This window comes from Sphaerodactylus townsendi, linkage group LG12 (genome assembly GCF_021028975.2).
Source record: "Sphaerodactylus townsendi isolate TG3544 linkage group LG12, MPM_Stown_v2.3, whole genome shotgun sequence".
NCBI classification, from domain to species: domain Eukaryota; kingdom Metazoa; phylum Chordata; class Lepidosauria; order Squamata; family Sphaerodactylidae; genus Sphaerodactylus; species Sphaerodactylus townsendi.
Window position 1 is genome coordinate 14,555,936 of NC_059436.1, and position 72,089 is coordinate 14,628,024.

Genomic DNA, 72,089 nt, shown 5'->3' on the forward strand with positions numbered 1-72,089 from the left:
GTTTTTCCTCCTAAAAAATTGCCTGCATCTATGGCTGGCATCTTCAGAGGCATATACTAGTGAGATGTGTTTCTCTTTGTGGCATACCATGACATGCTTCTGAAGATGCCAGCCATAGATGTGGGCAAAATGTTAGGAGAAAAAACTACCAGACCACGGCTGCACAGCCTGGAAAACCCACAACAGCCAGTTGATTCTGGCTGTGAATACATACACTGGAAGTTGTTTTGCCAAAAGAGGCATATGTGTGTGAATGTATGTAATCTTGGGATTGGATGTGAATGAGGCAGCCCAGTTTGGTTTCTGCTGAAAGAAATTAGCAGAACGAAGTAACAAATTCACCAGACCTCTTGGTCCATGGGGGTAGACATCCCTAATGTCCTTGCACCATCCTGAATTCCACAATAGCAAAGGGGATTTTGGCATATCATCTGAGTGAGCAGATTCTGAGTCCTTATATTCCCTTATCGTCTTCCTCAGGCAGAGGCTGGAGAGACGGGAGACTGATGAGCTAAACAACTAAATCCCTGCAAAGATACTTAACAGCTGCAGCCAGCCTTGAAAGACCTCTGGGGTTTTTTTGGGTATTCATTCATTTATTTGTTGTGATATTTATACCTGGCTTTTCTCTCAGGCCCTTTCCCCACTCACCTTTGCCCGAGGGTTGCTGTGGGCAATTCCTGGCGCGCGCCCTGGCTTCCCCACGACCCCGCGCTCTGTGCGGGGTCGTCAAAAGGCGCCATTTCAAAAGGCGCCAGGAATACCGCGCATCAAGGGGGCGGGAGAGAGGCAGCGTCGGGGCGGCTGCGTTCTCGCCGCCCCTGAAGTGGGGAAGGCAGCTGGACCCCGCGCTACTTGAGGAGAGTAGCGCGGGGCTTAAGGAAAGTGGGGAAAGAGCCTCAAACAGGGGCCAAAAGCAATTTACAACATCACTTGCCCCTCCTCCATTTTATCACTGCCACTAGAGCTTTGTGAAGTAGGTTAGGCTGAGAGAGAGAGTGACTGGCCCCAAAGTCTAGCCAAATTTAATTTGCTGTCAATGGAAGTATGTCCCTTGCCTTATGACCATTGAACTTCGAAGCCCCAGACAAGTGGTTCTGTTTTGGTTCAGATGAAGGTTAGTAAGGGTCATGCTTCCAGTGGCACCAGCTTTTCATTGGAAAGAATCACGAAGCAGAAAAACAAGGGCAACCGAAAGCTGCAGGAAGATGGCGTTATATTGCCCCTAATTCATCCTGTTATCTAAGGCAATAAAAATACCTCCAGGATGATGCCTTGACCGTCGCTCAGAGCCAGCGCCAGCGTATATCTCTGCAGCATGTCAGCACTTGGGAATGATGTGTGCCTTGTTCTACTTTGGGCTGGAATGGGTTGTCAGGATGAGCAATCCATGCAGCATCTCTGGCTGACGTTTCTCGTGGGCCAGGTGGAAACTGTCTTGCTTTGGCCCAGAGTCATGGGCCCATCAAGTTTGGAAAGGGGATCTCCCTTACTACCAGCAGACACTTTTAAAGTCTTTCGCTTTAAATTTCCCTCCTGTATTTGATTAACCCGCACCAGCTGTTTTTCCACTTGGACAACAAATCGTAAATCTTGAGGCTTGTGTGAGAGGGTGTCTCCGTCTGAGAATGTGTGTAAGTCTGAGATGAGAGGCTGTGTGTGAAAATTCAGCCCTGACACTGTCCATACCACTTAAAAGGAGACTGAAGCAAACACCCCTTCACTTGACCAATTTTATATTCACCACTTCCACATTGTGTGGCGCTATTGTCCCTTAAACATATCCTTTGAGTATGTTCAGTCATTAATTTTTTTCTGGGAAGAAGTTATTATTCATATCGTTTTTATATTGGAATGTTAATTGATTTCTGAAGATGCTTATGGACTATCTGCCCATTTCTTGGAGGCTAATCAATGGTCCATGAAAATGAACCCCCTCTGCACTTACTACAGCAAAAAGACTTGTATTTTAGCACTGGAAAGATAAAAGCTCACCTCTGGAAAATCAGTGGATTGAGGACTATAGAGCTCTATCAGTATTTGAATACATGGCATATAGACGACAATTGCACTAGGGACTTAATTTTGGTATCTGCCACCACTATGGTTAGATTTTTGTCTCTACTTTATGTTTTTCTTCTACTTTATTTAGTGCCTGGATGTTAAGTTCTTCCCCTTGTTATTTTTTTCTGGTTTTTAAAAGAAATAAATAAGAAATGTCACTTTCTGGTGCTACAAAGCAACATTATTAGCATTTTGTATCGCATTTTGTTCGTTTTTGTCCTTTGCAATTCTTAAGAACATAAGAACATAAGAGCCCATCTAGTCCAGCACTCTGCTACTCGCAGTGGCCCACCAGGTACCTTTGGGAGCTCACATGCAGGATGTGAAAACAATGGCCTTCTGCTGCTGCTGCTCCTGAGCACCTGGTCTGCTAAGGCATTTGCAATCTCAGATCAAAGAGGATCAAGATTGGTAGCCATAGATCGACTTCTCCTCCATAAATCTGTCCAAGTCCTTTTTAAAGCTATCCAGGTTAGTGGCCATCACCACCTCCTGTGGCAGCATATTCCAAACACCAATCACACGTTGCGTGAATAAATGTTTCCTTTTATTAGTCCTTATTCTTCCCCCCAGCATTTTCAATGTATGCCCCCTGGTTCTAGTATTGTGAGAAAGAGAGAAAAATGTCCCTCTGTCAACATTTTCTACCCATGCATAATTGTATAGACTTCAATCATATCCCCCCTCAGACGTCTCCTCTCCAAACTAAAGAGTCCCAAACGCTGCAGCCTCTCCTCATAAGGAAGGTGCTCCAATCCCTCAATCATCCTCGTTGCCCTTCTCTGCAATTCTTCTGTGTTCTCTCTTTCCTGCTCTTTTTTTTGGGTGGGGGAGCGGTGAATGTGTGAGCTTGCACAGATCTCACCCTGATGTTCCTGCTCAGCTGTGGCAGGAGAGGCCAGGCCCATTCACCCAGAAGGTCCAGCATGTGATGGATTAATATACAATTCTACTTTTAACTCTCGGTGGAAAAGAGTATAGATGGACCCGACCAGATATGAGACAGCTGTGTTCAGATTGTTTGTGTTCTGTATTATGAGGGCCAAAGTAGAAGTGATTATTGAGTTGCAAAGGTGCGTGGGGTATGCGCTGGAACCGCAGCACAGGAGGAACAAGAGTTTAACTTTCCTTATCCCTAAATTAAATCCCCCAGTTCCAATGTTTTGTTTTGGTTTTTTTGCTATTAAGCTGCAACCGACTTAATCTACCCCATAGGGTTTTTGAAGTGGTTTGCCATTTGCTTGCCTCTGCAAAACAACCCTGGACTTTCTTGGTGGGCTCCCGTCCAAGTGTCAACAAGGGCCAACCCTGGTTAGCTTCTGAGATCTGAACAGATTGGGATTGCCTGGGCTATCCTTAGAAGTGTATAGGTGGGAGACTTCTAATGGAGGGAATGACACAGGAGGGAAATTATCCCCTCCCCCTCCATAGCACTGAGGTCTTGATTCCCCCCCTCCAACCCCACATCCCATGATTGCTTGTTGCAGCTCCGTTATACATTGCAGGATCCAAACACAACTCCCCAGCATCCTGTGTGGTCCAGGCATTTGGATTTCTCAGCACTGGAAGCCTCCCCTCTTCCGCACATTGCCAAGAATCATCCGGGCTGGAATCTTCCGCTTAGCACTGGGCATTGGTGCCGTCTGAGAAACGAGTAACCCTACTGGAGCCTCTGCATTGGTCAGAGATCTCTCAGGAGGCCTGGGGCTTTTATTCCTTGCCAGGCTTTGGAGAGGGAAAGCAGCAACCTTCCTGAGCATAAAGTGAAGATAGAAACGTCACTGGCATCCCAGGCACTAGTCCAGGGCCCTGGCGACTGACCAACCTCTGGTATTAGGTGTGGGTGAAAGAAGAGGGATGGTTGACACAGAGAGCTGTCTGGCAAGACCCTTTCGAGAAGAATGTGGGGCTGGGACTCGCCCCAACCATCCTGTTCCCTCCAGCCAAACTCACTGCTGATCAGGGATGGAGACAGGATATAAAGCAAATGTCCCTAAACCTTCGTGGGGTATTTTTTTATAAACACACGGGACGTGCCAAGCAGGCCGTTTGCCTTTCCATGTCCAAGCATGAATTACGCATGTGCATGGGTTGTGTTTGTAAAGGCGTGTGTCAGAAGAGAATAACTCTTTCCCAGGTCAAATCTTCCTGGAATGGGTGGGGTGGGGTATCGTAACTGTATTATTACCCTATGTATTTTGCTAAAAGAAAGAGGGAAAGAGAAGGAGGGAGAGAGGGAGGGAGGGGACTATATTCAAAGACTATAAAAGGCAAAAAAGTTGGAGGAAGGTGATGCAGCAGTTTGCCAAGTTATTGGAAGGTTGTTTTTTTTTTTAAATCGACTGTGAGGCACAGCCAGAACTTGGCATGTGTATTTGGGCTTGTATAAATCAGCCGCTCAAGTCTAGAGGTTGCTCTCGATGACAAGCTTTCAAGCTCCTTGGCGGGACGTGGGCTCTAGATGCACTCACAGAATAGTAAACTGTTATTAAAAGTTGGGACGGAGCGGGGGGAGGAGAGCAAAAATCGCCAGTATGTTTTACGTGTGGCTTTTGCCTGCACTGCCGTCTTAGAACAGAACAACCTCGGCCTTGCCCAGAGCACGGGCCATGAGCAGTATCTGGCTGGGACCTTCCAGCCCAAAGTCAGCACTGGAAAGATGAGAATTACTAGATTAAGTGAAACTCAGCAAAGTAATTGTCCATATGTTAGAATCCCAATGAGGGTGATTGTAGCTGGTGATAACATCTTTCAGTCGCTGGATCACCGTTCCAACAGGGCACACGACCACTTGAAGCCCTGAACTGTCAGAACTCTTATCTGGTGAACCAGATTTGTTTCCCACTCCTACATTCCTGCTGGGTGACATTGGGGAAGTCATGGTTCTCTCTCAGCCCCACTTACTTCACAAGGGGTCTGTTGTGGAGAGAGGAAGGAAAAGAGTTTGTAAGGGGGGGGGGGATATAAATCCAAACTCTTCTTCTTCTCTTCTACCTCACCTTTCTCTCTGGTAAGGAGACTCAAGGTGGCTTACAACTCCTTTCCCTCCTCTCCCCACAATAGACACCTCACAACAGATGTGGGGAATCAATTCCTGTTCTCCATATTGGAGTCCACTGCTCTTAACCATTACACCATGCTAGGGCTTCCACACAGCAGGTTTCCCTGTAGTTTCCTTCCCCCAGTTCCTTGGCAGCGGGAACTTTCCCACTCTCATGACAACCATCCAGGTTTAACTGCGATCTTTCCGCAAACTGATGCAGGTTTAAGAAAGATTGGAGAAAAACTAGGGAAACCCTTGGAGATGCTCAAACGTACCACAACATAGGGCGGCAGGGAACTCTCTGCTTCCCAGTAGCATCAAACCCAGGGCAAATAACCCACCTGGAATAGTCAAGGAATGACTGTGTTCCTAGGGAAGACAAGAGTTAGCCGCACAGTGCTCCAGGAAGGGGTGGAGTTGCAGAACCAGCCTTCCGGTGGTTACCTGGGTCTCTGCAGGCACACCTCTTTCTGGCCCGCTATATATTGCTCGGCCTCTATGGGAATGGCCTGGGTGGACAGTTCCCCTGCTGTTTCAGCAGCCCCAATCTGGATCTTGCTCTCTGCCCTGCTGGACAGCTCCCCTGCCTCACAGGTTGATGGAACCTGAGCCTTAATGTGCCAGAACTGGAAGGACCGGACCATGATGCCTTTATTGGCAAAGCTGAAGTTATCCCTATATTTAATAACTACTTTTAAAAGCAGGAATGTCAAACTCATTTGTGACGAGGGCTGGACATGATATGTGGCTTGGTTGCACTGGGCCCTTGGGGATGGGGTGGCTGCCTTGGCTGGCCCCAGAATGGCACGGGGGAGGGTTCCAGGACTAGCAAGCCTGCAGAGTTGGGGGGGGGGGAGGGAGGTGGCTGCCTTGAGCGGGCTGATCAGGCTCAGGAAGCCAGACGAGGCAGCCCGCTCTCACTCCTGATCTGACCTGGCGGCCTTATCAGAAACTAGGGGTTTTACCTCAGCTGGCTCACGGGCTGGATAAGCCCCTTCAAGGGGCCACATCCTTCCCCCAGGCTGCATGTTTGATACCCCTGTTTTAAAGCATACATTGTCGTTGTCCAATTATATTATCAGGGTTTGCCCCTTCGCTTTTCAACAGCAGCCTTCGTTTCCTTGCTTTGTGGGGTGACTGAATAAGGATTACACATCCTCAGAAGAAACCATCTGTTTCAGTACAAGTCCCTGCTCCAAGGAGGGGAACCCAGAGCAGTGATCCATGCAGAGATGCAACAGGAAGCCTCCTTGGATAGCAGAGTCCTTTGGACCCTTGGTTAAATGTTAGTTCTTTAACAGTATACAGTACGAGAAAGAAATGATTAATGGGGAAGGAAGGAAGAGGACTGTCTGAAATCTATTGGCAAAGGGACATGGGCTGGCTGAGTGGATTCAATTGGGTGTGCCACCTACCTCTGGTAGTTGAGTCACCAACTACGACGACAGGCAGAAAAGCGTTAGGAAAACTCACTTTGGCTTGCAGAACATTCTGCCACTTGTTGCTCACAAGCTGAAAACTTTTTGTAAAAAAAAATGGGTAGGTATTTTTAACAACCTATAGCACAATGCTAAGAACACTTTACTGGGAGTAAGCCCTACAGAGTTAATTCACTCCAGCAGGGATCTGAGTACAGCTGCTTAGCACTGTACTTAGTATTTTAGAATTGCCTTTTTACTCTGAAGATAGTGTTTACTTTTTCTTCCTGCCGGCAGCAGCTGGTTTTCTTCATTCCAGAGCATCTCACTAACATACTGTGCAATTGTGAGAAAAGTTTGGTCCCACAAAGGGAAATCTCTTATGCATGGGAAAAAGTTGGGGCCAAACTCTACACCTCTCCAGCCAAACAATGGCTTTCAATACCTGGGTCAGAATGCTCAGGTGGTTTACAGTGCCCCACTTGCTGGGTCCTTGAGTCCCCGTAGAGCCACAATGTTGGGGGTGGGTTTTTTTTTTTTGCCTTATGGAAGGAGCTGCAGCTTCTGTGTATATGCAGAGAGCAAGAGTTTCCTGCCTCTTTTTGCACATATGTTGAGTGGAACAGCAGAATGGGAAGACAAGGTCACACAGTGGTTAGAGCAGTTTCCTCCACAGCTTGTTCCCCTCTCCTGCCGCTTGGCCCGTATTTCCTGACCCCAACTCTTTGGTTTCTCTGGCATTGCCACTGGTGCAGTCATAATTCTCGTTCCTCCTCTCCTTGCAGAACACAGGCAAGGGTTTTTCTCATACCTCCCAGCGGGTAAAGGCATGACAACCTTTCAAATCCAGCTTTTCATTAGGATTTGTGTGAAGATCTAGGGGGGGGGGGGGGGGAAATGTCAGCCAAAAAAAATATTTATTCAAAACACAACCAAGCTCTTTTTTGGGGTCTCGTGTTATTAATTTCAAATCCATCAGCAGGTGGTTACATAACCGTTGTTTACAATTTCTGCCACATGCAGCATCCAACAAATCTGGGCTTTGCCAATTTCATGCAAAGACCCTTTTCCCTTGAGAGGGGAAGGCAGGGGGAGGGGGGCTTGTCTCTGCACTGGAAAGGTATTCTTTTAAAACATCTGTTGTCCTTTATACAACAGTAACTTCCCCCATCACCACCAGTCCCAACTGAATTTTCTTATGCAGTACTTAGATCTGCTTATCATGCTTTGGATCCTCCAGAAAAGGAAAAAAATCAATGAAAGCAGAAGACGAAGGAATAGCCCAGGCCATCCGGTTGGTCTCAACATGAGCAAGATAGGATTGGTGTGATGCTGAAGAGGACACTGGGCTAGTTAGAAGAGGTGTCTTGTGCTATGTTTTCTCCCCCAGGCATTTCTACCACTGGGAGATGATAGATTATTCAGAGTCTGAAGTCGACCCACGTGGTCAAGCACTTAGAACGAGACGAGACGCGGAGATAACATCTGGTGGAGATCGCCAGCAGCGGGAGCGCGGAGGTCCGTGTTCCTAGCGAGTCTCCCGCGTGCTGGTTCCTGGCACCTTTTATTGTGATTCTATCGGGGGCGTGTAGAAGGGAGGAACGGAGGGAGTTCCGGGAGAGCGGGAGGTCGGGAGATCATCATGTGATGCATGATCTCATCTGGCTACGTGCGGAGAGGAGCGTAAGCGTCTGAGCCTAATCCTCACCTGGGGGCAAGACCATTGTCCCTGCGCCCGGTGACTGAGCCAGACAGTTCATGACCCGTGACTCATAGGGGGATGAGGAGTGGGGGTGCGGTGCGACCAGAAGGCCGTAGGAGCGTAGGTGTTCCAGCGCTCGACCACGGTGCTGCTGGGTCAGCGGTGCATTACTACAAGAGTCTCCAGTTGGGAGTCGCCATCTACAATGCTATGGGCCAAAGTAAGTGCCCAAGCAAGCCAATTCTTGATTTATAGAAAGGGGTGGTGGTAGATATGACTAGCTATATCAGGAAAAAAAAAATACTGCACCAAAACCAAAGTTACACACAAATACATTGTATATTGCAAAGCCTTCTGTTATTTTCTTATCAACTGTGTCATTTTAATGTGTCTGTAAATTTTTTTATTTAGATTTGTTAAAAAGTTATTTGGAAGGCATTCCTGCCTCTGACGAAGGGGAGATGAAACAAGCAATCACTGGAGGCTTGTAACGTAGGAAGAGGATGACTAAAAAGATTTAAAGTTGCCATACCACTGGATTTTTAATCAGTATATAATTTATGGGACATTGTGAACATTTGTGTGAAGATAGTGATTACAGGGCCGTGGTGGCGAACCTTTGGCACTCCAGATGTTATGGACTACAATTCCCATCAGCCCCTGCCAGCATGGCCAATTGGCCAATCTCTAATCCATACACTGGTTCGATCCATGTCTGATTATCTTCAAAAGGGTTGTGCGCATCTTGTGCCTTGAAACCATGTTCTGGGAAACTACTCTTGCTCTAGTAGATCTTAAGTATTAGCTTCGGTACCCAAGCAGAATCCATACACCAATTGGCCATGCTGTCAGGGGCTGATGGGAATTGTAGTTCATAACATCTGGAGTGTCAAAGGTTCGCCACCACTGTTATAGGGCAACAGTTGGTATACATGATGATTGATGGATTGTATTTATAACTGAAAATTGAAATAAAAGGATTAAGACGTGATTGTTAGATTTATTGTACGACAGTGGATATATTTGTGTGTAACTTTGGTTTCGGTACACTTTTTTGGTTTTCTGATATGCCCGTCCTTGAGCCTGGTCCTCCAATTCTTACTCTAAATTCTTACTCTAAATTCTTACTCCAGTTCTTACTCTAAATATGGGAACGCCACAGGGCTGTGTGTTGAGTCCTTTACTGTTCACCCTTTATACATATGATTGTACTCCTGTCTATCATAGTAACACCATTATCAAATTTGCTGATGACACAACGGTGGTGGGGCTCATCTCTGGAGGGGATGAGTCTGCCTATCGGAATGAAGTGGACCGACTGCTCTCATGGTGCAGGGAAAATAACCTGGTTCTTAACACTAACAAGACAAAGGAGCTCATAGTGGACTATAGAAGGAATAGCTCAGAAATTCAGCCCTTGACTATAAATGGAGATCAAGTGGAGCGGGTGGCTAGTTTTAAATTTCTGGGCGTTATGATTAAAGAGGATTTGACCTGGGAATTACAGACTGCCGTGATGGTTAAGAAAGCCCAGCAAAGACTGTACTATCTGAGACACAAGGAAGCAGCAACTGGATGGAAAACTCCTGGTGTCCTTTTACTGGCTGTGCTATAGAGAGTGTCCACAACCTACTGCATCTGTGTATGGTTCTCCAGTTGCACAGTGGCCTTGAATAGGAAACCGAAGGGTGATCACCACTGCACAAGGGATTATCGGCTGCCCTCTCCCCTCCTTGGAAGAAATCTATAAATGCCCGAAGCCTAAATAAAGGCCCAAAGATATTCTGAGGGACCCGTCTCATCCAGCACACTCTCTTTTTAAACTGCTACCATCTGGCAGACGATACAGGGCCCTCAGAACTAGGACAAAGAGGTTTAGAGACAGCTTCTACTCTAGAGCTGTGGCTATGCTAAACTCCGCTGCTTCATATTGATGTATTTGGGGCTGTGTAGGGATGGGTGGAGGATGATGATGTATGAGTCTGAAATTGTGTGCATCGAGGAATGCTGCTGTAAATTTCGTTGTGCGTGCACAATGACAATAAAATGCTTATGCTTATGCTTATGCTTATGCAATAGCCCCGCATACACTGGGAGATAGCTTTTCCTTTTGCAATTGGGCATATTCTTTTAAAACACTGTAGGTAGTAGAATCAGATCATGAATGCGTTCTACATAGACTTTTTAAAAAAACTAAATGCAGATGTCACTGACTTTGGAACATTGTTTAAAATGACACATACTCCCACTGGCATAATGCCCATTGGGCAAGATGGGCAGCTGCCCAGGGCATCACCTTGTGGGGGGCATCAAAATGCTGGGTTCGTTTTTGGGTATTTTAGTGGTTTTCCATTTTGGGCCTGCAGGGGGCGCAGTTTTTAGGCTAGCGGCACCAAGATTTCAGCGTATCATCAGGAGACTGTCCTTATGCTACCCCCCAAGTTTGGTGAGGTTTGGTTCAGGGAGTCCAAAGTAATGGACTCCCAAAGGGGGTGCCCCTATCCCCCATTGTTTCCAATAGGAGCTAATAGGAGATGGGGGCTACAGTTTTGAGGGTTCATAACTTTGGCCCCCCTGAACCAAATTGCATCAAACTTGGGGGGGGGGTATCATTAGAACAGTCTCCTGATGAGACCCTGAAAGTTTTGAGACTGTGCCTTCAGAAATGTGCCCCCCACAGCCTGCAACCCCCATTGACAGCAATGCAGAAAACTCAATGCAGAACAAAGATTTTTGGGCAAATTTCTAGGATGTTCCTGCAGGGGGTGCATTTTTGGATGTATCAGCACCAAAATTTCAGGGTATCAACTGGAGATGATGGCACCCCCAAGTTTGGTGCAGTTTGGTTCAGGGGGGGCCAAAGTTATGGACCCTCAAAACTGTAGTCCCCATCTCCTATTAGCTCCCGTTGGAAACAATGGGGGATGGGGCACCCCCTTTGGGAGTCCATAACTTTGGACTCCTTGAATCAAACCTCACCAAACATGGGGAGTAGCATAAGGACAGTCTCCTGATGATATGCTGAAATTTCGGTGCTGATATGTCTAAAAATGCACCCCCTGCAGGCACCAATGTCCTGGTGCAAAAAAATGTGGTCGTGGTGGAGTGGCCGTCCATTGCGGGGGGGGGGGCATCCAACTCAGGTTTTGCCCAGGGCTACAGTTTGCCCAGGGCTGCCTCATTACGCCCCTGCATACTCCTTTTTCAAGTCTGTACTTGTATCCACAGTAAATCTGCATGAACTAGGACAAGGCCAGATATGCTCTAAGCTGTATCCTGAATCAAGGAAATGATAGTTCTGGGCACCACAATTCAAGAAGGATGTTGACAAGCTAGAATGGGTCCAGAGGATGGCAACCAAAATGGTAAAAGGTCTAGAATCCATTCCCTATGAGGAGAGACTTAGAGAGCTGGGGATGTTTAGTTTGGTGAAGAGAAGGTTAAAAGGTGACATGATAGTCATGTTCAGATATTTGAAGAGATGTCATGTTGGTGAGGGAGCAAGCTTGTTTTCTGCTGCTCCACAGTCTAGGACCAAGAGTAATGGGTTCAAAGTAAAGGAAAAGAGATTCTACCTAAACATAAGGAAAAACTTCTTGACAGAAAGGGCTGTTTGACAGTGGACTGCACTACCTTGGAGTGTGGTGGAGTCTGGAGGTTTTTAAAGAGAGGCTGGATGGCCATCTGTCAGGAGTGCTTTGATTATATGTTCCTGCATGGCATGGGGTTGGCCATGATGGCCCTTGATTATGTGTTCCTGCATGGCAGGGGGCTGGACTTGATGGTCCTTGTGGTCTCTTCCAACTCTATGATTCTATGCTAGAACAGATTATGGAAAAAACTAGGAACCTTAAAAACCAGTGGAATGAGTTGAATTACAGTTTTTCCATTAACATCTGCTTATGGTCACAGGTATGAGCCGGACAGCTCTTGGCTTGTGGCCCAGTGTGTGCCAAGCTGGTAGAATGACCACCAGCTTGGGATGTCCACGGCTCATTATCTCCTTGAAGTCTGTGCTGGTGGGTCTACTGGAATGTCACATTTTTGTGATGTGTATTTCCCCCCCAAAAATATAAGACCTGTGTGCCCTTTGTAAGCACGTTAAAATACAGAAAAATAATGACACTGAAATAGGTACTTACTCCATAAAACATTAATATTTTAATGAAAAATCTTAGCATCATGTTTCTATCCAAAGACACTCAAAACTAGTTTTTCTTCCCTCTCAATTTTGACTTATAATGGGACCAAGTCTGGAGATTTAAAAAATTTTTGAAGGTTTTTTTTAAAGATTAAACAACCAGGCTAGCAAAAAGGTACCCAATACATATTCTTCTTATATCAAACAAGCTAATATTTCAGTACAATGTAACTATACAGAATATATACATTACACATAGAATCACAAACGCAAACACTACAGGCTCAGAACAGATTTGAAAAAACCATGATATTCACATTGATTACAAGAACTCTAAAAATGATTGTAACAGTGAAACGGCACTTTAGTTTACAAAAAGTCACAAAAATATATATATAGCCACCGAGAACTATGGGTTCCTGAAAAATACTAATAGCCAGATATAGTATATAAAATGCAAAGTGTATTTCAACATTTAAAAAAAACAAAAAGAACAAACCCAAGAAACATTTCCATTAAGTCAATAAACATGCCAAGTAGTGTAGCTGCGGTCGGCACGAACAAGGGAAGCGGAACAAGATGGCGGCTGGTGACCGAAGGCTGGCACAGTTAAAAGGGGGAGGGAGGCTGCTGTTCTTGTGAGATTACCACCGAGAACTTCAATTCTGGCCACTTTAGCGCCGCACCCCACCAAAGATTATTCCCAAAGCCCTGGAAATTGAGGCACTGCAGAAGCAAAGCCAGAAACCAATCTCAGCTTCTGTCACTCAGGGCTATCAGACTATCAGCAGCTAGCAGCAACCTTGGCCCTGCCCCTTTCGAGGTGTCTCAAAACCCTCCGAGGTCACTACAGAGCTACATGAAAGCACCCTTAACACAGCCGGATCTCAGGGTGAGCTTTATAAGACCCACTGAAGGACTTCAATACCATATAGAAAATAAAAACAAAAAACAAAACGACACACGCACACACCGGTTATTTTTGCATTTAAAAATAGATTTTGTATTTTTAATACCAGCTTTATTCTACGGATAAGCTCTAGTATTTATTTTTTAATATATTTCTATCCCGCTTCCTGGCCAAACGTGGCCCATAAAAGCCCCATAATACGGCAGAATGCAGGCAAGGACCGCTTGTTCTTGCAAAGCTGGAGGTCAGTAACGGTAACGTTTTGTTCTCTATCGGAATAAGAGAAAAGGATAGCCTTCTGCAGAAAGGCAGCCAAAGAACTTCGTGAAGTTGGTACTCCTGTACATTACATATCAAATCAGAGCCATTTCTTGATATAGGGGAATTCGGCAGAACTCTAAGAATCGGGATCTAACCCTCTGCTATCTTGAGGCTGGTGAAGAAAAAATTGGGAACAAAAGAACAAAGTAAAAAAAAAATTGGCCAAAGCCACTGCTTTAAAAATTTGCAAATGCATTGTTAAAAAAATACAATTTTAATCTCTTTTTGGGCCTAGGGACTATAGCTTTATAAAATATAGTATCTCTCTATAATGTTTTTTTTCTTTTGCTACACTGGCACTGGTTGCTTTCATTTAAAAAGAAATGAAACATTTACACTTTTTCGTCTAAGGACAAATGCCAAAACTAGAACTATTCTCAACTGCTCAGCTGACTATTATGTTCAGCATCAGAACTGTGAGCATAAAACCGGTCAGCCTGAGAAGAGAGGTCAAATTGACTTCCCAAACATGCATCCAAGAGAAACAAGCTGGTGATAGAAAGACATTATGCTACATGAAGCTGACTTTCCGTATTGCAGTTTGGGGAAACGTCATCTCATCTCCAAGTATGTATACTCTCCACAGGACCCTTAAGGAGCATGATCGGTTGGCACATTAAAAACTAAACCTCACAGCATTGTGCAATTCTGCTCCTACTGTGTGGGAAAGAAATGAGGGGAAATGTCAGGTGTGGATTCTAGATCTCGACGAGGCCCCCCTTTCTGAACTGTGTGGGAACAGATGCCTTCCATCTGAGTTTAAACGTGGGTTTTTTTGTTACACTCCACAGATGGGAAAGCTGTACAGAACATCCTGATACTTGAGAGGTATGTACATACGATGTAATGCTCCACCAAGCCACCGTAGGAATTTACATTGGACAGTAACCATAGAGCCATTAGTTGATGAGGAGTATTCTACTCTGTCACCAATGTGAACCCAATTTACGATCTTATGTTGGAAATAGCATGCAATCTACAAATATAATTCTTGTGACACTGCCCTGGCAAAAATAGAAATTATTTTTTCTACTTTACTTTAAAGCACAGATGGCCAGTCTTTTAAGGCTATGGTAAACCTCAGCTGCTAGAGGGTGGTTCATTCATGCACTCTGCAAGAGGACACTGAATGAAGCTCCTGATAGCTTTTTTGAATAGTGGTACATGTGCTCTTGATTTGGATTGAGACCACTGCAAGAAGCACAGCAGTCCCAGTCCACATTTGGGCATGGTACTGTAAGGATCTATAGCATCACATCTCATCTGGCCCTCAGACTTGGATTTGCCCAAGTGGTGGCCAGAACATCTAAGCTTTCAGGGGCCAGAAAAAAAGGAACTTGAGGGTCAGATATTCCGCAAGATGTCAATTTACCAATTGTAATTTGCAAGAAAGGCATATTAACTTGGAAGTAAGTTTAATCTAAAAAGCACTGGGGCGACATGTTCTAGGTTGGTCAAGGGTTAGAATCCGGCCTGCTTTTTAATTCTCAGTGGTCATCCACTGAGTTTCAGCTTAAAGCACTTCTAACAATGGAAGTCTCCCTGTGGCTAAATAAACAAAAAATTTCCAGAACTAAAGATGACAACAAGAACAACAGTAAGACACTTGTTTCAATGGTAGGTAGCTCTATGGACAGCAGTGAATACCTTTAAGAAAGAACATTTCACTTGTATTAAAACATGTGTCTTATGAAAAGAGAGCATTATGAGCTGATCCTGGGCTGAGATTTAAGAATACTGAATAAATGTAACAAGAGGGAGTCTTTTTAAAAACTGTGACACAACACAGAAGCCCACAGTTCATGCAAACAGTCATTAGATTCACTTTTATTTCCCATAAGGACAATGGAAGTAAACTTTTGAGCTCAAAGCAGAATCATTATGAATGTCTTCTTTTAGGGTCTTTCCCACTTTCAGAAAGCAATTTGTGGTCTGATACCAAGTTTTAAATCTTCCTAAAAAAACTGTCCATGTAGATGATCTGCTCTAGCTTTGGCAATATAATCCGCGCACTGTTCCTCATTAAAAGTTATACTGGATAAGATGCATATGTGAGCAGAACACATAAGTCTATGAACAAGAAGCTAAAAACAGCTGCACACTTTACTTGCTGGGTTACCCGTAAAGCATGAATCTATCTCTCCTTGATCAGTGTCCTTTACCACTGAGACTCACTCCTACATAGTTATTAGAAAGCAAAGATCACTGTACAAATAGCAAGTGGCCACTTTTGCTGGATTTAAGTTGGTGATTAAGCCACCCGTATTATTTCTTCCAAGCCCCATAATCCTTTGCAACAAGTTCTTCAAGAATATGTATTTCTTGCCCAAAATGTCATTTTTTTACAACTCTGGAAAAATGCTTTAATTTTTTTTTAAAAAAATCTTTAAAAATTCATGGGAAGAAAAACCTACTTAATGGAACACTTAAATTCAAAACTGAGTCATATTTCTCTGTGAAGCCCTTTACTAAAATAGCAGAGAAGTGCAAGAAGCAGTCTCTTTAGGTTGAGTGGGTGTGCTATAGGCAGAAATGTCCTGTTCCCTGGAAACTGTCTGCCACCGTTTCCTAGACTTCAAGCGCTGCTGCACAGAGTATCAACCCTGTAATCTGACCTCCGCAGTTACTTGAGACTTCTTTTGTTCCTATCAGCCCTTCATCAATTTCCCCTCAGTGTAATGATGATGGCATGAAATTCAATTCACCAGCTCCTCCAGGAACAAATCTAACATCTTGGGGTTTTTTCCCCTATTAGATGAATTATGAAGCTCAACTTTGTTGGGATGCTCAATATTGTGTAAAAGAACTAATATAATATTTAATTAAAATTTTTAAGCCTTACCAATAACAGAAGACATTGGCAATGAAATGGAAATTGCTGGCTCGAAATGCTTTATGCCATGTGTTTTCAACCTCTTATAAACGGGTGGGGGGGATGAAATGGCAGGTCCACATTATTGCTTGCTGGAGTCGTGAATGTAAGCTGGAGGAATGGTTTTTATGAAACCAGCTGGGCCAAGGGTATAAAAAATGTTTTAGAATAATAACATTTTATCATTGCTAACAGGCCTTTTGTAAACAGACCCCTGTTTGGGTTAGAAACTTGGCCTCTAAACGAAAATAAATTGCTTGTTTTTATCTAAAACAGACGAATAAAACCGCGGTAAGTACACACAAAGATGTATAACCGCATTTAATGCACAGAAACTCTCTCTTTTTTTTGCCCTTTGTAAACTCTCTCCTTTGTCATTTTTTTCCACTATCCCAAGTTATTTTTTTTCCACTATCCCAAGTGATTATATATTACTAGGACGAGGAGAGAACAGTTAGACTTCGGAGAATAAAATCCAGATAAGGCCATTTTCAATTAACAGTTTCTAAAAAGGAGTGGCATACCAGAGGTGAACATACCGGGGCATGTTCCTTCTCTTTGCATTGCCAAATCCAATCAATCATCCACTTTAAAAACAGAGGAGGTCCTGCAAGTTTCAGTAATAGTTACTGCATGCCCAAGAAAAGCAAGAGACCAAAGCAATTCCTTCTAAGAGAAAATACTCAAATGATTACCAATGTTCATCAAATGTCTGTTCAGTGCTTGACTCATGATGCGTTACTTTCATTCTAAGAGTCATCAATCTCCCTTCTTTTACAAGAAGTTCTGCAAAAACCCAGATGGGGAAAGGGAAAAACAGAAACAACAGAACCTCACGATGATTGTAGCTAACTGCAGAATAACTGGAGCTTGTGTGTGCTTGGCTTTCAGACAGAATTTTACTGTGCATCTCAGCCTTAAATGTTTCCACGGAAGTGGCTGCTCGGTTGTGAAGATAGTGTAATGTCTCTTGCAGTTTATGGTTTTAACAGCATAGCTTACAAAATAATAAAGGGGGTGCATTCTCCCCCCGCATTCTGAAAATTAAATTAAAATGTACAAGACCAAACACAGGCACTTTCCAAAGACAAAAATGAAACCAAACTCTGACTTACTCAATAGTAATAGCCGAGAGCCCCGGTTTCAGGGGCTCATCTCGGCTTGCCTCGGCACTTACGATAGTCTTTGGCTGCTCTGGCATGTCTTCCTCCTTCTCTGCCAACCCACCCAGAGGCCCCAAGGGGAAAGTGCTTTCACAATTCTGAGTTGATGAGACCTGCGAAATGACAGGCATTTGGACAGAGGAGCTGCTTTCAAATCCATGCTCTCCTAGCTCATACTGGCCGAGGGTCTCTTCTTGTTCTTGATTTAAGTAGTCCGGTACTAGGAAATCACTACAAGGGAGGTCAAAGGTCAAGAGAGAGCGTTAGTGAAACAAGGAATATGCTTGGGCTAATTACAGCATTGCACAGGTGAATGAAACTTCCTTCAACACACAGTGTTAAGACTGCCTCAGGGGGAAAAAGTCTCCATGGACCAATCTACATGTTATGACTGCCATAGGTTGCATCCATTATTACATTAAGTCACTTGCTAAGAAAGACTCTGAATCTTACCATTTGGCACGGTTGCCTCCAAGGCCCCGCAAAGCATTTTTTTCAGATGTCTGCATACAAGTGGTTACAAATTAAAGCATTTCAAGGGACTTTCCTTGAAATGAAAGCTAAAAATTTGTAAACTGGCCCAAAGGGTGCCAAAATTTCATTTGGAAATACACCAGAAGGTCAGTTTTGTAATTTTTTTTCCTGCAAGGTGTGGGTTAAAATTCTGACTCCACTAAAGATGCATAAGAAATGCATGGTGCATCACCATCTACTGAGTGCTTTCATGCAAAAATGGATGGATGTTTATTCTAAAGGGGGAAAAAGGGTGAGAGAATCAAATTAATAAAAGGATAAAGGTGGGGAGGAAGAATCGGGTCCATGAATCATCCTTAAACCACCAAAGTTCTGCTGGTCCAAACAGCCTGTGTTGCTACTGAAAGGCAATTCTAGTGAGCCAGTTGCTGTAAGGGAAGCACAGAGACAGGAAGTGAATCATCCTGGGAAGGACAAGTCTTGGTGGGATTCAAACAGACCATGGGGCATACATGTTAACTACCTCTGAAAAACAAAAGAGAGATGAGCAGGAAAGATCACACACAAAACCTCTAGTCTAGAGGAATGTTGTTCTTCCATGACTTTGCTGGATAGTTTTGTCTTGAACTAGACAATGGGCACAACCCATTTTTTGTTGGACTGCAGAATTTAATGAGCAAGTCAGTTTCATCTGACAGCGACTGAAAAAAGGCTTTTAATTTACTAATGCAAAAACATCTGCAGTAAACAGGAGAAAACATACAACACTGAATTTGTTGAGTGGAATGGAAAGAGACCCAAGAAAAAGTATGATTCAAAGGCAATTTTGGAAACACACGTTTAAACAGAAATCAATAGTTGCATTTCACATCTATAATGGAGTCAGAATCAGGAACCAACACAGTATACATGAACAACAGCTCAAAGTTAACAACAAGCTGCCCCACAAAAGTGCATTCAAGTGATGTTTTACGGACAATAAAAGGGAAAATATAAATTAAAAGTAGGTGATAATACTTTAAATTTTCTACAAGCAGCAGGTTTTAACAGGTATCCTACTGAGTACAATTCAGTCAGTGTAAAGCATTTCAAATCTGACCAGTTTAAGACACTGGAAGAAGTAAGCAGAGGCTGAACGACCCTCCTGAAATCAAGGAGTCTTTTAAAGAGCTGATCATCTAGTAGGTCAACTTTGCCTGAGGCCTTTTATCGATATAACTGGTAAGATTCTGTGTATTGTCGAAGGCTTTCACGGCCGGGATCACTTGGGTGCTGTGTGGTTTCCGGGCTGTATGTCCGTGTTCTAGCAGCATTCTCTCCTGACGTTTCGCCTGCATCTGTAGCTGAAGATGCCAGCCACAGATGCAGGCGAAACGTCAGGAGAGAATGCTGCTAGAACATGGCCATACAGCCCAGAAACCACACAGCACCCAAATGGTAAGATTCTATTTCATGTTAGGTGTATTTAATTACACTTCCAAAACAGATAAATGGTTAAACAAAACTAGAACATTCAGCCACCTCAATGGTGTGTTGTTGCTTTTGGATGCAGCTGTCAAAGCTATTATAAAAGTAGACTAGGTGGGTGACGTCCTGTGAGGCAGTTTGAATGTAACTTTCCCCCCTGTGATCAGAGGGCCAAACTAGACAATATAGGGCTCAGTCTGCCAAAAGGTCACATAACCCTTATACAGCTTGGTCTTTAACTTTTCAAAATGCTGCAGGGCCCCAGTTCTGCTGGAGGCCACAGTGTGTGGGGGGAGCCTTTAAAACAGCACGTGGAGAAGTGGGGGACAGGAGCCCCTCATACCCTCTGTGCTGAAGGCTCCAGCTCCTCCAGCACATTTTGAAGTTAAAAGCCAAGGCCTAAAATCACACTGCATCCTCTGACAGACTTGGGGTCCCAGTACAGTCCACTTCGGCCCTGATATACTGATATATACACAGTTTACACAGTCCAAAAAGAGAACAGATATGACTGATATTAGGGATGTAACAGCCCGCGGGAGAGCAATAAAACGGCAACCTGATAGGAAAAGGTAACTGCAGGCTGCCCTGAAAGCAGGAAGAGATGGTTTAGGAGAAAAAAAGCATGTTTCCCTGATGGGTTTTTGCTGCGCACCTCACCTGCTCTGGAAGTAGTTTGCTAGCTCTGACGCTTCATGGTTCAGACTCCTCAGATGAACGATTAAATTTCCAGAGTTGGTGAACATGGCGCCACAAGTTTTGCACTCGTAAATCCGAGGCTTGCGGATAATGTGCCGGGAAACCCGCATGTGGTGTTTATATTCCCCGAAGGAAGTGAAAGTGGCACTACATATCTGGCACCGGAAACAGCGTTTACCTTCGTGCTTCAGGCGATGCATCTTTAGCGAATAAGCCCGGGTGAACTTTTTCCCACAACGGTCACATTGAAATGGTTTAATGCCTGTGGGAAGACAGGGAGAAGGGGGGAAATGACTCTCCTCAACCGAAAACCGCGGTGGGCAAAATTCCAGTTACCAGTGACTTTGAGGGCAGCAGTTATATCTGCTGACACAGAATCTGTTACTGAATCTTCTAAAAGAAAAAAAAAAGGCGGGGCACGTCAAAACTCTAAGGCTGCAGCAATAATTTCCAAAAGACTGAATGTAGAAATCTTTGACTCAAGTTTCAATGCAAGTCTGTAGTGACCAGGCAAAGGATGAATTACGGGCAGCACAATCCTGAGGGGGAAAGTAGTTGCTCCCCGGCTGGAGATGCCTCAGCCATGCCACCTCCAAAAAGACTTGCTGTGCTGCGGATAGCAAACTGAGAGACACGCTGCCCCTTCCCCCCGTGAAAGTGGCCTATGCAACTCAATGGGGTCTGTCAGCGTGGTATAGTAGTTAAGAGCAGCTGGACTGGGTTTGATTCCCCACTCCTCCACATGAGTGGCAGACCCTAATCTGGTAAACTGGATTTGTTTTCCTGCATTCCTGGATAATCTCGGGCTAGTCACAGTTCTTTCAGAACTCTCTCAACCCCACCTACCTTACCAGGTGTCTGTTATGGGGAGGGGAAGGGAGACTGTAAACCCCTTTGAGTCTCTCTTCTTCTGTCCCTAATTTTCCAGTGTACACCTGTGTCAGCAAATGGGGCTGAAAGGGCTCAGGAAACTGACTAAAGCTGGCCCCACTCCCTTTAGTGCTGGTGAGGGCTCTTGCACCAGAGGAGTGCTGAGGCTGAGGCTGTGCTGGTGCCTGGGTGTCATGCTACTGCATGGTTCCACAACACCAGCGTAAGTGCCTTTTACACTGGGGTAAGTGGCATTTACACTGGGGTCATGGCGCCTCCTTGGCAATCCCCCCCAGCAACCAGAATTACACTGTTAAACCTGAAGTGCAGTATTGCAAGGGAGCCAACATTTGGATCAAACACATTGGCTTCACTACTTTTTTAAAACCACGAGGTCATAAAGGTAGATATTTAATAACAGCCCCCTTCACAAAACAATTTTTAATACCAAAGAGTTGGACTAGCTAGCTTTTGCTGCAGATCATACAAGCTGCCTAAAATTGCAGCACTCTGAGCTCTGTTGCATGAACGGCTGTTCTACACGACTGTGCTGTAATATAATGTGTTTCTTTTAAACGTTTCTAATTTTTCCTCTGCAGAATGTGTGGCTGATTCCGCATGGGCCAAAAACAGTGGTGTGAAAACCCTTTTACACCATTTTCACACTGTTTTCACACCGCTGTTTTTGGCCCATGCGGAATGAGCTAGAGCTTTTGGCTCACCTTTATAATCCGCAGCAAAATCCGCAGCTTGGTTAGTCCAAGCAGCAAAGCTAATATGTTTCCAACCTATACACCATCCAGCACCGGCATGCATCTGGCTTTACTAACATAAAGCTAGCAGCAAGAGGACTTTTCTGCTTCGTACCAATCCCTTGCCAAGTACTAAGAAGCATGTTTAACATGTGGTTGTGGCTTTTCCAGGGATCCAAACACAGGGAGGTTTGGCTTCTCCTGCATTGATGTCGTTGCCATTTGTGGCTCAGTGAAAAATGAAACTAAGAGATTAACATGTGGTTTTGAATACTCCCAAATTTTGCAAATGGCATTCCCACCCTAAACCTCTTTATTCACAAGCTGGCTTAAGTGGGCCTTACTTGTTTCCAAGCAAATGTGGTTAACTGGCTGTTGTGGTCTTTTTAGGCTGTGGTCTGGTAGTTTTAACTCCTGGCATTTCACCTGCATCTACGGCTGGCATCTTTAGAGGCAGGCCACGGTACCATGTGCACAGCGTGGAGTATTTTGTGTAGTTGGGTATTTGTTTTGTCTGCCTCTGAGGTGGGAGAGGGATGAGGTGCATTTGCATGGGTTCTGGTGGAGTCTATCTACAGTTGCATTTGCATAACTCTGGGCCGCGTTTGTTTGCAGAGGCATTTCTGTTTTATCAAATAAGATTCTATGTCGGGTTTGGGTTAGAGCACGTTCAGCTACTGCTGATTTCTGAGGCTGATTCAGTCTCCAGTGCCTTTCACATTCTTTTGGTCTTGCCAGAATGCTGCATTTTGTTGTCTCAATATATACTTGCCCACAGATGCACGGTATGTGATAGACTCCTATGGAGGAAAGGGGGGTCTTTCTCATATTATATGCAGCTGAGATAATGAGTGGTTTGTAGGCATATTGCACAAAGGCTTAACTCAAGTTGGGGGAGACACTGGCCCTTTCCGAACTGAGGAAAGGGCGCCCCTGCACCGGCAGGAATTCTGCCGGTGGAGGGGTGGGGACCCTAACCCCGTCCCCCCCCCACTCACCTCGTTGCCTTCGTTGCCCTGCTGGACTCCTAAGACCCATCCACGCTGCCCTCCAACCTCCAGGGGTCGGAGGACAGCAAGGGAGGGTCTCAGCAGTCCAGTAGAGCGACGCAGGACGACGAGGTGAGTGAGAGAGGGACAGGGAAAACAGTGTGTTCCTGGCGGTGCTGTTTGCACCGCGCCGGCGGGAACGCGCTGTTTTCCTCCTGGAGGGAGGTTTTGGGAGGCAGCCTGACGCCGCCCTGGGGGTGGTGGAGGGGAGCCAGGTCGGCGCTGCTGCGTTTTAGCAGCGCTGCCTGTGCGAACGGCTCCCTGGGGACGGCGTTTTTGCCATCCCCAGGGCGCCATATATGGCCCGTGCGGAAAGGGCCACTGTTAGTCATACCAAATCCAGAATGAAAGTGAACCTTTCAAGAACTGCTAAAAAACCCTCTAGCTCTGCAATTCCAGTTTCTTGGGCTTTCGGACACCAACGCCTGATTCTCTCTTAGGTTTTATTGCATATTTACTACTTCTGCCACCAATATTATCCTGTGGAGGTTACTGGGCTGAGCTGCAGTAAAAGTTTTTGAAACAAAGTCACAGGTTCCTCTGTCCACGTGATTTATAATCAAACTGTTGTGCTCCGGAAAGTGAAAAGAATGAAGATTCTTACCTGAGTGGATGAGCATGTGCTGTTTTAAGTTCTGAATACGAGTGAATCGAACTCCACAAGTCGGGCACTGAAAAGGCCTATCAGGACCATTTGGGCTGGGTCTCTCTATGCTACTGGTAGAAGGAGTAATATAGAGCTGGTAAGGATACTGGACAGTCTCCAATCTGAAGAGATAAGCAATCACTCTTTTAGAAGCGCATCAGGGACATATGTGTGTGAAACACCCAAATACGAATGTGAATGCATGACATGAAGTTGTAACATGCAATTAAAAAGCGAAGGCAACAAAATTAATTGAACTGAACTATATCAAATGTCCAAATGAATGTAAAACATATTTTTGCCTACAATGCTTTTTGTGGAAAACTGTAACAGCAGGTGACCAAAACATGAAAATCTGCCCATACATCACACTGACTTCACAAATGGTGCACAAGCACTGTGGAAATCTCAGCACACACATACATGTGACACATGTGCACTTACTGTACTTATGGATTACACTGGGTAATCTAAGATATTACCTTTGTCAATGTCAGCTGGAAACACACAACACAACCCTATGCAGAATTACCCCCTTCTAAAGCTCACTGGAGACACTGAGCTCAGAAGGATATTGCTCTGTTTAGGATTGCACAGGCATGGAACTACTTAACAAAGCTGTTATGAGGGCAGGAATATTTTTTAAAAACATACACAACGAATGATAATTGCACTGAATAAATATCCTATAGATCAGGGCTCAACAAATCCTAAGAGTCAGTTTGCTGTGGTGCCCAGAAATTTCATTGTGGAACCTGGTATTAGGAAATTAGAATACAAAACCATGAAGACTAAAATAAGGCCAGCAGCTAAATATTTGGGGTTGGATTCTAGAGCCAAAGAAAATTTGCCAAGGCCTGCTGTAGATTATTACTTTTAATTATTATATGTGTCTCCTAGATGAGTTTAGGGTGGCACACACAAGATTATCCCATTTCCTTTTCTTCCTACTCACCCTGTGAAGTAAGTTAAATCTGTGAGACGGTGAGCAGCTCATTATCACCATCCAGTTTTATGGCTGAACAGAATCTGAACCCAGGTCTTCTGGTCCAAGGGTAAGGCCAGATTGGCTGTATGCCGATATAAAGCTCACTCATACATTTTTGACATTTTGCATGGTGCTATGTTTTTTAAAGTTATGTAATACAGGTTTTGGGATTTGTGTTACTAGGTACTGGGCCCCCAATGTGGTACTCAAGAACACCACGACACACACCAACCCCTTTCTTGGCATGCGTCAAATGTTTTGAGAAAGCAGGTGGGTCCAGGAGGGGCTTCTGTCCAGCAAGGCTTCTAATTGGCCAATGGAGATTTGGAAGACTGCAGAATTTGTGGTTGGCTCCGCCTCTTGTGACAGCCATTTTGTGCTGTGCTCATCATCACATTGCCTCGGAATTACAAATGTGACCACAGAATCAAGGAGGGTGGGGGACCCTGTACTAGACCAACGCAGCTGCCTGCATTTTTTTTACTTTAGACATTGAAGGATATGTTATTTAACACACAAAAGGTATGCATGTTTATACATCTGAGCCTACCCTGCAGAATATTTTACACGTTATGTTGGCACATACCGATCGTCATCATGAACATTACCGCCAGAGGTACTTTGGAGTGTTGGCAATCCCTCAGTGACTCCTTCATCTATTGAACCTAGGCAGTTAAGGAAAGAACATGTATCAACCTGAAGTTTAGTGGGAGTAATGAAGCCATATGTAGACAAATCCTCGTAATCTCTCCCCAAAGTTTTCTTAGACAAACTCCCAGTGGCTGGGCTTACACTGAAAAAATCATCACTGTAAAGACTTTGGCGTTCTCTGCCAAGGCACTTCAAAATTTGGTGAAGAGATAAGATGGCTCGCTAGTAAATAGCTCAGTGCTCAGACGCAAAGTCATAGCACAAATTATAATAAGTTTTGTTCATCATTTCCATTATCAGAAAATTCTCAGACAGGAACAAGGCTCAGACAGGAACAAGGCTCAGACCTGCAAAGCCAAAGGTGTGACCGCCACTGCAAAGGCGAATTATCAAAGTGACACATTAAAAGTTAGAGCACAAAGCAGCAACAGCAATCAAATGTGTTGAACCCGGTTAATTCAAAAGAGCTTGGTATTAGGGCTCCACCCTCCCAACTTTTAAATGGTAATTTATATACTTCCACAAGAGTCTAAATCTTGCACCCTCTAACACGCCTCCTCATCCAACTGTGGTCAATAGATCAGTACACTCTATACACAACGGCACTGGAGTAAAATACACTAAAAAGAATTTCCCCTAGTAACTTCCAAGAAAATATGTCCAGGATTAGGGCACTTCAGCACAAGAGCCAAATAGCGGTTTTCATTTGATGCACACAATTTATTTATTTATTTGTTCCACTTTTATACCGCCTTTGTGGTATATGACAAATGGGGGGAGGGAGGGTAGAAACTGTAAAACTCATCTTAAATTTCATTAAATATATGCCAGCCCTGCAATATGTAGATGGAGACAAGATATTTTGAACATGTGGAACTGGCCGTACTATGCGTTCTTTTATGGAAAGCAAAATCTTGGAGAAGTTTACTATTGATAGTGAGTGCTATTTTGGACTGATAATGCCTGGATTTTTGTTGGAAGTGATCTTAAGCCTCATAACCTACTTTTCTTGGTCAGGCGACCTTGGTCACCTTTTCTTAAAACTGGCAGATACTTGGACAGCTCATCATTTAATGGAGGATGCAATCCTAAGCATACGTACCAGGGACTTCCACAGAACTCAGTGGGACTTTTGAATTGGCATGCTTACAAATTGGCTGCAAGTCAGGTTTTTTTTTTGCCACTGCTGACTTATGACAACCCCCATAGGGCTTTCCAGGCAAGATAAGTTCAAAGGTGGTTTGTCATTGTTTGCTTCCGTATCATGACCCTGGTATTCCTTGTAGGTCTCCCATCCAAATACTAGCCAGGATTGGGGTTGAGAGTATGACTGGTCCAATGCCACCCAGCAAAAACATGGAGTGAGTGGGGATTCAAACATGTGTTTCCCAGATCCTAGTCGTACACTTTAACCACTACACCATGCTGGCTCTTGCAAGCAAATCTGCTTTGTTATCTCTAAAGCTTACCTATTGTTCAAATAGTTGACAGGTCAATCTTATGCAGAATGACTCAGACCTTTCTGCATAAAAGTTGTAACTCAATGGTGAAATTAAAGCAATGGGAGTGCATGGGTGGGTGGCCACCCGTAATAAATCACATGCTTTACAAGCAGAAAGTTGTTGGTTTGATTCCTGGTTTATCCAGCTAAAATATTTCAAGGGGCAAAACCTGGGAGAGCTGCTGCTAGAGATGATATAGAAGAGTGGGTTAGATTATCCAATTGTCCAAGTCTGTATTACACTCTTTTTCACTGAATGATAGAAGATTTGTGAATTAATCAGCCATTTCCTCGACCTTCTTTGTTCTAGAATGCTCCACTTGGGTTCTAGTGTCTTGGGGATAGACCTAGGTAAACATTAGAATCCACATGGATAATTCTAGAAAAAAGAAGGTCCAGGAAATGGTGAATTAATTCATATATCTTCTGTCATCTTTTGGTGAGAAAGAATATAGGCAGGTTCATACATTAAGATAATCAGAACAGCCATTTAGAATCATACTATCTATCTCCCTAGTCCAGCAATCTATGCCCAATTGTGGCAAGACTGGAATGAGGGGCAACTGCACCCCCCCCATGCCCCTGCCCCGGCGTGCGCCTGGTACATTGCACACACCCCGCCCCCTTGGCACAACGCCACTGAATTGCGGTCAGACAGAAACCTGCAAATAGGACACGTGCGCAACAGTCCTGGCTTGCTGACTGATCCCTAGCAACTGATATAATCTCTGCACTGGAGACAGCATGTGGTTATCATGACTAATTGGAATGGTAGATCTATCCTCCATAAACACGCCCCTTTAAAAACTTCTAAGCCAATGATCACCACTGCATCTCATGGCAATGAGTTCCAGATGTCACTATCCTTTTGTCTGTCTTGAATCTAACTTGAAATCTGTATAGCTAGCATTAGTTCAGGTTCAGTAAAATATCCATAAAGCCAATAAATCCACAGATTAAAACTCAGAGTTGTGGATATAAAAACAATAAAAGTGACAGAAATCGTTCATATTGTATGCAGCAAACACTTTATTTGCTGGTCTGAAAATGTCTTTGTCTTCTTGGGAAGAAAAAGCCTTATGCTTAAATTCATATAAACGTGTAAACTGATCAAGTGTCTGAAACCAGTGATGACTGATCAATCCCTCCCCCTCTTACAATATAAGTATTGTATGACGTCTTTGGAAGATTTTTGTCTGCAATGAGTTTGGATCCCATTTTAAACCATGGTATTTTTAAAATAGATATTAACATAGCTGAAGCCTAAAATACAATTTAAATGCAACTCCTCCATTTAAAAAAAATTACCCTCAATCTTTATCTACTCTGACCCTATGATTTCCTTCTGTCATATGTTTATCTGTTTATCAGATAAAGATGGACTTTATCTGTTAGAAAAAGTCTTTCTCCCCTGAAGGAAGATTTGATAGAAACAAATTGTAAGGCCCACTTTAGTAGAAGGTCATCATGCACACCAACACAATTCTGTTACACACTATACAAATGAGTTCTAGTCCACAAAGGTTTATGCTAGTAAGAAAATCTGTTAGTCAGATGCTCAAGAGCCCTGTTTATGCATACCATTTTGGCTTCTTTGTTAAAAAACAACAACACAACCTCATGCTTTGTTTCAGCTCTGACATCCTACTATATTGTTTACTGGGTCTCCCATGCTGTGGATTGTATTGACTCACACTGTGTAATGAGCCTCAGTCAGAAAAGCAGACTATAAATAACATAAATATATAAATAACATAAAGAAAATAAACTGTTGAGTTCTAATATAAACTAGAGTCTGCAGCGCTACTGTCATGTAAAATAGGATACTCATACCGCAACTGCTGGGCCAGAAGAAGTCATATGCTATTCCAGACAGAATGAGAAGCCTTCCAAAAGCTCCCCCCGCCCCGGGCCACTTCTGGTTTTAAGTTAAGACTGTTATTAAAAGTGTTGCTTCTAAAATAATTTTAGAAGAGAGACTGAATTTATCCACTCATCCACTCATGTTTGTGGAGCAGAACTTTTCCAGTTCCACTTCCATTGCGGTCCACTGAAATTTTGTTCCTGGGTATCAGCGGATCCTAAGGTACATCACTAAGAGGAAATAGGGTCTACAGTGGGAAGGGCAATTTAGTAGAAATTGCCATTCCTTTTTTGGAAGACATTAGCCCTCAAAACAGTATAGTTGGATACATGCCAATATATTTCAACAATTAAAAGTATTTGTCATAATTTCAGTATGATGCTCCATGCAAGGAGCTGGCATGTATTCGTGTCTTAATCAAGAGAAATCCAAAGGCTACAGAAGAAATACAAGAAAGCGAAGCAGAATTTTTAACCAAGTACATATCTTATGGACTGCTTTCTTTTCTGTGGCAATAACTGTCCATGAAGTGGAGATAAGATAAGGAAAGATCATAGAATTGTAGAGTTGGAAGAGACCACAAGGGCCATCAAGTCCAACCCCCTGCGATGCAGGAACACTGTACTCAGACAGCAAAGTGCAGCCTACCAGAAATGCCCCCTGTGCAAGAACTCTCTGAAATGAATAACGGTTGCGATTTCTCCTTATAATACACCCAAATAACTATACCCAAGCTACAAGATAAGTAAATAACAGCAAGTGAAGCACACACATGCGAGTTTTAATTAAGTGCAACCTACACCCTAATAATGAAGCAACAATGAAGCATCAAAAATGCCAACTTGTATCCTTAAAAAGAACAGCCCATACAAATGCATTTTCAAAGTCCCGAATAAAGGGAAGTCTCTTATCAAACTTACCTCATATGTAATCTACATAAAGTTTGATAAGAGACTTAACTTTATTGGGACTTGGAAAGTGCATTGGTATAATGTACTGCATTGTTTATTGCTTCATGATTAGGGTGTAGGTTGCACTTAATTAAAAATTGCACATGTGCTTCTGTTTCAGCATTATCACTTGCTGTTCTTTACTTATCCAGTAGCCTGAATATAGTTATTTGGGTGTGCCCCTGTTGTATATTGTTTGGTAAACTATACTCATGTTCTTGTCTGTTGTTTTGACTTTTGATTTCTCCTTATAACCATAGGATCTGAGCCCATAGGCTAAAAAGGTTCTATTTTTTACAAAATATATATTCTGCATCTTCAAAATGATGTACTTAACTTATGCCAATAAAGGCCGACTAACTGACTGAATAATGGTTGCAGCAGAAAACAGTATTTATTTAATAGAGGTTAATGCGGGAAGAAACTCCTTGAAGACTGTCTCTATTATCATCATTCAGAGACTCCTGGGTAGATACAATCCCTGTAAGGAAGATTGTATCAGGCAGAAATTTCTGTAGAGTCATTAGGAAACCCGGCAAGAGGCCTATCTTGCAGAACCCCAGAGAAAAAACTGAGGGTCTGATTTTTGAATCCAGATCACAGGACCCACACTGAGATCTTCCCTTTCACGGCTGTTGCTTCTTGATGAAAACAAATCAGCATCAAATGAAAGCCATAACAATAGGCATATGTCAACAGAAAAAAAAACCCCAGCAAATCCTTCCTGCTCAATGTTTTTAATTGCTGTTTTTGGTTTGTATGTACTTTGGTTTTAATTGTTGTAATGATTTTGGACAGGGGATCTAATGGTTTTAAAATGTGATTTTATTGTGTACCTTTTAATTTGTTAATTGCCTTGGTGGTCCTTGTGAAAGTAGAAAGGTGAGATATAAATTTTGCAAAATAAACAAATGCAGAATCAACAACCAAATACATATTTGATATCACTGGAAAAAAGATGAGACACTAAATGTATAGCCAAGTTCTTAACAAGTGAGCTATAGGCCAGTAGATCCCAACCTTTTTTTCATTTGCATATCCCTTACCCATTCATTTCCCTAAAACTGTACGCTTATACTAGAAAACCCATTACATAATTTTCTATGTACCCTAGGGCATACACATACCACAGGTTGGGAACCACTGCTCTAGGCGACACTTAAAAAAAAAAAGAACACTCATTTGTGAAGTAACATGGCCATTTTCACCTTAATGCCTGGGGGAAATACAAGGCCACACTCAAATTTGACAATTTAGTATATGTGATGCCGAAGCGAGCATGTTGACAATTTGCTACATCAGCTGCTTGATGTGTCCATGGAGCTCCTGAGTATGCCAGAATTTCCTTATTTGTTTCAGTAGCAAATACAGCTCTGTGCATGAACATATCCCAAAGGGCATGCAGAACTACCACTGAAAATGAGTGACTGGGGAAGTCCCAGGCTTTGCACTTAAGCATTGCTGTTGAGAATGGTGGGCTATAGAGCTCAGTATTATTATTAACTTATGCAGTGCAATTTTCAGGGTACAACATCTGTCCTTGCCTTTATCATTGCTACCCCCTTAATTTCTGATTAAGTGATGCAAAAAACTTTACACTGTTCTGCCCGTGTAATGAGCAAATCACATGTCACTGGCAGTCTGTTCTCTAAACTCCTACTTCCACGTGTTTAAGGGCACGGGGTCAGATTACATCAGTTCAGTGAACCAGCTTTTGGCTGACAAAAATAAATTCTGCTCCCCCCCATTAATTTATACACCCCACTCTCAAATTTCTAGCAGATTAAATATAAGGACTAGCAAGATAATATATTTAATGTGTGGGTGCTTTCTATCTAAAGAAAATTCATAGCCACTTAAGCCTACAAAAACTCTTAATAGGTCAAGCAATTTAATTTGAGCAGAAACGCCACCAATATAGAACGTCAACATATGAGCTATTTGAAGCGTGATGCAGAAATAGCAACAGAAGTACGTCGAGGCATGTGCCACGGGAACACTATTCCTGCTTCCTTAAAGCAATGGTGCAGCTGAAGTAGAATGACTCCACAGCTCAGACATTTCCTCCCCGAAAGGTTCCAGTCTGTTCCCACCCTTTCATAGTGTTAGGCTCACTAAACGAAAAGATTTAAGCTGCTGCAGAATCTCGATGCTGAGTTGTAAAGGGGATTAGCGACTGCCCACTCTCATGACCACAACATTTTTGCTGAAGTAGAATGAATACAATCAGTATCATTAACAAGCAGAGTTTTAAACTGTTTGGAAACACTACACTCAGGTGCCGATAATACTACATGACAAGAGGAAGCCCATGGGGCCTCTAATAAAATCACATCAGAACACATACAAGTGCAAGTGATTCTACCTATAGAAGATGACTGTGGGCTGATCAAAAGGTCTTCCTGAACTTGCTCGCTTCCAGGAACCGTCTGCTGGTCGCTCAGAGAACTTTGGGATGCGCTGACAGGCTGTGACACTTCCTCGTGAACTTCCTCGTCACTCAACCTTTCCACTTTGACACGCACGTCTTCTTCAATCACCAGAGGTGAACTGACCTTTGTGCTCTCACAAGTCACATAATCAGTAATTCTTCTGGATGCTTCCGCTGGGCCAGGCACTTCTAGAGTCCGAGAATTTTCTACTTGCTTCACCTTCTCCGATTGAAGCCTCCGGTCAATTCCAAAAGGGAAAGTCCAAGGAAATGCCAAAGAAGAGTCTACAGGGTGACTTCTAGACTCTGCATAGGAAGCTGAAGGATTCAGAACCTGTGGGGAGTTTGTCTGAGTGCTACATTTAAGCGGACTTCCAGGCGACATGACTATGTAGCTTTTGCGCTTCCGCCGTGACTCTCGGCAGACAGGAATGGCTCTTTCTACCATGCTGCATTCTGAAGAAACTGGAGAAAGGCTGCCATCTCGAGAAGTAAAATTGCAATTTGTATTGTTTTCCTGTCCTGTATCTAGCACTTTTTCCTGCTGGCTACTGGGAGTGTTCCATAAAATGCTTGACTTCATGAACTCAGAACAGGTGCTAGCAACACTGAACATTTGCATATAGCTGGCTGCGGCCAAGACATCAATAATATTTTCGGTGTTAATAGACAATGTTGCTGTGTACGCGTATTCCAGAAGAGGCATGAACCCGGTTACAGTCACATGATGCAAGTCCAGTATGCTTTTGCTGTCTTCTTCCGCTTGCCCGACCAGCTTGGAACGGAAAAAGTCACTGCAGGCCGCCAGCACCACCTTGTGCGCCCTGAAAATCTTGTCTTGGACACGGATGGTGATGTCGCAGAAATGCCCATCGTTACGCAGCATGTTCAGCTTCCCGAGCATCTCCTGGCTGTGTCCAGGGGAATTGTGGGTAAATGTTTTGACACCCATTTTTTTTGCTGTTTGCTAGAATCTACAGTATATCAAAATGGACCTATGGAAGAGAAAAAAAATCCATGATGAAGAAAGTCAGTTTAGCACCAGATGGAATTAACACTAAAATGCTGCAGAGTTCAAATACACAGTTCATACAGCTGCCCTTTAAAGGGAAGTCAAGAAAGGAAAAATGCAGGCCACAGAGTTTATATCACTAACTCCCAAGGAGACAACCAATGTCTTCCAAGAATGTCTACTGTTTTATCTTTTAGCATTCTAACTTGCAAACTGCTTGATGTGTTGACAGAAAGGCAATATGTAAAAACATTACATAACAAACAATGCACATATATTTATGATAGAAAGCATAATCTTCAGTAATTCTTCCACACATGCAGAATAATGTACATTCAATCCACTTTCAATGCACTTTGCAGCTGTGCGGAATAGCAAAATCCACTTGCAAACAATTGTGAAAGTGGATTGAAAATGCATTATTCTGCATGTGTGGAAGAGGTCTCAGTCAGTCAGCTAACAACATTTGTTTGCTCTCACTGACTAGGGGAAATTAGTCTGCTCCCCCACCCTCCAAACCACTGGTGTGCAAAGGCTAAAAACCCTGTGTGCAAACTTGTAGAGGGAAGGAGTCGAGGACCAAGTAAGTATCTCCCCTAGCTCCATGTTGAATGGGTTAGTAAACTGGGCTGGGGAGGAAGGTGAGCTGGACATGGAAAAACAGTGCATCAACACTCATGATATCACTACTCTCATAAAGGTGTGGTAGGCCAAGAACTGTTTCAGTTCATCCACTATCTAGATTGTACTGCGTGTTCTTCAGTGAAAGTAATTTTATGAGTCCAAAAACTGCAATGAAACGTACGCCTGGAATCAGTCTGGCTGAAAGGAACATTCTTTAAAGGTTTAAGCAATCTTTGCACTACCATTCAAGTTATATGACTAAGGAGTCATTTCAGCGGTAGTCTATTTCCCCGTGTCACCTTCTTTCACTGCTCTACTGAAAAACAGCTGATTCCCATCCCATTCTCCTGCCATCATACTGCAAACTACTTCAAGGGAAAATAATGTATCTACTGAAGCACAAAATCAGCTGACCAGAATTTAAGGGCACATCGCTGATCCATTTCATTAGCTAGAAATGATGAAGGAACACCAACAATTTAACAAGGCAGAGCGCTGCTGGATTAAGCTGTAAGGATTTAGCTTTTACCATTCTAAAAGGAAAAAGTAAACATAAAACACAAGCCTTCTTTAGAGTGAAAAACCATGTGGAATCTGTACTACACAGGTAGATGTCTTGCGTGTCTAAGACCTTATCAAAATACTTCTCTTTCCCTATTGTATTTCTCTAAATACAAAACCTGCTTCAGGAACACTTCCCTCTAATTTTCTATTCAGATACTTGTTCACGGAGAAGGCACTTTTTTGAAGCAACAATGTGTTGATTGCCAGTTATTTCACTGCCCTCATCCATTTTGCACAATGTAGCATTTCAGGGAGTCCCCCAAATCTTGGGAGTGCCTTTTCAGTGAATGTGATGATTAAAGCCCTTGGACTGGTGATGGGGAACAGAAAGTTCCCATTATGCGAATGGAACACTGTCCACAGATTTTTTGCATTCACTCTTCAACACAGCATATAGGCACTCTTTCTGAGTCAACTGTCTGGTTCACCAGATAAGCCTCTGCCACTTTGGTGGAGGGGAATCAAACCTGGTTCTCCAGATTAGAATCGACCTGCTCTTAACCATTATACCATGCTGGCATGGGGGCATTCCCAGGCTGAAAGTCTTTTGTAAGCTGACCAAAGTGAGCTCCACCCCAGGGAACACTGGTGCAGCCTCCTGCAGCTCAGGAATGACAGTGTGGAAAAAAACACTTCCTGGTTCCTGCCCGTCGCCAGTCTCTCTCTGCATGTGTGTCAGTTTCTCCAGTCTGGAGCCCCACCCCCTTTGGATCACACAATTAAAGTAAGATTTCTCATGATTACAGAGTGAAGAATGTGTAAAATAAATACATACAATTAGTAAAAGTTGCTGTTTTTGCTTTACTTCGCCCTAACAACCTGTCCTGGATTTTGTACTGCCGAAACTACGGAGTGACCTTGAGGTTATTAAAACTCCATGAGGTCCATGTCACACATGATATAGGTAAAATGTGCATTTTCCCACACACCACTGGAAATCCCTTTGATATATAACCATACAGCACAAGAATTTCAAGCCTGTGGTATATGACTGCTAGGCTACAACCCACAAAACAGTACTAGTACTGCAGAGGGCTGCCATTGTGATGAAGTAACACCTTACTCCACAGGTTAACAAAAGTAACAGTTACAATTATGAAAGAGAAGTGTTTAATGTGCACCCTGCCAATGGTCAACACAACCTTCCAAGCTTTAGAAAGGATACTGAATATATTTTTACGGCTATATTTCAGATCGCCTACCTAGGAAGATGACAGCTGACAATACAAATGGTGAATAGCCAATGGAACAAACATTGTTTTCCAGTAGCACTGGGATTCTGCATGTAATGATTGGATTCATTGGAACATTCCAAATGAACTTGAATTTTCTACCAGATAAAAAGTGTGTGTGTGGGAGAGAGATTTGTGGAGAGTGTTGCTCAGATTACCAGGAATTTCAGGAGAGTTTTTCAGAATCTAAGGAAGGGGGGGGGGGGGGCAAAGTTTTGACTTTTTAGAAGAAGCAAGAGAAAACATTGCTGCAAGAACGAGACCTGGACAGAACCAGGGCCAGAACAGAAAGACAGAAACGTAAATCTAGTAAGCATAAGGTTTATTCTACTTATTGCTTCAAATTCAAACATCACAGAGACACATTTAGAGAATCACATTTCTCTTCATAATTTTTTCCTTTGCTGCATAGTCAGACATTCCTGTAGACACTACAGGTTTTCCCTTTTTTTGTAATAAATTGCCTTACGTTAACATTTTCCATTTCCGGAAACTGGAATCTTATTGCAGTCAATTGGCTTCACTTAAATTTGCCCACGCTACACAACGCACATGAAACATGACCAGGAAAAACCTAGAGGTAAATAGAAATGGCTTAGCTTTCAACAGTTAAACTGATATATCTCCACAAATTCCTTGGGGTGGTGCACGTTGAAAGTTTCTCATGCTTGTTGGGTGTGGGAAGGTGGAACACGATTGGAGTCTAGTAACTTGGAAGCTGGGCCAGCTGGGTAAATTTTATATCTTTTAGGTAAAACAGAGGGGCATGCGGGTCTCATTTTGCCACAGCAGCCACTGTGTTGAACAGCTGGTTCCTTCTTAGGTACTGAACTAACCTTCCTGTTCCACCAGCTAGAAACAGAAAGTCCTACCTGCTACCATAGATGGGGGGGGGGGCGCGACAAGGAAAGATGTGCAGCTGTACAGTTGGGCCACCACCCACTTAGCAACCTGGGAACCATGACCCTCAGATGAATTGGATAACATAAATATACTTAATGACACAGCTGTGATCAGCAGGCCTTTTGCCAATAATTCCTGGTTCTCAGTTCCTGGGGGATTCTTTTGGGAGGAAGACAAGGACTACTATTTTTACAATACTTTGAGAATTACAAAACTCACATATAAAGAAAAATCTAGAGTACATGGATGGTATGTGTGTTCACTGTAACTTGTGCACGAGGCTACTAAGTACCTTTCTAAGGTAATCACAACATCTCCATTGGGTAAAACACCGAAAGTCCACTGCTCTTCAAGAACTTTAGCACAAGATGGACTACTTTTCCAACAGAATGTGACTGAGACAGTTAAGAAGTCACAACAGGTGAGTCAACATTTTAAAGCTGCAAGAATTTAACTGCTTTGCCTCTTACTGCTTTGGCTTTCGATAATACTCACAGGTTTCTAAATATAGAACAACTTTCTCCTTATACTGGAGAAGGCATCTGAGGTCAGTTTTTTAAGACAGTCTTATCTGAAAGACAAAGTTAGGTATGACCTGTTGTCTTTCAGATGTTGTATTACTAGAGATAAGCTTTAATGGCTGCAATTTACTTTCAAGTGATGTAGTTTAACTGAAACCAGTATGGGTTTAAGCAGCCTGTCTGCACAGAATTACAGCTATTCATTCATTCCCAGTGACCCTTAAAAGCATCAGCAATTGTGGTTTCCCATTATCTTTTACTAGAGCTAAGTCTAAATTAGAAAAATATGTACTGTGTCTTCTTTTAAAGGATGCACTGTATCTTATCTTGAAGAGTATGCTAGTGCACTAAGACACTGACATATATTGTGTTCACACTTATTATTCAAAAACTGAGCAATTCTTTGGTTTGATCAATTTCAAAGAGATAGGCTGAACTCAGATGTTACAGTAGAGATGGAAAGTTTCTGGAAACTTGCAGGCCGGTGCAACTGGGGGTGTTCCTGGAAGTGGGTCCCTACCGGGCTTTCACCCCAAGAATACTGGAGATGGAGAGGGTGGCATAATTCTGTCTTCCCCTACAGAGGGATTCAGGTGGCCGGGGAGGCTTTTTGTTTCTTCTGCCTCCCTGTGTCTCCTGAAAGCCCTCTGGAGGTGGCAGGCTGGTGTGGGAGCAGTGCTGTCCCTGGCTGCCTCTGAGATGTGATGGCACTTTATGTATCAGGGATTAACCGGCTGCATTTGAAATGTCTCATTTTCTCAACTGACAAAAACTAAGGGAAGAGAGTGTTGAGAGAACTGTAACCGGTCCAAGGTCACCCAGCAGGCACCATGAGGAAGAGGGGAAAAACAAAGCTAGTAGTCTAGATTAGACTTTGTCACTCTTAATCACTACGCCATGATAACTCTGAGGCCGCTTCCGCACGGCCACGCTGGGGGTTGGGTCGGCGTACATGACACCAACCCAACCCCCCTGGGACCAGCTTCGTACCTGAGCGGTCCTGGGGGGAACGACACCAGGAAGACAGCAATCAGCTGAGCTGGAGTGCCATTAAGCCGGCGATATCGGCCCGTATCTTCCCTGTGACCGTCCGGCACGTCGCTGAGGCCAGGGGACACGCCCCCTGCCCTGCGTGACTGCTCCGGAGTCGCAGGGCAGGGGGGGTGAGTCCCCAGGCCTCGGCGACGCGCTGGACGGTCACAAGGAAGGTAAGTCGATCGGGAAAGGGGGGAGGGATGGCGCCTTCCAGCCGCTGCCGTTCGCATGGCAGCAGCTGGAAGCCGCCGTTTTCAAAAAACCTTGCTCAGGGAGCGAGGTGGGAAAATGGCGGGCTAATTGGCGCGACCGGCCATGGGGCGGAGGCGAGGGCGGCTTCGGCATGCTAAGGCCTCTATGCGAACAGGCTCCCCCAGGGGATTTGCGCAAGCGTTTTTGCCGCCCCTAGGGCGCTGTATACAGTCCATGCGGAAAGGGCCTCAGTCTCTGATATCTCCAGTTAAAAGCAATCGCAGCCTGCGACCCTGGAGAACCGCTGCCAGTGTGAGCAGATCATTCTGACTCTGATGGATCAATTTAGAATACGGAGGCTTCATCTGTTCATATGACACAAATCCTTGTACGTATGCATAGGATTGAGATGCTGGCCCCCATATATATTTACCTCATATCCTGGTCCATCTCAGTTGGCATATAGCCTTGGAAATGTTAGCATAAATTAAGTTCAGCTCTCTAATCAGGAGATTATCCCGCCCCCCCAATTTCTAATCTTTTTGCAGACTTGAAAACTGGAAATCTGATCAGGGGAAAAAAGCTTCTCAACTCTTGTTTGTGTTAGTTTCCCCTTCATGTGTGTTTATCAAACTTTCATCAACATTTGTAGCACCTCTCCACAATCAAGTTTTTTGCAGGTTACTTGTTTACTAGTCGAAGTGCCGAAGCAATACAGCAATCAGTACTTGTGAAATCTTAGTAAAAGATCTACAGCAGCATGAGTTGGCTATGTAAACTGCAGCTTCAAAAACTTAATTCAGCAAATGAAATTTTTTTTGTAAGAAGATCCCCTTCTCAAATTTCCTCTCAAGCTTTCACTTTAGGCCTCTTTTCTCCAAAACTTAAAAGCTTTACAGATCTACTTATCTTTCTGTTGCACTCAAAAAAATTTCAAACTATGTACTTACTCACTAATCCACCTATTAAGCTTACATAAGTTCCTTCTTTGGAAGGAAGTGACTTCCAGGAATCTTGCTCAAGTTTAAACAAGACCTACAGTTAGAACTGTCATCACCTTTTCTACACTGAATCATCTTTGAGCAATCATATGAACAAAAGTATTTATATTAAGATCGCTTTTGTAACTTCCTCAATAACAAGCATTTCTGTTGCAAGATCAGCACAGACATGCCAGTACACACAAAGCTTTTCTTAGAAACATTGTTGAGTGCAGATCTGTAACTCCTATCCTTAAAAAGGGAGGGGGGAGGAAGAGATTGTGTTCTGTGTGGTCTTCAAAAGGTGCTCTGAAGTCCTTCTATTTACCTTTCCTTTGCCCTGAAGCGGAGTCAAGCAAAAAAGTGTGAAGAAGACTCTCATTAACAATTTGCATTTGCAGCAGATGAGAAATTAGATTGGAAGGGCTATGCAAGACTGCTTACAGTTACTTGGGAAAATTACTAATGTCCAGGGTCCTGAGCCTCATACTGGCAGCAAAAACAAGCCCTAACACTGTGCAAGTAAACTTTGGTTAAAATGAAAAAAGATGGGAAATATGGTTGGTCACTTGCACAGCGCTGACAATTTTATTTATTATCAATTGGTGCATTTATATACCATCTTCCGGCCATTGTGTACAAAGTGGCTGAACACAATGTTGTATATATTACAGATAAGATGGTACATGAAACGAGAAAGGGAAAAGAAGCCAAGCAAATTCTGGTACAAACTCTTTCTTATTCAGTAAGGAGATGCAAATAGTGGAGGGGGTACCCTGTATCAGTTGGATTTTGCAAAGAGAAAATTCAACAAAAAGCTCCCATGAAACTTGAATTTTCTTTAATCTGTTGACACCAAGCCAGTCATCTTCATCCCGACCAGTTTACTCTTAATTTTCTAAACCCAGAAGAACTAACCGATAAAGTATGCATTTTACAATTTAAGATTTAATAACAAAAAAGGGGGCTGAATTTATGTGAATCATTAGGCAGATTGCATTCTAGGTAAGTAAAGTTTATGGACTTTGTAAGGCTGCCATAAGCATTTAATCATTGGTGAGACAGTTAAAATAGTCTGCATAAATTACCGAAATAAAGCTTCCCAAATAAAATCCTGCTTCTTCACTCCTAACTCTAATATTTCAGTTACAGGATCCAAACTGGGCAATAATTTTTGAAGGCTGGCTTTTGGAATTTGGCAACCTTGAACTGTGCAGCGTTAGTTTCTTGCCTGACCATGTCCTTTTTCAAATGTGCTCTTTGCCTGTGTCTCATTTTTATCATGCTCATATTTTGTCCCTCATACCCTGGCATCTAGGCAACTGCAGTTTGGTATAATGACGATATTCAGCAAACTACGATCACCACAATTTGCCCCTGAGCCAGAATTAGAAATTGCAGGTTTGTGAACAGGGTTGGCAACTCTGGTTTGGAGGCAAATGACCGTCTGCAGTAACTGTGGCTTGCCTGATTCAAGCATCAAGGCAAACTGTAATTACCAAGAATTAATAGATAAGAGAGGGAATCTGGACACGGTTAAGTGGAGGAAGGAGCAGGCAAGCATGACAGGTTTTTGCCCCGGTGGCCGCAAAGAAGCCTTAAGATAATGGAGGAACTGCCAAACTATTTGAAACCAGACTTCATCGGGTTAATGTGATTTGAGGGCATCGCTCTTAAGAATTCTCAATGTGAAGATAACAGGATTATTACAATAAGACGCTTGGTCTGCACCAACTGCAACTGCTGATGGCAAAACACACTGACATTTCTAATTTAGATCAGTATCTGAAATAAACGAATTAGCTATTTAAAAAATGAGCAAGTTGCCTGACTCGAGTAGTCCTGTTCCAGATTCATTAAATGAACTCCTACTTCCATGTAATTGTATATAGAAAAAATGCTGGTGACTTCCATTAGGATAGTTGTGGGGCCCAAAGAAAGCCTTGTGTAGAATCATAGAGTTGGAAGGGACCATACAGGCCATCTAGCCCAACCCCTTGATCAATGCAATTAGGCTAGAGCATCCCAGACAAGAGTTTGTTCAGCCACTGCTTAAAGACTGCCAGTGAGAGTGAGCTTACCACCTCTCCAGGCAACTGATTCCACAGTTGCACAGCTTTTACTGTTAAAAAAAAATCCTTAACATTCTGCCCTGCAAAACTGCAAGACATTTTGCCCTGCAAAACTGCAAGATGTTCTGTTTGGTACGGCTGCTTCTACAGGCCCTTCCCTTCTCACATGCTTACCCACTGGTTGTGCTAATTCTGGGAGGTACCAAGTTCTGTTGCATAGAAAAGAGGTAGGAATATCTTGAACAACCTGTTCAATCTGCATGAAAGCAAGTGCTTTTTTTCCTTATCAACTGTTCAATCCCAAGTCTTGGAGCACTAAGTACTTAGCTTTGATGAACTTCATCAGAAATTACTTTTCAGCTTCCAGGCAGCACACTAATTGCAGTCAGCACTTAGTGCTGGTCTAAGTAGGCAACTATTTAATAGGATGCACTAATGTACAGAAGCCATTACGTATCTCTTCTATGTTCTGATTAAGGATTGTTAGAATTTTGATGGTAAAGGAATTAAAAGCATTTCTGCTACTGAACTATGCGAAGGTCAGGACCCACCAGAACACTGGAGCTCAAAGAGGATCTTGATGAGTATCTTTGGCCGCAGCCTCACTATGCCAGTCAAGGAACTGGTTTTGAAACTTGTCTCAAGTTATGATAAATTTCACTGAGGTGGCACAAGTTTCTTGCATCAGAGCAAGCAGCACTTTAGATCTTGGCCCAAGTGCCCAGAACTGATAGCTGTTGGGTAGAACAGGGCTTCTGCATGATATGGAATGTAAGAGTACAAGGTGTGTACAGCACAAATTATAAAAATTCAAAGAAAAATACAAAACATGGTTTGTGTATCATATTTATAATGAAAGGACTTCAGCCTTAAGCAAGTCGTATCTCTTCTCCATAGCTCTGTCTTTCAAAAAAAAAGGGGGGGGGAGGGTTGAATATAGAGTTATGATAACTAATCAAAGGATTATGAAAATAAAACTTTACGTGTGGACTGATTTTAAACAAAATTATTTTTTAAATCAAATCCAATGTAAAATTAAACTTTAAAACAAAAAACCACAATCACATATTTTTAAAAATCCCACTGATTTCTATCTACCTAAGTAAAAAGCAATGAAATAAGTTGCCCCTTGCTTGGGGCAAGAAGCCACTGTCCCTAACCCAGCACCCAAGTAATAACCTTCCATCAACTGGACTCCTGAAGCCACTATAATGCTGCACAATCTTTTCCCACAATAATAGTACAGTAACTGTGTATCCCTCTTTGATGAGAAGGCTGGGAATAAGAAGCTATCCATACAGTTCTTTGCTGAGTGTGTTTGTACAGAGGAGCATCAGAACTGGGAAGAAAAATGGGGTGTGGATTTATACAGCTTCCCATTTACCCCAAACTCTGAAAATACTGGTAGGTTTGAAACACTTCTCTTTATCAATGTTGTGGCTAATACATAAATTATTTCCTTGTACAGATATAATCTCTAGCAGGTCTCCGAGGTCTATGAAATGCTGTGGTTTGCAGTTGACAGTTACTACCTCTAACAAAACAAAGCCGGCCAACACTGTAACTTTGCCAGCCTGGAAGGTTTCCTTTTGTAGCTGACCGTAAAGAGAATAAAGAAGGGCTTCAGTATATAAAGTCAAAAACTTTACTAGAATGCCACCACTTTTCTACAGTGCAGAGTAAGGGAGATCACTAATGGAAGCAGGCAGAAGGTCAGAAAATAAATATATTGGTTGTTATCCACTTGGTGCATTATACACTGTGTCTACTGACCAAGGGTTGAAGTGGAACCAAAATGGAGCCCCCGTTTCTAACCTAATGTCAGCAATGCCCACAATATTCAGCTGTATTTGTAATTATCTCCTGCTGCACAATTTCTCAGTTCACCTCTGCTATATCCTGAGACAACTAATCAAGTAAACAAGAATGTCTGAAAAATGAGTTTGCTCAAATGAAGTTCAGAATTGACTTCACACAGCTAGCGATGGACATGCGATGGCAGAGAGAGCAATGTGGAAATACTCCGGCCTGTTTTACAGATATAAATGAACCCCCCTTCCCCCAATCCTGTTCCTCAGTTCCCTCTCTCCAAAGAACAAGCTTTCAGGGGGCATTTCAGGTTGCTGGAGGAGGTGAAAGCTCAGAAAGTCAAGCTCTGCAGGAGTTCTTTGCACCTTTGCAAACGCTGTCCTGGTTGCAAAACAAGGACTTATAACTCAGCATAAACCTTGCTCGACAATACTGTGAAATCATCTGTATGCCTGATGATACAAACTGCACCTATTGTACACTGATAGTACTAAAGCTGTATCCCATCAGGCTAACCTGACTGGCATGCTTCAAGCTTAATGAGGCTGTTATTCCTTGCACTGCCGAACCTTCCAGGTCCTAGATGTCTGCAGTGATATTAATAGTTCATGGCTGCTGTCTTATTGCAAAATCTGAACATAAAACGTCTAGCCTGAAGTAGTTGATATACCCCCGTTTTCTTCCTGTAGGTTAACAGAACTGTCTTTTACCAACATGGACTCAATATTGTCGGTTGAAAAGATGATCTTGAAACAGTGATAGTATGATTCCCGTGATATCATACTATCATCCCGATAGTATGATTCCCGATAGTATGATTCCCGTGATGTGAAGCACTACATCACGCATCTTACTCAGGCAAGGTATCAACTGACTGATTTAAACAGAGCTTAAATTAAATCTCAATAATAAATGGGAAGTTGATTTAAATCCACAATTTAATCTTTCCTTTTCTTGATGATTTAAATCACCAAGGAAAAGATTAAAATTGTGGATTTAAATCAATTTTCCATTTGTTATTGAGATACTTCCCAAACACAAGTGCATGATAATTAGATATTATAACCATAAAACACATTGATTTATAACTGTGTACAGTTTTTAGACAATCTTAAGAGGGGACCCTGTACAGTCGTCCCTCCTACATCACAACTTTCCACGTTGCAGTTTTGACTGATCATGCGTGGAAAGACCCAATGGGATATTTGGAGTGGGGGGGGGACGGGGACAAAGGAGGTACAGGTGCTGAGACCCACTTTCAGGCATTACGTGGGGGGGCAAATTAGCCAGCCCCCTGCCCTCCCCCAGCCAAAGCTGCTAACCTAACTGCCTGACCTCCCTTGCATGCCACCCATCCCTCCCCTCCCCCTCCCTCTGATAGGGTGGGTGGGCCAGGTCCAGATGCTGGGCCCCCTCCCGCCCGCCCCTTGAATAAAAGCAGAGAATCGGGACTGGGGAAGGAAGGGGGGAGAACTGGGCAGGTAGTAGGACTGCAGCGGAGCATCCCACTGTAAATAAGGTCCAGAAGTATCTGTGGGTTACTTCAGCATGGGATTCTTTCTTTCTGTATAGCCTAGAAAATAGCTCCTACTTTGGACAACCAGGTCACCATGCCACAGTAACCTCAAGACAAGACAACTATAATACACACTACTTGGGTTTCCCCTCAAAGTCAATTCAGAGGCTCCAAGTGGTGCAGAATGCCACAGATCGGCTATTACTGGGAGCCAGACGGAGCATGCCTATTACTCCCCTTCTGCAGTCTCTCCAACTGTTGCCTATCAGTTACTGGGCTCAACTTAAGGTACTTGGTATCACATACAAAAATCATTCATGGCCTTGGTCCCTCATACCTATGGGACTGCCTCTCCCCCTATTCTTCACAGCATCTTTGCTCACCTGAGCAAGGCTTCTGTGGGAGCAACCCTGCAACTGGGCAAAATCAACAGATGCCTGTATACATGCCTTCTATGCAAACTATGCAAAACCAATTTAAGAGGGTTTTTTGCACAGGAAAGAGGGCTGGGCTGTAACAAGAGGGTTCAGAAAGAACTCTGGGGCCAGGGATCAGAGACTATATGTTGTTATAAAGTAGGTTTCTACTCTATGTCATATTAATACTAGTTGTTGTGGGTTTTCTGGGCTGCGGGTCTGTGGTCTGGTTATTTTTGCTCCTGATACCAGTCATAGATATGGGTGAAAAGCTAGGAGCAAAAACTACCAGAGCACAGCCACACAGGCCAGGAAACCCACAACAGCCAATTGATTCCAGCTGTGAAAGCCTTTGATGATACATTGTCATGTTAATATGCTATTTCTGATCTCTGGTTGGATCTAAGTCAAGTCAAATCTATTGGATACACCATTCTATTGAATGTAACTTACAATGCAAAAATTCAATTGGTACCAATGTATTCTGTCTTTCTGCATGACAGCCTGTTTGTATTGTATCAAATGTATTGGTACAATGTACCAATGTATTCAGTGTAATGTGCCTTGAGTTCCCACAAGAAAGGTGGACTATAAATAAATAGATGTCTATAACATCTAAGCCTTCAATCCAGACAGAGTTAGGCTTCAACAGCCTGTTGTAGAATAAATGTAATTAATTTTAATGTACCAATGTATTCAGTGTAATGTGCCTTGAGTTCCCACAAGAAAGGTGGACTATAAATAAATAGATGTCTATAACATCTAAGCCTTCAATCCAGACAGAGTTAGGCTTCAACAGCCTGTTGTATTGTACCAAATGTATTGGTACAATGTACCAATGTATTCAGTGTAATGTGCCTTGAGTTCCCACAAGAAAGGTGGACTATAAATAAATAGATGTCTATAATATCTAAGCCTTCAATCCAGACAGAGTTAGGCTTGCTTAAGCACATTAATTTCAGCAGGCTGAAGAATGTCTGTCTCTGTACAAGATAGTGAATGTAATTTATCATTCTCCTTTTCTTACAACTGAAGCACTACAAGGAAGATATTTCTTTTTTCTACATATATATGAAGAATTCAAACTGAGACAGAACCTTGTGCAAGATTATTCAGTGATTTGGGATTTGATTTCAAGTTATTTACATACATGTAACATCACCTGGCCTAAGCCAGTTTACTTAGCTTTACGTAAGCTACAACAAATACAACTAAATACCTTACCAAACAAAACTGGCTGGAGAAACTCATTTTCTGCAGTGATGTGTCCCCCACCCTTATAAGGAGAGAGAACAATTTCAGTAGCCTAAAGGAACCTAAGGCTGTATTGCAGAAAATAAATTTAACCAAGGAATGGAGAATGGAGCTTTGGAAAGTGTAAGAATATAGATGGTGTGGAACAAAGACTGCTGAGAAGTCGTAAGAGGTAAGGAAACTGATACAGGAAGTGACAACGGTGGTGAAATGTCCATCAGTGCTGGCAGGAGGCACCTTCCCTGAATTTTCAGCTTGCTTGCTTGTAATAAAAATGTGGGGCGCCAATATTCAACTCAGTTACTGAACAAGCAGTCAGCCTTCTCTTGGCTTCTAACATTCTTAACAAGAAAGGCAAAGGCATTAAGATGAGTGGTACTTAAAATATTTTTCAATAAACTGATCAATAACTGCATCAGCTAAATATCAAAGTGGGTTAAAAATAACCTATTGTATTTAGATTTCTGCTCTCTCATATTAACGCTGTCTCCTTCCACCCTGCCCCCTCCACCCTGCCCGTGTATCCTTTGCCCTATCAATAGCATCAAATGCCGGGCTAAGACTCTGTCAAACACTGTAGCACATCAAAGCACAATGGATATGCCTGAAGGTAAAAGAAATGGGGATGCAGGTACATAGGTTTTAAGAAGAGACATACAAAAGAATGAGATGCCAAGGAAGGGAGGCAAAAGCTTTTAAATTGCAAGAGGTGAGGGCAGAGAACTGTGGATCAGTGACAGTAATCCTCATCACAGCATAAAGACAAATAATCAAGTGAACAGTCATTTAACAGAGACAATGCCAGGGGGATGGACTTGATGCCAGGTTAATTACAGAAACAGTGAGCAGACACTGCAGCAAGACAAAAGACAGGTGCTCCCTTAGGTAGAACTGTAGCGGAGATGAGTATAGTGAATTCATGCAAAAGAGACAGAAGAGTAACTGGGAGCACAGGAGAGTAGAGTGACAGAAAGAATAAAAGACAAGCTTGATGGCTAGTACTATAAAACAGGGTAAGGTGCACAAATGCCAGAAAGCAAGACAAACTACAGGAAGCTGGAAGCCATGTAAAGAGACAAATGGAGAGGTGCCAGGGCACAGGGAGAAATGGGGGATTGGAATTTGATGATGGTCTCTGTGGGGCTGGAACAAGAAACAGGCTGTCATGCAGAAAGAAAGGGAAAGCCATAAGGAACAGAGAATCAATGTTAATTTGGGGGAGGGGGGAATAGTTGAAGAATGAAAATGTATTTTTCTTATCAGTGTTTAATGGCATCTGGAGATACAGCATATCTGATGTTTAAAAATAAGCCCCGAGGAAGAGGGGCAGAGCAAAAGAACACCAGGAAGGAAAGCACACGGTTAAAGCTGCGTACGCCTGCCCGTGGCTACGCAACGGAGATAAACATACCTACATTTGTTTATTTCCTCCCTGATCCTTCCCATTATTGCACGCGGCGTCTATTAAGATTTGCAAACTGCAAATCTGACCGGGGCCCTCACTTGTTTCCTTGTGCAGCACCGAGCTGAATTTCAAGCACATCACAGGCTTCATAAACAAACAACCCTAAGGCAGCCCTGGGCAAGGGGCAGGAGGGCAGACAGATGCCAGGGGATGGGGACAAGGAGCAAGAAGGATGGGGAGAGAGATGCAGCTGGGCACGGCCGTGGAGAGGATCAAGGCAGCCGATGCAGAGGATTCAGGGAGGGAAAATGATTGCGGGGGGGGGGGGCGCTATGGATGCAATGCTAAGGGGGGAGAGGGTGGGATCTTCAGAAAAGGGGAGGGGCAGGTGCCAGGAGGAGGCGGGGCTTGCCTGTGTGGCTCCGTCTACCCGCCCCGTTTTAAACCCCAACCCTCCCGCCACCCCTTGTTCCCCGTTACCTGCTTCAGGTGGGGCCCTCCCCTTTTCCGGGGCCCGGTAAGGCGTGTGTGTGTGTATATCTACGGGGGAGGCCGAGCCTTTTCCTTGTCCCCCCACCGCCTCCGCCACAGCCCCCCTATCTCGGCCCGCGTTTGGGGCCCTGCTGGGCCATGGCGGCCGCCGTCGCCACCACCACAGCCGTCGCCTCTTCTGGGGCGAAAGAGAAGGGGAGGGGGGTAAAGGAGGAGAGAAGGTGGCAGAGGCCCGCGCGCCCGTGCGCAGGCGCTCTGAGGAGAAAGCGAGGGGGGAAAGGGAGGCGGCGCGGGGCCACTCGCGCGCTGACTGGCTGGCTGGCGCGCGGGGCCCAGGCGCTCCCCCCTCCTCTGTCACTCCAGCCAGCCCAGCCTAGCCGGGCACTTTGTTTGTGTCCCACAATGCAACGCGGCCGTGGCGGCGACGGCGGCTAGGAGGGGGGAATTCGGAGTGAGAAAGAAGTAGGCGGGGCCGCTCTCAGGGCAGGTGGGCGGACATAAAGAGAAGGGAGGGAGAGAGTGAGCGGCTGGCCGGCGCATGCGCATTCGGCGTTTTTGGCCGACGCGCGGAGCCGCTGAGGCTGAGTTGACCGTTGAACTGCCGTTGAGAGTTTTCAAGCTGTGTGGCCGCGGAGGGCGAAGGGCGAGGAACGAAAACTACAAGACCGTGACCGCGCAGCCCAGAAAACTCACAACAGCCAGTTGATTCCGGCCGTGAAGCCTTGAACAGTACGTTCACTGATGGGTGTCAGTTTCACGGATTTTTCCTCTCACGTTGACACACGCGGAGGCGAGATAAAAGTCACACTAGCTGCCTTTATTGGAATTTAAAGTGTTAAAACCGAATGGGACCAGGACAGAGTGACATTAAACAAATAAAGTAAAATTGGATAGGAACAGTCCAAAAACCAGTAATTGGGGGAGCAGCTGTCAAGAAGCCCTGAGATCCCAACCAGAACAACTGAGCAGTGTCCCCGCCCCCCCCCGCCCCCCCGCGCAAAAAGAATTGGTTGGTTTGATGGAATAAACTGTATGTGATCTGCACAAAACGAAGCTTGGGGCAAGAATTGATTTTGCCCTTCCTCGCAAGGGGCCCTCCCAGGTGAACTTGTGCAGAGTGCCTTTCCCTTACCAACCAGGCCCCTCTCCCCAGTGCTCCCCAGTGCTCTGGGTATGGCTTCCATCCAGACCCCCACCTCTTTGATGCTTGGCCCCAGAAGCTCTCTCAGTACCCTGACCCATGGGGGCATCTTGGCGCTTGGAAAAGCCACCCCACCACCATAGCTCCCGGCACCACCAGCTGGCCCAATGGGCGCTCCTCTCCCACATGGGGCCGGCCAGTAGTGGATCTGGGGGTGGGGCAGTCGGGTAAGATAACCCAGGTGCCACATTAAGGTGTCATGTGGGAGCGCGACATTGGGCCTGTACATCCTGCTGATCCCGCCAAAAAGCTGGGCTCGGTCAAGTGGCCGCACATGGATTACCCAGCACCCAAACTTGCCTGCCCACTCACTTTTTGCTTCGCTTGCCACCACTGCCATGACCCAGCAGCTCTGGGATTTTAAAGATATGGTGGTTTTTAAAAAATGTGTGGAATCAGGATTCATATACACTTAAAACAACAACAGTGGGAATAAATACCCATTTATATTTATTTATATCTTACATTTCTACCCTGCCAATCTTCCAAGGGGACTCGAGGCTGCTTACATATGAGCATATAATAAAGCAATACAATAATATAACAGTATAAAATATATAAACATTAAAACCAATTTCCAACAAGATGGCATAAAACCTACGTAGAAACCCTAAGACATTGAATTGTGTTGGACTTCCTCCAGAGCCAATGCATATCTCAGGACCGCCAGTGAGTGTTAAAAAAAGAGAGCAATTCCACCCCCACCCCCCAACTTTCGACTTCTGGTGTGTCAGTACCAGGCTGATCTCTTTGGTGCCAGAAAATGCTGGAGGCAGATCTCAGAAAGAAGAAATTCATTATGAATTTTGGGGTGGGGGGTAGGGGAAAGTATCTAGCAAGTGGGCAAACCATAAACAGGCTGTTATGGGTTTTCCAGGCTGCGTGGCTGTGGTTCAGTAGGTTTTTCTCCTAACATTTAACCAGTATCTATGACTGGCATCTTCACAGGCATGTCACACTAAGATTTCTTAGTGTTTCTCTCAGTGGGACAGGGTGGAGTGATTGTGTGGCGGTGTAGGTTTTGTCCACTTCACAGGTGGGGGCCAGGCTTTAGATGAATTTGCAAGTGTCTGAGTGTTCATTTGCAGTTGAATTTCTTGTGTGTCTGGATGGAGTTTATTTGCAGTTGAATTTGCATGGCTTCAGGTACAGTTCATTTGCCTGTTGAACTTGCATAACTCCGGGTGGAGTTCATTTGCAGTTGCATTTCTGTGTCATCAAATAAGATTCTATGTCCAGCTTGGCTTAGAACAAGTTCAGCTACTGCTGATTTTTCCTAGCGTTTCACCTGCATTTATGGGTGCCATTTTCAGAGACATGTCACAGTGTGATGTGCTTCTCTTCATAGCTCTGGCCCCTTCTGCACACACAAAATAATGCGTTTTCAAACCGCTTTCACAACTGTTTGCAAGTGGATTTTGCCATTCCGCACAGCTTCAAAGAGCACTGAAAGCAGTTTCAAAGTGCATTATTCTGCACGTGCGGAATGAGCCACAGTGTGGAGTGTTTTGTCCACCTCTGAGGTGGGATGGGGATGAAGTGCATTTGGGTATTTGTTTTGTCTACCTCTGAGGTGGGATGGGGATGAGGTGCATTTGCATATGTCCATGTGGAATTCATTTGCAGTTGCATTTGCAACTGCATTTGCGACGGCATTAGCATGTGACATGTCTCAACGTAAATAAATAGATTAGTTGATTTCTGTTCCTGCTTCTCTTGGCTGATGAAAGCACTCAAGGTGGTTCACCCTTCCAATGTACAAGTTCCATTTGATAATATCAGAAAGCCATTTGTGTTTGTATAAATGTGTGTGTGACATGCTTTTGACTTCATGGCGATCCTATGAATTAAGGACCTCCAAAATGCCCTATCAGAGGTGTTCCACCAGGCGTGCGATTAAGGCAGCTATGGTTACTACCATCTACCCTACCTCCTTCTTTTTCAGTCATGTTTATCCCCTCTGGGATGTATTTGTGGGAACTGTGTGCATTTGTTATTTGTTGTTACTGTTACTTGGTTTTAATTATGGAATTAGTTTTAAATTGATTATTTATTGTAATGAATTTAAATTGCTGTGAGCTGCCCTGAATCCATGAGGGGAATGGTGGGGTAGGAAATCTTAACAATCATCATCATCATCATCATCATCATCATCATCATCATCATCATCATCATCATCATCATCATCATCATCATCATCATCATCATCATCATCATCATCATCATCATCATCATCATCATCATCAACAGTCTTGCTCAGGACTTGCAAATTGTGGCTTCCTTTATAGAGTTTGTCCATCCATGTTGGGCCTTCCTCTTTTCCTGCTGCCTTCAACTTTTCCTAACATTATTGTCTTCTCATAATGTGACCAAAATACGATAGCCTCAGTTTAGTCATTTTAGCTTCTAGGCTTGATTTGATCTAAACTCCACTTCTATGGCTTTTTGGCAGTCCACATCATCCATAAAACTCTTCCAAGACCACATTTCAAAGGAGTCTACTTTCTTCCTGTCAGCTTTCCTCATTATCCAATTTTTAAACCCATACACAGTGATGGGTGATACAGTGCCATAAATTATCTTGATCTTGATCACCAGTGACACATCCTTATTCTTAAAAATCTTTTCCAGATCTTTCATGGCTGCTCTTTCCACTCTCAACCTCCTTCTGATTCCTTGGTTTACAATCTCCTTTTTGGTTGATAGTAGAACCAAGGAATAGAAAACCTTTAACAATTTTAATTTCTTCATCCTTCAAGTTGTGTGATTCTCTAGTAGTCGTTATTTTTCTAATGTCATCTGCATGTCTCAAAGATGCAAACAGCTGCTTTGTTGTTTTAAAAACAATAACAGCACTGCATAGTGGAATGATATAGACAACTAGACTGATCCTTGGGCCTTTTTGGTTATACGTGCTTATTGTAGATAATGGAAAACCAGCTTGGTGGTGGCTTGTATATCCCTGCATTGGACCTTATGCTAGTCTAAATTGCTGGTTTCTAAACAGAAGCCTTAAGTCACCACACTCAGTATGCTAGAAGCTTCTAACGTACCATGACAAATAAATAAAAAGGAATAAACCAAAGTAGACTTGTGCTGTGATGGCAGCTGATCCCAAAATAACACTTTAAAAATCTGCTCAGCAAGTCAGAAGGTGCCCCCACCCATTTTCTAAAAGCTCTTGTCAGGCATGAGGAAAGGTGTCAAAGGGCCTTTCCCCACTTTTGTCCTTCCCCTCTATGCCGCTGACGTTGCTCAGCGCCAGCTAGGCATCCCAGGGCGCTGCTACTCTGCCAAGTCTCCCTACGACTCCCGCCAGCGCACTTCGCGGGGCCACCGTGCGTTTATTGATGCTGGGATGCTGCGCGCTGAGGGGCACGACAGCAGCAGCTTCGGGGCGGCTGCGTTGTCGCCGCCCCTCTCAGTGGGGAGTGCTGAGGGACCCCGCGCTACTCTCCTCGAGTAGCGCGGGGCTTAAGGGAAGTGGGGAAAGGCCCAAAGAGTGCCATGGCACACAGAGGCACAGGGTTGTGGGATCCCTGACATGGAGTGTGCCAGCTGCCTCTGAACTTGGAGCATCTATTTAGCCATTGTGGTTAACAGCCACTGATAAACCCAACCTCTGTTAATTTGTCTAATCCCTGTCTAAAGCTGTCTAAGCCAGCAGCCGTTGCGGTATTTTAAACCAGGCAGTTCAATAAGTTAATAATGTAATTGTGGTGATCTCTTGGGTAAATGGAGTAAGAGCTGTATAGCAATTTGTATGCTGAAAAGAAAAGGTCAATAAGAATATTTACCAAAGTCGTAGTTGCCAACTGACTGATCAATTGACAGTTCACATCACTGACTGACTATTTGTTTACAGGCCAAGTTTAAGATCATAGACGTAGGCTCTTTTATGTGTTTAATGATGACAAGTGTCTCATGAGTTTATGTATGCTATTTATTACTGTTACCTGTCTTGGATTCTGACTATATTGGGAGAAAGGTGTATAAATACCCCCAACCGCCAAGTATATGACCAGCCCATGGACCAATGTGCCAACTCTGCTCAAGGCTCTTTGCTGAGGAAAGATTTCATATCTGCCCTTGCATCCCTCCACCGGTCTAAACTGCTGGTTTCTAAACAAAAGCCCTAAACCACCAGGATTAGAGTGCTGGAAGTTTGTAATGAACCATGACAAATAAATAAAAAGGAATAAACCAAAGTAGACTTGTAAAAGAAGGCCTAGATTTAGCAGCATAAACCCGTGCCTTTGATATTCTTCTGACATCAATAATGATGATTAGATCCTGGCAAGCCAAAAGCTACATCTTTCTTGAGTCTCCTTCAAAGAAAAACATTCATAGCTCTGTTTGCATCAGTACAATTCTTCTCCTTCCAGCTTCAAATTTACTGATGTACAACCTTGATGATACATCCGTTTGTTCTTGCATCCAAGATGTATCCGTTCCAAGCGTCGTTTCCTTTATGGACGATAGGACTTGCAGTACTAAAACATATTTATATGAAAGAAAACTCAGCTAAAATTATTGAAACAAATGAATCTTTGGTCTCTGTGTGTCCTTTACAGTAGAATATAAATTCCTATCTTAACCAAGTTTTACTTAGGAATCATTGCTATCTTTCTTCCTTTTTTGCCAGGGACTGAGAAGCAATTATTAAAGAATTGGTCTTGTACAAAAACAATCCCTGAAGCAATTTCAATTACATAAAAAATAATAATAGCAAATTAGGATTAAGAATCTGGAGATTTAATTAATTTAAACATTTATATATCAGTACATTGATTAGAATATTGGTTTGGGGGGCTTACATTAAGTATGATAATAATTAAAAAAACTTTGAAGCAAATTAAAACATAGCACAAAAATTCTAAAAACTTGTTAAAACATTCAAATGATCAGCCAGCAAATCCCAAGACCGGCACTTCAGCACAATGTGATGCAGCCAACCATCCATAGACTTTGTTCAGTGCAACTTTCCTGCTTTTCCCTCATGTTGTTGCCAACTGAGCTACCTGAAATTTTTGTTCCTGGAGGTTGGCAGAACCTCAGGGAAAACGTATGGTAGAAATCAGGGGTGTACAATGGGATAAGGAAGCTGGCAGAGATTGCCTCCTCTCTCCCCATTTCTGCAAATGGAAATGTTGTTCTGTCAGAGCAACTGCATGGTCTACACCAGAGCAAATCTGTGGAATGTGAATGCAATGCCAGACAAATAGACTACATTTCTTCTGAAGAGCAGGAGTGATTTCTATTGATAAACCTCTTTTGAGACAATTGTCATTTCATAACATGAGGGCTACTGGTGTGAAGACCCCATTCCCCCTTGCAGATATTTGGACTGCTCATCCAAAGGGAATACAGAGCCCAGTCTTTAGATAATTGAACAGACAGCTGGATGTGTGTGCAGGGGGGTGAGGGAGACCACATATGTAAATGGGTGTTCTCTGGGGTATGTAGGTCCCAGAACATGAAAGGCTTTTGACATGAAAACCAGCTCTTTGCTTGGATTACTACAATTCTCATATGTGGAGACACTTGTATTCTTTCCTAAAATCACCAACAGGCTGATTTCCTTGGTGTGTGCACATGCATATGAGCCCAGCAGCTGCCTTAACATGACCAACTGTGTCAGTGACTTCAAGGAGATGCCAAGTTGATTTCACTAGCCTATTGATTTCTAAAGAGGCTGCCAGTTTTGCAAACCACTCCTCTGATTTTCGGGTACGTTTCTCAATCTCCATTCCCAGCTCATCCGTTACTGTTTTGTTTGCCTGGAATTTGGCAGCGGGTTTGGAGTGAAGTCAATAGCTGAATATGTGTGCAGATTCCATTCTACACAGATTCGGCAGAAAGACACAGTCGTGGTTGTGCTGGGACACAACAGTTGCTGTGCGTACTCATTTATATGCCCTATTTGACAGATGTACCCAAAGCCCCTGCAGCGAGAGGCGAGAGCCAATTCACAGTTTGGTGTCTGAGAATATCCACTTTGCAGGAGGAATCAGCAGGCCTGGGATGGCTTTGATCTGTTTCCTGATTCACTCAGAAAAATTTACCAGGCTGATTGGCGCACAGGGTCAAGTAATGAACCACTGCACAACAGAAGGACTATGATAACTTTAAAATCATGCAGTGGTGAAAGCAAGCCTTATATTTCATTAATTTTTTAAAAAGCGCTAAATCATATATAACATATACAATATTTAATATAACTCTGGCTGTTATAGCATTAAGACTTTAATATGCAGCCCAACCATGGTCAAATAAATACATACTCGGGATCTTAGGAGCAGTTATAATACTCTATGTGTATCTTGCATTTAAAGTATACAAAATTAACTATCTGGATTAACTATCAGTTTTGTCTCTGTATTGTCAAAGGCTTTCACAGCCAGAATCATCTGGCTGTTGTGAGTTTACTGGGCTGTGTGCTTGTGGTCTGGTACTTTTTTCTCCAGTCACAGAAGCTGGCAGAACATTAGAAACAAAAACAATCAGACCACAGCCACATAGCCCAGAAAACCTTCAACTGCCAGTCCTGTCTCTCTCAAGCAAGCTGTACATTTTAAAAATATTTTTTTAAGCAGTCCATGGTATACTTATTAATTTTCTATGTTTATCCTTCACCTTACCCCCGTTACAAAAATGTAAGAGACTCTTAGCAAAGCTATTGTGGGATTGTGCTAATGATGGCACACAAGCTAGCTAATTGGCACCTTCCACTATCCATTTTTCCAGAATTCAAACTGACCATACTGAAAACATGGAGAACCAATGATTCTGCATTCATCCTGGAGGAAAAAAATACATACATTTAGATATTTGGCATATATGAACATTTCAGACCACCCCTGCTTCTCTGTGTCTGCCTTCAGTCTCAAATGCTAGTGAATTTAGCCCGGGAAACCACCATCCACTATCAAGCTTCTCCTTCTTTGCCCTGTTTCATTGTCAGTTTCTCTTTATTTCTTCTGCAGAGGATGCTCTGAAACATGTGGAACTCAAAGGCTTTCCCATCAACTTGAGTGTACCTTTTTTCAAGCATTGTGTTAAGAAAACAAAGCCTTTTTTTAAAAAAAAAAATCAGTTTTCCAGGTTTCTTTCTCGTTCTTAGCAATATCAACTGGCACATCTGTTCCTCAGATCCTGGCCAGAGTCTCTACTTGCCTCATTAGATTTTCGGTTCAGATCACTTTTGGTTCAGAACGAAGAGCTGGGAGCAGCTAATGAGCCATATTCCATGGTACCCTTTTCTCTGTGTATAATACATCAGTGTAGAGTACTTGAAAGAGCGAGTTGTATAAACCTTGCCCAGTAATTGCAAGTAAACACTGCAGCTGCACTGCATATGTTCCAGCTGAACTTGTCATCTTTGTGTCCAAGAACTTTTAATTGTGAGAGGCCTTTTTTTTGCTGTGAAACAGCCGACATCCTCCCCACTCCACAGCAACAGAAGGTGGCATCTAGAATTAATTTACCCTGAATTCTTCGATTCCTCAGCATCTGGCATGAACTGATAGAACTTGGAGCTGTGCCTCTTTATGCCAGCTGGGAGTTTCATTTCCTGTTCCCTTATATACTGGGTCATTTTTTCTCATTTCAGCCAAGGCCCTGTTCTACAAACCATGGGAACCGTTCAGCCAAAGTTAACCACTTTGAAGTTCCATTAATTTAAATGGTAGCATTAAACAGCACTTAAATATCCCTCAAGGCAAACAATTAAATGCTCTAAGAGATGTTATCTTGGGATATGGTCTGAAGGTACAGCGTGCAGCAAGTGACTGTCTGGTAAGCTGTTGGGTAGGAGATTTCTTGAGAATCCTGAGCATACTGCATTGAATCCCACAGAATAAAGTCAGGAATCACATTAAATAAATAACGCAGGCTTTTTGATGGATGGTGCCTGTTGATTCCTCGAAACTCTTAATCCTCTGCACATCACTAAATGTCTCTTGTACATGGGATTTGAAAGCCCAGGTTTAATCAGATGTAAATGGCAAATGTGTGTGTGTTTATTTGGTTGCTTTTCAGATTCATGTGTGTTATTTGAATATCATTTCAGAGAGTAGAGTAATTGTAGCTTCGAATGTAGTCGACCCACGCGGTCAGCGTAAGAACGAGACGAGACGCGGGGATAACATCTGGTGGAGATCGCCAGCAGCGGGAGACCGGAGGTCCGTGTTCCTAGCGAATCTCCCGTCTGCCGGTTCCTGGCACCTTTTATTGTTACTCTATCGGGGCTTGTAGGGAGGAGGACTGGGGAGTTCCGGGAGCGGGAGGTCGGAGATCATCATGATGCATGATCTCATCTGGCTACGTATGAGAGGAGCTGCATCGCTACTTGAGCCTAATCTCACCTGCAGACCATTGTCCCTACCGGTGATTGAGCCAGACAGTTCATGACCCGGACTCATGGGGATGAGGAGTGGTGCGACAAGTAATCGGGTATGTTCCATAGTCCGCTGGCGTCCTAACGTTCTACTACGCACTGTTGGGTCGGCGCACTACTACATCTCCTCCTTTACACGCGAAAACGGGGGGTCAAACGCTTATACGATTTAAAGCGATCGCTTGTCCTCCGCCGCTTATCAAGCTGCTGACTAAGCTGCTTGTAACATTAGAACTTGGCTGCGGGTAAGGAAACGCGAGGGCTCTTACACACGCTACAGGCACATTAGACACGCATTGAACTAAACAAGATCCGATAATAAGGCCACAATTAAACCAATGCAGAGCTGTACACAGTTAATCTCAATCCATCCTCCGCAGCCAGCTCCAGAGGGCTGACCACCAATGGGGCAAAACATCATACTTCGGGATTAGATACAACTTCTGCAGCTCACGACTCTTCAAGGGATCAACTGGGAATTATCAGGAAAGATTAAAATAAATACATATTATGTACATTCTCACAACCTGGTGGTGTAACAACAACAAGTAATCAATAGCGCACGATTGTCTAGGGTCGCTTTGACGAAATCTCTGCTGCCCGGAGGCCAGGCATCCAGAGCGGTGGAGGTAGAGTTGATGGACTTCGCATGGGCACAGGCCAGCCGGCCAATAGTCTTTAGCATTGTAGGGAAGCAGTCCGGGGACTCCCACTCAGGGGAAGTTGTATACCTAACTCCGCCGGAGAGGGCGCATCGGCCGTCTCACAGGAGGGGTCGAAGGCAGAGCGGAGCTGGCGCGGGCGGGCGTCCGGCTCCCCCGGGTGGAGCCTGAGGTAGGATCGCATGGTGAGGCGTAATTGAGGCAACAAAGAGTTCCGCAGAGAGTCGGGCGGGATATAATTAAACGTTTCTCTCCCGTAGGTCCAGAACCAGCCCCTGGGGAGCAGGATGTTCAACACGGGGAATGTCCTCCATGTGTGTGCAGTTCCAACTGGCCGAAGCCATGAATAATGGGCCCGGTCGGTTCCTGAAGCTTTGGCTTCGCGCGGATGGCATGCGAGGTGTTAGATTCTGCGGCTTAAATGGCCAGTCTTGGTAGGGATTAAGGGAGCCAGCCGGAGGGTTTGGACGACGGGTCCCCAGTCGGCGGCCATAGAGTATCTGATGGATGAGGCATTCATGAAGGGGTCCTTGGCCCAGACTCCGGGCTTAGAAGTCTCCGGGTGCTTTGCAGACGGGGAGCAGGCAGGAGCTTAGCACGTTCCCCGACCGTGGTACCAGCCCAGGCAGAAAGATGAGATCGCTACAGCGGCGCAACTGCTCCCAGATGTTGGTCTGGTGAAAGTTCGCCAGGTGGGCCATCGCCATCGGCAGGAGGCAGCAGAGCAGGCAAAGGATGGTGGTCGCTGAGTTGGTGGTGCATGATCGCAAAGAGAGCGGCATGCAGAGTAGTTCTCGGCGGTTCTGGGTGGCACTTTGCTGAGAGCAGCTTAGGTCTTCTTTTTGGCTGGTGGTCGCCTTGACGCTCCCCAGGTCATCCGGCCCTTTGGGCGCTACACGCTGCCCTGCTGAGATCGCTGGGCGGGATCCTCTAGAGATGCTGCCCATCTCCGGATGGGGTTGGTTTCCTCCCATGCCTATTCCATGGGTTGGCTCCGTCGTGGCTAATCGGAGTCCACGGGAACCTGTAGGAAGAGGGATTGACACACCCCTTTCCCAGGTTACGGCTCGGTCCCTCGCCAGGCTCCAGTTCTAGAGCGACGGCGGAGATTGGGATCGAAGTTAGTGTTTGGGATTTAATATGGGAAGGAAGAAGGCTTTGTCTTGCAGCCCGTGAAGGTTGCTTTTAATGCAACTCCTCCTGGGGCCGCCTACACTCCCTCTTCTTTAGTTGTTTGACAGGAGGGCAGGAGGTAGGCGACCCTGGTGGGAATTGGCTTGTGAGCCGCCATCAGGGTGCTGGTGGGTCCAGCCCTCAGGGCGGGAACAGCGGGTCCTGGGGATTGTAGGGTATGCATGTTTAATCAGCAACACAAGTGGGGGCTTTGGGCACCCTTTGGGGATGGGTGCATCTCGGGAATGAAGCAATCCGCAATTAGGGGCAAATTTCTCAATACCAAAGGAAAAAGGAAGGGGGGGTTTCTTTGTAAGGAGTTGCACTTACCGCGGACCTTGGTACTAATGCAGGGTTGGATGAAAGCAATTTTGTGATCGGTTTATCCTGTTATCGTCAGCCGACCGCCTTCCTTAAGGTTTCGCCGAAGCGTAGTAAACATCACCCACCCAAATCTTGAGAGGATCTAGGTTTCGTAGCAACCCCTGTGGGTATTAGGCATAATGGCTGCAGTCCCCTTTAACTGGGGCCTGTCCTGATTGTGCTACGGTAATTGTGGGATCGGCCCAGATTTTAATCCAGGGAGGGCCAGTCATTAATTGGCTCCTCCCGCTTTACTGGTCAAAAAACAGAAGGAAAAGAGGAGGGGAGAGGGAAACAGATTTCCGCGGAAATTAGAAAACAATTTCGAGGGCTAGGATTGGGGATCAACGCATCTGTGACGGCTCTACCCCGTCCCAAACCAGAGTCGCTTTGACCTGACTCATAAGGTCCTTCCCCAGAGATTGACATGGATGTCCAAAATGATGGGCGCGGATCAGAGCTGTCACTGAAGTCCTGGTTGTTGATCAGGAGCTACGGATGTTCCGTCTCAAGCGGTTTGTCTCCCACCTTCAGAGGATGTGCGGTAGTTCGTCGGTTTATTCGGTCGGGCCACTCGTTGCTCTGATGTGACGCAAAAATATCAGCGCCGGGTGTCCACCTGCGTCCTTTGAACTTACATCCTTCTATGGCGAACCCAGATATGGACTGGAGTCTCCCGATAGGTGTCTCCACCGCTGCGACGTGGTGGTGCAGGCTGCTTGCCGTTGGCTGGGGCTCGTAGGCCCTTTATTGGGTCGCAGCTGGCAGCGCATGGGCAAGAGAATCAGCTGAGCGCAGCTGGCCTCGCTGGCAGTTCTCGTGGGATGTCGTCCATGACCTGGAGGTGGATGGGTCCTGGTGCGTGGGAGTCGACACTCGGGACGCATGAACAGTCCCTGTTCAGCTGCAGTAGAGGTTTGCTGCGCACTAGCCCAATTGTCCCGTAGTGATGGGCTCGCCGCACTGGCCAGCTTACAAGAACCTCGTAAAACCTAAAGGAGATGGGTTGGGTGTACGCAGTGAGATGCCACGCAGAGGGGGGTGGTTTTGGCAGGGCCTCATGCTGGGTCTGCCCTCTCAGTACTCCTCCTGGTCCTTGGTTGGGGAGACCGGCGTGGGGAGTTTCCACGGGCAGTCATTTCCTCCAATGCAGTTTCCTTTCTGGCAACGCGGCACCGGTTTTGGTGGCTCCTCCTGGGGAGGACCTCCATCGGGTTGTAGGCCCCCCGCCGCTGGCTGTCTACACTCCTTCGAAGTTCCCGGTCTGCCGCAGTTGCTGAAGTCCTGGGGCTGCCTCCCACTGAGGAAAGTGCTGCGCGAGGAGGCCAGCTTAGTGGGCTGGAGGATCCGGATGTCCTGGCAAGCCTTACGTCGCCAGTTCGTGATTTTTGCCCAGGCCCGTGTGATCGCCTGCACTCGTGAGTATGCTCTCTTTGGCGGTAGGCTGCATGAGGAGTTCGCTTAACCTCCCGCCATCTACACCTGCCTCTTTGAGCTTCCTGGAGCTCCGTTCACGTAAATCGGGCATAGGGTTCTGGGTTTTTGCCGATGGAGGAGAAACTCTGGGTTGGTTGGGTCGGCTTGGGGACTTTGACAAAATGCCTTATAGGCTTTCACCCAGAGGGCGACCGTAGTACCGCAGGACAACTGATCGCTGGGATTGCGCCACAAACCGTAGTGCTGAGCGGGCGTGTGTAGGCGCCCGGCCAGAGGTGGCTGCCTGTTGAAGCACTGCTATGGAACTCAATTTTCCCACCACAAATTGTGCAGGCCCGAGCATGCTTAAAGGTGGTCTTCCAGTCATCTGGAAACTAGGGTGGTTCCTGGCGATGGCTTCCAGCATGCCTCTACTGGCTAGTGGATCTACGTCCCGCATTGCTTTGCGGCGGAGTTCGGTAAGGATGTTATAGTTTAGGGCGACTTCGACAACCCGGGCCGATGACGCCACCCTCCCCTTCAGTATCTGTGAAGTGGACGGGCACAATGCAAGAATTCGCATCGCCTTCCCGTCAGGGTTTCTTCTGCAGATCGGCTAATAATGCTCTGCGAGAGTTCTTTGAAACCCGCCGTATTAATGTGGTTGACGGAGGTGCAGGGTTTCCGGAAAAATGAAGGCTAGCGGAGCAGGGGAGGGGCGGCTGGAGCCAAGGAGAGTTTGAAATGGCGAAGGAGCCGAGGGGCAGAAGGAGGACAGGCCCAATTTAGCGGATAGAGAAATTCCAGTTGGAAATTGAAGGTGAAAGATCGAAGGAGGGCGCCTACAGCAAGGGAGCCGAGGTCTGCAGGCTGATGGCGACAAAACATTGTCTCATCGTCATAGCAGCTTACATCGGCGCTGCTGGCAGGTTCTGTGCTAAGAGTACCGGCGTTTTCCAGTCCCAGATTCACGTCCCCTGCGTACCAAGGGACACTGAGCTTCAATCTCCCTCAACCACCTGTTGTGCCCTCTCTTTACGGGGACTCCTTCGCATTTCGCCAATAACGCCAGTTCGCCAACGCAGGTTTGTCATAAGCCCTGCTTTGTGCAAGTCTCTATACTCACCGGTGTTCCGCCGGACGAGAGAGGTCTTAGGACGCTGTCTCTGGATGCGCTCGATCCAGAGGACAGGCGAGCACCGAACGGTGGTCCCTGGATGCCATCCAGCGGACTTCGTATCGCGTCCCTTGTATGCACGGTGAGCAGGTGGAGGTCGAGGATTCCCGGTTTCGCACCAGCTTGTAGTCGCACTCCACGCGTCAGCGTAAGAACGACGCAGACGGGATAACATCTGGTGGAGACGCTTAGCAGCGGAGACCGGAGGTCCGTGGTTCCTGAGGCTAATCTCCCGCCTGCCGGTTCCTGGCACCTTTATTGTTACTTCTATCGGGGCGTAGAGGGAGGACTGGGGAGTTCCGAGAGCTGGGGAGGTCGGGAGATCATCATGTGATGCATGATCTCATCTGGCTACGTGCGGAGAGGAGCGTACGCGTCTGAGCCTAATCCTCACCTGGGGGCAAGACCATTGTCCCTACCGGGTGATTGGAGCCAGACAGTTCATGACCCGCGGACTCATGGGGGATGAGGGAGGGTGATGGCGCGACCGGTAAGGTCAGCCGCAGGTCCGGCTACGCCCCAACGTTCTACTACGGCACTGCTGGGTCGGCAGTGCACTACTACATTCGAAGATGTCTCATTGAAAACGGAAAAAAGGGAAAACAACACGTGTGGGATCGGCAGTCCAAACTAACTTTATTCATGTATTTCTACAGTGAAATCGTGTGTGGATGAGCTGCAAGCAGAGGAAACCCCTGAAGGAACCCTTCTGCAAATGGCAGGCAGCACGGAGAATCTCTGCAGCAGCAGAAAATGGCATGTACGAGCTGTGGAGAAAATGGAAGTGGAAGCTGGCAAGTTGGGTGGGAAAAAAAACGTTTCCTGATTTCTGCACAGCAAGCAGGGAACATTTCGAAAATTTCTTAAGGAAAAAGAAATGCTATTTAGCGTTATTGAAAAAAATGTTTTGAGGGACAAACATTTTGAGGAAAAAACTGCAGAATTCCAGCAGGATTTTATATTTCAGCCAGAAGAGTCTTCATTGATCCCCATCTGAATACTGATCACCTATACTCTGATAGGGACAAGACTCACTATCTTTTAAATGATCAAAGGCCAAGAAGAACCGAAGATGTGGCTAAGTTTCTAGCAAAGGCATTTTATCCTAATGTTTTATAATGTTTTAAATGTGTACACATGCCAATAAAGGTCATTGGAATTGAATTTGAATTGATATTTCAGCTTTAAAATGTTTTATTTGTATTGTGCAGAATCAGCCTGTGTTTTTCAGTGGGGCACTCCATTCTGCCGCTTCATTCTTCTGCTAGTGTGTATCTGTCCTCAGTGATATAAGAACTTCCACAGAGATAAGAACTGACTCGATGGCAACTTCATATCTTTTGAAAGGAGCTCAGTAGCAGTGCACCTGCTTTGCATATAAAGGGCTCCAAATTCAGTCCCTAGCATCTTTAGCTGTAAAAGGATCAGGTAGTAAGTGATAGAGAAGAACAGCTGCCAATCAAAGTACAGTTTGATAGACCAGCTTCCTGTGTTCAATAACATCTGTGCTGCCTATGAAAATGCTGCTGGACAAAAGATTTGAGCTTTCCCCTTTTCATCTGGGACAGGCAAGAGTTGTCCTTTATCTTTCTCCCTCTCTTGGAATCTTTATCTGGAGTTGTCACATCAGCTGTGAGGACACTTGTGGGTGTTTTTTTTGGAAGCTGTTTCCTGAGTCCACTATTGCTTATCAGAACTGTTTTGTATCACTCTTCACAACTTGTAGCACTTCACTACAGCTTCCCGTGAAACACTTTGAGCTTTGGTTTGTGAGGAACACTTTGTACCTCAGCTCCGAGAAATTCCCTGGTGCATTTAACTGGATATATCAGTGAGGATTATTCCCTCCATGATTCCTGTCAAAGCAATTCACCAGACTGAACGAGGGAAAATCTGGATGCAAAGCTCCTTGTTTCCTGTCTGTGCAAGACAGACGCCCAGTTCTATCTCTTGGCTTCATGATAGCTGTCGTGGTGTAATTGCCCTTCTGATATTGGAGTTTGGAAGCAATGACTAATCTTCTCATGATGAATGCTGATGAGCCAGATCTGTGATTGATTGATCCCATGCATTCTTACCATTCTGCACTCCGTCTAAGCTGCTTCCTTTCACGGCAGGTTTTACTCTTCCTGCCATGGAAGCTTCTAAGACAGGGATTTATTTTTGACTTTGGGCACGTGGAGTCTTCAGGCGCCACGAGGACAATGACAGGAATCATCCCTTGCCAGAAAATAATTTCTCTTATCTTTTCTCTTGCTGTGTCTTCCATCTTCATTAAAAAGGTTTTTCTTTGCAAATTCTTCAGCTTCATGGAATATTTTCTGCATTGACTTGACTGCCAAGGAACCCCTACATGTCTGCAGTGGGTCCCCTGTGCATTGAAGAAGATTCTGGAAAGCATCCAAAGATGTACACATCGAGGGCAAGACTACACTGGATGCTGGCAGTTTTATGTTTGGAGTTCCCAAACATCTTTCTTTGAAAACAGCAGCTATACAGAGGCTTGATTTGGAAAATGTACAACCACTCTGGATACTGTCTGAATTTTTTCCCAGGTTAAAAGCAACTATACTCTGTTCCACATAAAGATGATAGTTTGGTCAGTTGAGGTGCAGCAGTTGAGCAAGTTGTGTGCTTCCACATTAGAATATAGGCCTGAATGAATATGAGAATTATGATTCATTTGAACACCATGCCACTATTTTCTGCATTATTGAACATGTTGCTTTGATACAAGAGTGCTTATGCCAACATGTGTTTTACTTTCGAACATTCAAACGGATTTGGGGGGGGGGGGGGAAGCAGGAGTAGGTATGCACTAGTACCCAGGTGGAACATTCTACAACAAAGAAGGTCTGATATACTTTGTTCTGTAGTGGAGAAGCATGGCACAGGGGGAAGGTTTAAACTTCTATCCACCCCTACTGCAATCTGCATCTGAACTGCATCACATAACTTGTTATTTATGTTATAAAAATGCCTAGAAGCTTCAAAAAGTGGAACTCCCAGGGTCCTGTCAAGTTTGCATGTTGTTTGGAATGACAAAATTTCCAGCTCTGGCTCTATACTTCCCTGCAGTTTTAGCATCTGACTGCAAGTAACGGTTAAGCTTCTTTCATGGAACCTCATCTGCCGTTACTAGTTGTGAGGGGGATTGTGTACAGGCTTCTGTGTTATGGTTCATTTGCAGAACGTCAGTCATTTTGTGGTGAAAAATGGAAGGCTTGTTCATTCTTTCTGCCAGCTGGGATCTGGCTATAATACCAGGGCTGCTTTCACACATGCCAGATAATGCAGTTGCAAAGCACTTTAGCAATCAGTTGCAACATGCAAAGGATTGTTAAGCCTTGAAAGTGCACTATCTGACATGTGGGAAAGGGAATATATATATGTCCTTTTCCTATCCCAGTCATCACCTTTCTGTGTAGTTTCCTCCACTGTAAACATTGCTCTTGGGGCAACCCTCTGTTTCATTTGCTCACTAAAGGCCTTGTACTCAGAAGGTGTCCTATAAATCCTAAATTATAAACAAAAGGGAACCACATTGTGCTTTTTGTACCAGGGACTGTATGTACTGTATGGATTGCTGGCCAAGAGAGCAACTGGAGGATTTTTTTCCATTAAGTTGGAAAATATTAGTGTTTTCTCTACACATCTTTCCTATTCCTAAGATCATCAAGGAACACTGTAGTATTGGAACATGCCATTCCCTTTCTGATACATTTCTCACACTTTACTGAGTTTAAAACCTTGGTATTATGAATCAGATCTAACAGTTGTTAAGGCTATAAAAGTTGAGGGATGAAGTTCTTTTCCAGTTTGGGTTCAGAGGCAGTATATCACCTTTCAGGGAAAAACAAATCCTGCTTATTCGTTGGTGCAGCCTCAGCTTTTCCTAGGGCCCTCTTCATCATAATGAACATCCTCCTTCTCTGGAGACTTCTGCAAGGGTTCCCGCTTTCTACTGCTCCCTTTGAGGAATGTTTTGCTGTTCTTGTGATTTATTCTGGAAGCTTTAGAGTCACTGCCTAGCCATGCTCTAGTTCACATTCTTAGAGGAAGATTAACTAACTTCAGACCAACTTTTTGGATCTGGTTTACGCATGCATCTTCATTGACGGATGCCCTCGTGACACTGAGAAATACCATGCATATGTGAGGGGGCCGTCTCAGTATTTCATGCCAGAGGTAGAGCTTTCATATCAGCCTCAGTCATAACGATTTTCAGTTATACTTGGCAGCTGTTTAATAACCGAGGGTAGAGAAATCAAATGAGGTCCGTGACAGGAGTGTGGTGCAGTGCTGAGAGCATTAAACAAGGATCTGGCAGACCTGGGTTTGAATCCTGATGTTCCATGAAAGCCTTATGGATGACCTTGGACCAGTCACACACACTCTGCTTAACCTACCTCACAGGATTGTTGTGACAATAAAGAGAGTAGTGGAGAACTATATAAGCTGTTTTAAGTCCCCACTGGGGAGAAAGGCCAAATATGGCTGAACAAAATGAATAAAATGCATGAAGCAAATCTCACTGTGCCAAGCACCAGGTTTATCTTTCCCTTTCTCTTCACACAAACCATTTTTGATTGATTTTGTCCGGCAGGATATCCTAATGAAGGACACTGGTTAATTATGGTGGGATGGCTGACCTGGGAGAGAATGTACTGTACCACTTCAGACAGTAATTTTTGAGTTCTCTTTTAATTGTCCCGCTCTGTGGCTCTTGATTAGTTCTCTGAAGAAGATATAGCCTTGAAGAGGGGCTGGTTTTCAGGAAGAAATGCATTTCCATGTATTGTATTTGCTTGTTATATTTTTATGTTCCTTCAACAGAATGCCAGAAATCTCTCTGGCTCAGGATCAGGGTATTAATAGCATAAAATAGATTGGAAATCATGTAATGGTCCAAAAATAAAATGTAGCCACTGGATGACCTGAATAAGTGCGGGGCAACTGTGGAGACGGCTATATTACAAAAGCAGAGCTCATGTGATCTGGAACACCGACACTGATAAAATAAGCTATGTCTAGCAGACCCATTCTGGCTAAGGATAACTCTATGTGAAGGTTGAATGTATAAGCGATAATACACCAATATGTGCAACAATTGGCAGGCACAATATGTGCCAAGTTGAGGTTGTCAGTGTTATCCAACCATGTATTTGCTGCATCCATGGCTCTGCATAGCTGGTAAATTTGTGAATTGTGAATCACAATAGATGGTGCTACAGGGCCGGTCCCTGCTGTTCTTTTCCTGGTCTGGCCTTATGTGTGTATGTGTACAGTGCCATCAAGTTGCAACTGACTTATGGCTACCCACCAAGGAGCTTTCTAGGCAAGTGAAAAGCAGAGGTGGTTTGCCATTGCCTTCTCAGAGTCTTCTTGGGTGGTCTCCCAGATCCTGCTTAGTTTCCAAGATTTGGCAAGATCAGGCACCATGTTGCCTTCCCTCCTCTTTGGTCTTCTACCTGGACAATCAGATCTAAATTCTACCTTCTACCTGGACAATCAGATCTCATCCATTTTCATCTCATCTGTGCTTTGCACATTCTCTGGTTCTAATGTTGGAGGAACATAGAGTAGGCTGGAGTCCTGCAGGCAGGGAGGACCTTGTAAAGGCTTGTCTAATTCTTACTCTGGTAATGGAGGGGGAAATGGTGTCACCAGTCCAGGGCTTTCCTGTTGCCAGGCTGGAGCTGCCCTTTCAGTCCTTGCCTGAGACACAATTGCATAGCATGCCAAGAAAAGGCAAAGAGGTGGTTGGCCTGTTTGGTGGCAAGATAATTTTTGGGAGGCCAGGCTTGACTCCTTTTGGCCCAGATGGGGTAGGTGCCAGAGTGGGAGAGAAGCTCCCAGGGAAGGCGAAGGCAATGGGCTCCATCCTCTCATGGAATTAGTTCCCAGAGTGAGATGGTACGGGTGGGGCCAAGGCTGGGGCAAGTAATGGGACTAAAGTTAAAAAGTTGCCAATAAGGATGAGCCAGACCCTAAGGATTAATTCTTGATGCTGGATGGAGTAAAGAGATGGGGGAAGAAGAGAAAAATATGGATGACTGTTAATTCATCAAGACCATCAGGCAACAAGATGCTTAGGTTCTGAGTCTAGCTGGGGATGGGGACCAATGCTTACTCTCCCATTTAGGTGACTGATTATTCAGACCTAGAAAGTGTCTGAGGAAAGTGTAACATGTAGTTTGTCCCACTGTTAGCGTTGCTGGGAAGCATTTCTGTCTACTGCATCTTGGACAACCAATGCTGATCAAAACAGACAGAACTGGACTAGATGAACCAGAAACTGGTTTAATCTCAGATTTCTACAAAGCGTTTGGTGGAAAAGCAGGGAGAGGTAGATGGATTGCAGAAAGAATGTAGTAGGTGGATGAAGGATTAGAATCATAGAATTGGAAGAGGCCACAAAGGCCATCCAGTCCAACCCTTGACATGCAGGAACATCAAATCAAAACACTCCTGACAGATGGCCATCCTCTGTTTAATAGCCTCCAAAGAAGGATCAAGTGACCATTTTCTTATCCTGCAACTTGTAGCCAGTTAGGGATGACCAGGTTTCCAAGGTCAGAGTTGAACACTGAACATCTAGTTTTTCCCTTATCAAGGAAGGTACTTACAACTCTTATGTCTGATGTGGAGGAAGACAGTGCATTATGTGCTAGCATGTTGCTTTCGACTTATGGTGACCCTAGGAATTAATGACCTCCACAACGTCCTATCATTGACAGCCTTGCTCAGTGGTTTCCTTGACTGAGTCAATCTATCTCATGTTGGGTCTTTTTCTTTTTCTGATGCCTTCAACTTTCCCTAGCATTACTGTCTTTTCCAGTGAATCTGGCTTTCTCATGATGTGACCAAAGGATGATTGCCCCCAAATACACTTGTTCGTTTATTTTTCAAGAAATAGGAAACACAGTAATCTTAACTGAAGAAATCTTTATTCACAGCTAACAGTTGGCATTACAATTGCTTCTAAAGGTTAAAGGGAAAAAAAGATAAAGTTTTTATTGAAAAATAAAATTAGAACATTTGTTTTTGTCAGCAAAAGCTGGACTGGAAATTGCTTTCTGGTTGTCATGCCAGACTGTACGGATATACTGGCTGATATTGGCTGTACAATTAAGCAGTTCAGAAAAAGGCACAAGATTTCCCTACCCACACACAGGAAAGCATTTGAGAAGGTGGGCAAGGCAGCAAAATTGCCTAATGCAGGTACCCCCTTCCCCCTGCCAAAGACAGTTATTGTACACAAAATAAATATCTTTTACAAGAGGCTCAGTATGATGCTACAATCCTTCACTGAAGGGAAACATATGTACATACAAAATCCCCTATACAACTTATTTTATGTACATTGCCATAAACGCTACATGTTTTTAAAACCAGGGTAAAGTCCAGATTCACACTTGAAGCGCTGTTCAGCTCCCCTTCCTGCTGTTTCTGTGACCTTCCTGATCACTTGCAAGCATGCTGACGCCCATGCTTCCAGCTTTCCAGTGTGGATGAGGAAGTGCATTTGAGTGGTACACAGCAGTGTTACTCCAGAGGGCCACAGCAACCACACTGTCAGCCTGCTGCACTGGCCAGCGCTGTTTAGTAAAGGGCATGAATGTGCCTCCTGAGCGCAGGCAGTGGGAGGATACGTGAGAGAGAAGGATGTACAGTCAGGTGAGGAGTCTGTGTGTGGGTGGACAGAAAGGAAGGTATGAGGGCAACCTGGTAGTGGGTAGAAGGGGGTCCCTGTGCCCAAACAAGTATGGAACATGCTCAACCCTGCTTAACTTCCAAGAGTTGATGAGCTTTGGTGTAGTGGTCAAACTTTTGGGCTAGAACTTGGGAAACCCAGGTTTGAATCCCTGCTTGTGCCGTGGAAGCTTGCTGGGTGTCCTTGGGCAAGTCACACACCCTTAGCCTGCTGGACCCTGGCTAGTATTTGCTTGGGAGACCTCTAAGGTATACAGGGTCATGACACAGAAGCAGGCAATGGCAAACAACCTCCTAACGTCTCTTGCCTAGAAATTCCTAGCTGTGACTAGACAGGGGAAAAGAAAAGAATCGAAGGGGTTATCTTACTACACAGCATCGCAAGGAATAAGTGGGCACATGCTTGTGGATAGAAGAGAGAGGGTAGTTTCTTTACTCAATCCAGGCATGTGTGGGAACCAGGAGGGACTTGGATCTCCTTTAGCAACAACCCTCACTTCTCCAAGGTGATTTTTTTCCACACAGTGAGATCCTCACTTTTGTTTTAGTAGGGGGATAAATTGGTGGTGCATTGTTCTGCTGCTGCAAAGCACAAGCACAATTAAAGACCTGAGTTGGACTTTAGAAGATGGGTTTTGCAGATGGTGATTTTTTTAATGTGTGAAAAAACCCAAGAGTGGGCTGCACAAGCTATATTGGTAGCTGAGGTGTTGTTCTCCCTGATTCGGATTCTGGCCCATGCTTTACGATAACAACTGTATCTCTAGCACAGCTTCAGGGAAATGTCAGACCAAAATGCTTGACATATTCCAACGAGGTGTTAGTTACAATCCAGCAGCAAAGACGTACACTGTGACATTTGAGTATGGAAGCAAATTGCTAGGGAGAAGAATGAATCAAGGAAATGACAATGATGGTATCCAGCATCCTCCAGGGTGTGACTGAAATTTCTTTTGCTGTAGATAAGTCAGCTTTGTAGGTGGGTGCAGACATGACAGAAATGGCTTAAATACACTTCACTGAAAGACGCAGTTGATACAGGGGAGAGCTCGGGAAAAAATGGTTCTGCAATTTTCCAGCAGGTCTGGGAAATGCCAGGTGTGCTGGATACCTATTGGCAAGCACAAGCAATGTCGTTAATATACCTGTCTTTATCTGTCTGCCAATCTTTTACAATTGTTTGCGCAACATTTATAGATTTTGTTTCTTATTTTCCTAAAATGAAGGCGAGACTTTATAAATGAAAAGCAGGCCGAGTGCCACTTTGAGAAATAAACTAGGCAAATAGACTGCCCAGTGGGAAGCGAAGATACTAGATCCAACTTTTAATTTGCAAGATCTGTACAAGCGCAATGAAAAAAGCAAAGCTAGATTTACTCCAGGAGAAGCCATAGTAACTGCCTTTTTGAATGTTGTTTGTATTAGGATCCCAATTATTAGAACCTCTGTTATACCAACCCTCTAGTGATTTCTCATATTCTTTGGTAACTCAGCTTCAGCAAGTATAATTAGCAGTCTCTCCCCAGCCCATTCTGTTTCTGTCAATGTGTCTGAGATTTCCTCTGCAGATAAATGAAATCTTGCTACAGTTATTAGATATAACCTAAATTGGCTTGGGGGGGAAAGGAAAAATGTGATCCATTCCAAACGTTTCAGCTGGCCTTGAGTTTCTTAAAAGGAGTAAACCAGAAAAAGTCTGGATTAGAAATCCCCCAATTCAACTCTCATATTCCCAAAGAGATGCTGTGTGGTTTGGGCTCATCGTTTGTTTAACTAAAAACACTTTACCCCGAAAAATTATATACACTAAGAAATACTAGAGTTGTACTGGGAAATGGTCTGCATTCACGAGCAAAGGGAAGATAGTTGAAGACAAGGTCATTTCTTGCAAGGCAATGAAAGCATCCAAGGATTCTCCAGGATATTTGAAAGAATGCAGACCGCAAGTCCAGCGGTTTGGCTCTGCAAACTAACCCTAGG

General features: G+C 44.3%; 1 protein-coding gene across 4 annotated transcripts; it reads right to left on the reverse strand.

Moving 5' to 3' along the window:
• Positions 1-12,365: 12,365 nt before the first annotated feature.
• Positions 12,366-48,370, reverse strand: ZBTB44 (zinc finger and BTB domain containing 44). Of its 4 annotated transcripts, none has more exons than XM_048512470.1 (7): positions 47,992-48,370; positions 47,522-47,632; positions 31,911-32,971; positions 25,166-25,244; positions 23,550-23,713; positions 20,236-20,536; positions 12,366-17,865 (listed from the first exon to the last, which is right to left on the reverse strand). In XM_048512470.1, the coding sequence occupies exons 3-7, from the start codon at positions 32,926-32,928 to the stop codon at positions 17,583-17,585; spliced, it is 1,845 nt and encodes a 614-aa protein (XP_048368427.1). In that variant the 5' UTR covers positions 32,929-32,971; positions 47,522-47,632; positions 47,992-48,370; the 3' UTR covers positions 12,366-17,582. The 4 variants fall into 4 exon arrangements, with proteins under 4 accessions (XP_048368427.1, XP_048368426.1, XP_048368425.1 ...); XM_048512469.1 differs by having other exon boundaries at positions 47,518-47,632; XM_048512468.1 differs by lacking the exon at positions 47,522-47,632.
• Positions 48,371-72,089: the final 23,719 nt, after the last annotated feature.

What these genes read in the sequence shown, in the direction of transcription:
- ZBTB44 (XM_048512468.1), bottom strand. Translation starts at nt 32,928, where the DNA reads ATGGGTGTCAAAACATTTACCCACAATTCCCCTGGACACAGCCAGGAG. An exon ending in CCCACAGTCATCTTCTATAG is followed by an intron (nt 25,245 to 31,910) that starts GTAGAATCACTT and finishes TTAACTGCCTAG; the next exon opens with GTTCAATAGATGAAGGAGTC. An exon ending in GCAAACTACTTCCAGAGCAG is followed by an intron (nt 17,866 to 20,235) that starts GTGAGGTGCGCA and finishes CCTCCCTTGTAG; the next exon opens with TGATTTCCTAGTACCGGACT.